Source organism: Zea mays, chromosome 9 (genome assembly GCF_902167145.1).
Source record: "Zea mays cultivar B73 chromosome 9, Zm-B73-REFERENCE-NAM-5.0, whole genome shotgun sequence".
NCBI lineage: Eukaryota > Viridiplantae > Streptophyta > Magnoliopsida > Poales > Poaceae > Zea > Zea mays.
This window is the reverse complement of record NC_050104.1, coordinates 130,316,820-130,388,908: the sequence shown is the minus strand read 5'-3', so window position 1 is coordinate 130,388,908 and position 72,089 is coordinate 130,316,820. Positions and strand designations below refer to the sequence as shown.

Sequence of the window (72,089 nt, the reverse complement as noted above, 5' to 3'; positions counted from 1 at the left end):
TGGTCACATGGATGTGAGAGCTGTTGGTTGATAGTGAATCAACATTTACGTTGTTATCTATCACTATCTATGCTCCAATTAAGGATTTTTATGATCAGTAATACAAGTCATCAGAGTTACCAATGTCTCCCACTTTGGCTCGGTATTTACGATCACAACTGAGGGTTTTTACACTCAAAATTGAAGGTTTTTACGCTCGAACATGTAGATGCGCTCACCAGTGAACCGCATGCCATATTTTTACGCATTGTACTAAGTTGCATAAATACCTATATCGTGTAACATAATTAGTATTAGTATATATCATAAACTGATTATAACGAGCTTAGTTGCATGGCTGTTGGAGCGATCCTATATTTATGGAATCATCTATTTTTTGCGTGCATGCAGTGGAAACGAAAATATTTTCCAAAATTTTCGCACATGTAATGGAAACTCCCACGATCTGCCATAATTATCGAATCTACCATAAAAATAGAATCTGCATGCATGCGTCTGCGCTTGTGCACGTGGTCCAGTGGCTGGGTGAGGTTTTTATGCTATCTCTATGAACTATTAACACTATTTCTGTGAAGTATTTATGCTATTACGCAAAAAAAATAGTACCGCAATTTATGGCGTCTGTCCCACATGGGGGTTGGGTGTTGGACTGGGAGTTTGACTAACGTGTGGGGGCAGTTTTGACCTGGTACATGGCGGTGGGCCACACCCGACAACCTAGCGTAGGGTGTGGGTGGGCACGCCGACGCGGTCCAACCAGGTCGTAGGCGGTAGGCCAAGGCTTCCTCTAACTATTGGAAGCTCTGGGCTCCTAATATAGGAGTCCTATATATAAACTCTATTTGTCACCTAAGGTGATGAATCAATCGGTGCATCCCCTAGACAATATGGTCCAACCAAACTAATTAACTAGCCAGCCGACTGATAGGTGGAACCAACCCACCAGACCACGATCAAGCTGCTTATTGGGTCTGTGTGCATCGATTTTATTGGGGCGACAGTTGCAATCATTCTGTTAATTTTTCAGTCATTTTATTACAATTTGTCATTCGATTACATATTTATTATTTCAGTCATTCAGTTACAATCATTCTATTTACAGTTTCAGTCATTCCATTACAGTCACATATATTCAATGATTGAGCCATTCTGTTTCAGTTCCAGTCATTCCATTATAGTTTCAATCATTCCATTATAGTTTTTGTTATGTTTGAGCTATTTCGTTACCATTACAGTTTCAACCATTCCATTACAATCTTAGACATTCACTCATTCAGTCATTACATTACAATTTTAGTGATTTTATTGTAGTTTTAGTTATTCTGTTATAGTTTAAGTCATTATGTTACAAATTTTAACATTTTGTTACCGTTACAGTCGTCCGGTCGAGACGGTGGGGCGTGTGGGGTGGTTGTAGTGTGTAGCCTTATCGGGGTGCGACGATTAGGGCACCCAATTGGAGAGCGGGGTGGCACGTGGTGGGTGGGTTGGAGCGCACAGACTAATCGGATCGCCACTAGGGATAACACGTTTTGGTCCATCACCCTAGGTGACTATATATATGCGTGCGCTATAAGATAATGGTATTAGTTGATTTGTCATAAAAGAGTATATATATGTGTGTGCGTTGTGGTTTGTACTTCAACTGTCATCGAGTTATTAGAAGTAAAACCGTGGACCAGGGTGAAGCACTGAAGCTACATTATTTATATGGGTGCAAATGCACTCCTAAAAATTCAAAATCTATAAATTTAGTTTAAATTTCACTATATATGCATCTTTATAGTAAATCCTTATACGTTTACAAGGCAAGTACAATCCCATCAAATTTGCAATAACTTGGTCATTGTCGCGGACATGTAACTAACCCTTTGTATTGACAGTGGCGAATCTACGGGCCCCACGTACGAAGCGTATACAGAGTATATATATATAGAAAATTGTAAAAATATATTTTAAAAATATTTAACATAAAAAGGATGTTGCCTAATAATTTTGTAGATTGTGCTTCCTTTGTGTTTAGGCTTATAGCCTTAGGATCTATCTAATAAAAATCTTGAGATGGTCTATTAGACAGACAATACGATTATAAAATCAGCAATCTAACGCTCGATTGCTCGGATTCTTTATTGAATGTGACTCACGAGATGACGCTGGAGACTAGACTGCTAGGTGTAGGCTCGTGAAAACAACAAAACGCACAAACAACTTTATGGTGGGTCTTAAGCTTTCAGCACTCGAGAGCCAGAAAAGGATCGATGTTGATCAACAACTCGATATATATTATGTGACTATTTGTATAATCATATGTGAGAGCTGAGGATTTAAGCTGTCCAAGTATAATTTTTAATCACTTGGTATTATGTTTTTTAAATGGGTGAAGATAACATAACTACAATATTGATTGTGTCTCTTAGAAAGTCTTAGCTAAAAATCATATAAATTATCAGTATAACTTTTCATATATTTATATTATAGTTTATTCCAAATTTAAGAGTTATTATTTAAGTTTTTAATTTAACCTTTAAGTTTAAAATTTACCGGTAATTTGATTTAAAAATAGTTTCTAAGTTGTTAGAGGGTTTGATCGAATATATATGAAAATTTTAGATGATATACTCTACAGTGAAATTCTAGATTAGCCACTGTGTATGCGTCACCAAAATGAGCCAAAAGAGGACGAACACTTCGGAGGACGTACGGAGAAGAAAATATGGCATTCGAGAATACCTCGAACTTGTGCTGCGGAGTGGGGAAGCTTGGAGGGAAACTAATGCGCAACTTCCTATCACCACCATGTGGTATAAACAAACAAAGTGCGTGCCAATATACCATATGAAAAATGCATGCATGCATGGCCAATATACGAAGTATATCCATATTCCATGCATGCACGTGTGCCAAATGATTGAACCCTAAATAATCCCTAATATATGTTCACTCAAGTACGGATGCAATGCACATGTCCATATCGATTATTCGCGTCTAAGTCCGCCCTCGTGCTAATTTGACCCATCACTTCTCAAGCTTTTCGGCCACCCATTCCTCGATCCATCATACATATCATATAAAAACACCACTTGCGCCTACCTTGGCCAGCATCCATCCATGTACTACATATATATACAGACGCTCACTAACGTGGTTAGCTCATCGATCGAACTTGCTAAACCAGCGGAAACCTAACCAGCTAGCAGCATTAGCTTTTCAACAAGCCTCGCTCGCGCGCCGTGACCGATAGATGGCCATCACCCACGACGACTACGTCTCCCTGTGCCTCATGGCGCTCGCAGCCGCGGGAGGAGGAGGGCACGCTGCGGCAGCCAGTGCCAGGACGACGACGACAATGACGACGCAAGAGTGCGAGCTCCGCTTCCGGTGCTCCGTCTGCGGCAAGGCCTTCGCGTCGCACCAGGCGCTGGGCGGGCACAAGGCCAGCCACCGGAAGCCGCCGCCGCCGCTCGCACAGGCGCCGTCGTCGTCGTCGTCGGTGACGACGAATACCTCGTCGGCGGGCGGCAGCGGCGCCGGGCAGGGGAGGCACAGGTGCTCGGTGTGCCACCGGGGCTTCGCCACGGGGCAGGCGCTCGGCGGGCACAAGAGGTGCCATTACTGGGACGGGCTCTCGGTGTCGCTCACCGCGTCGGCGGCGTCGGGGTCCGCGTCGAGCTTGAGGGGCTTCGATCTGAATTTGGTGCCGGCCGCCGGCGCGGCAAGGTGGCGAGAGGAGGAAGAGGTGCAGAGCCCCTTGCCGGTCAAGAAGCGGCGGCTGTCCTCCGGTCCTTCCACCGAACTTAGTTTAACGATTTAGAGTTCCTTTTGGCGATCTGAGGCTTGTAGAGTGTTTTCGTTGCTTCATTCTTTTAACCGTATTTTAGTTTTTGTGTTTGCGCGGTGAATAAACGTGTATTTAATTTTGTCGAGCCATATATACTTGAGATAAAAGCCATAGGCCATATAGGCATCTACCAATTGAGGTTATCCATATCTCCCACTACGTACACACGAAGTCCAACATGTCAAGATGGTTATTTGTGATGTAGCCCAACAATCACATTTGCACGAGATACCCAAATTGATGAAGACATAACACCTACTAAAACTAAGGGTTGGTTCCTACCTAATATTGGTATTTCAAATATGCTTAGGAACAATAGTAACGATTATAAAGAATGCATATACCATATGGACAATGTCAATCTTAAAGTGCAAGTCCATAAGATTACAATTTTATGCTTAGGAACACTCATCATTATTGGTTTCTGAAACCACAAATTTGAATGATTAATCATACATACACAATTGTTACTATACTTGAATTGCAATTTTATCTTATTCTTGATTGTTTTCTTAGATTCACAGCTGAGATTAGCATTCTCTCTAAGGTCAATTGAATTGCGATACGATTGATAACCAGAGAATAAGTTGTGCTAAGGTTGCACGTTCGGGTCTTTATAATCGATAGCTGGATCGATGTATCACTCTCTATCATATTGATAGTTATCTAAAACCTAATGGAAGACTAGGAACCCCATCTCTAGTAAGCACTACCGGAATCAATCGCTTCGCCGAGTGCCTGAAGCACTCGGCGAAGCCTTAAAAACACTCGGCAAAGGCTTTGCCGAGTGTGACACTCGGCAAAGAAGGCTCGGCAAACAGTGCATCGGCAAAGACTTCTTTGCCGAGTACTTTTTGTCGGGCACTCGGCAAAGATGTTTGCCGAGTGCCAGGTAGCACTCGGCAAAGAAAAGCGGCTGTTACGGCGCCGGGTGACGGAGACGGCGGCTTTGCCGAGTGTCAACGGTGACACTCGACAACGAAGATATCTTTGCCGAGTGTCTTCCTGGCAGCACTCGGCAAAGCCGCCTTCTTTGCCGAGTGCCAGTTGGGACACTCGGGAAAGAGCCCGCCAGAGAGGGTCCCCATGTCAGGCTCTTTGCCAAGTGTTCTGTGCGGCACTCGGCAAAGCCGACCTCTTTGCCGAGTGCCAGCGACATAACACTCGGCAAAGAACCTAAGCTGGTGCCTAGGTCTGTGCTCTTTGCCGAGTGTTATGACCCTGACACTCGGCAAAGCGCCTCTTTGACGAGTGTTACACTCGGCAAAGTGACCAGTATATACCTTTTTAATTTGTTTTTTGTATTCCATCCACACAAACAGAAGATATCACATATATATCACATATATACTTCACAGATATCATCACAGACATAAATAGCCAACACAAACATAAATATCCATCACAAACATAAGTGTTCAACACACGTATTAAACACAAACATAAGTCTCAAACGTCGCAAGCTCTCACATAAGTATCAAACACAGACATAAGTATTATACATAAGTTTTGAAGTCTAAAACAATGAAAACACAACACTCATGGAGGTGGCCGGTTTGACCGGGGCTGCGTTGGGCTGAACCCTTCCGGAGGGTTGTTGGATGCCACCCCAGATTGGCCCTGCACAGAGAAGAGATTACATGTGTTATACCAGATGCATTACAAACATGTAACTACAATTTTGATACTCACAGGAGTGTGGAAGAGAGTAGGGTCAACTGGGCGGAACAATGGAGGTGGCGGAGCGATGCCCTGTGCGGCGCCAAGGCTCTGCAAGTACTGGAACATCTCCGCCATCCTCTCATCAGCCGCCGCCCGCTCCGCCATTATCCTCGCCTCCATCTCTTGACGTTCCCTCCTCTCTTCTTCTAGTTGGGTCTGTAATATTACAAGCCAACGTTATAGTAACTGAAAGAGAAGGTATATAACTCAAGAAAGGACGAGTTACATAAGCACTAACCTCGAGTTGCTGTATGCGATGCTGTGAGCTGTCGTGCCGAGGTCGTATGGCTGGACTCGAACCCGTGCTCCTTGCTCTCACCTGAGACAGAGTGGGAGTGGAGGACGAGTCGATTGCCCCGTCGGCAATCCAGTACCGCTGTTGGGGCGAAGGCAAAGACGCCACCCTTCGCTCGAGGCCTCCACCGCAGTGGATGATCTGACAGAGACAAAGCGGGCAGGGACACCCTTCGCTCCATTCGACACTGGGACGAAGGCCTGCGGCGAAGTCTTCCCGCGGCGCGGCCTCGTTCAGTCCCAAGGCCCACATGTGATCAGGCCCATTGTAACGGGCCCCGCGTGGCCGCCACTGTATTACGGGCCTAACTTGTAAAGGCATACTTGTAATTACAGCTTGTAACCCTGCTTTATGGGAATATTCTGGGGATAAACTAGGCGTCTGAGGGCACATGCGTCCTTAACACAAGGCGTTGGGCACTCGGATACCTATAAATACCCCCGCACAGTGCCCGTGAGAGGCTAGATTAACAGAGCTATTGCCCCCGAGCACGTAACCCTGTTGTCACCACTGTTCCCCCTTGTTGGCCTACTTGCTGCTGAGCGCAAGTTCCAACATTTGGCGCCCACCGTTCGTGCTACGACCAAACCACCCGCGATGGCACCCAAGAGAGCTAACCCGAAGGCAGACGAGGCTGCGAAGGCAGCACTACTTGCCGCAAGGAAGGGCAAGGCCCTCGCCCTCACCCAATCCACCCACCAAGAGCCCACCGACGACAATATTCCCCGCACCTGCGAAGACGACACCCTCCGCACCTGCGGACTCGAAGGACAATCGCAGCCGCCCCCAGGCTTCGCCCCACTGGAGGGCGCGGATCTCACCGAGGACGGCGAGGTCCTCGGCGTCTCAACAGAAGAACAGCTACAGCTGCGTGCCCTGCGCCTCAAGAACCGCAATCTCCAGAGGCAGAAAGAGATACTGGAGGCCAAGTGCCAGCGTGTGTCCGCACTAGCCAAGGTGCGGCAAATGATACGCGACGAGGAGCAGAATTCCCAAGACCTCGAGCGCGAGATCGCGCTGATGTAGCGCGAAGGCCACCTCGGTCCACAGCAAGAGCCACCCCTCCAGCAGCGCGCACAACCGGAAGACATGCGCGAGGGCCACCTCGGCCTGCAGCATGGCCCACCCCCGCAACACCGGGCGCAGACGGAGAACCCGCGTTTCCCCCAGCATGACTACGCCTTCCAGCACAGCGCGCCATTCCAAGGGGTCAACTACCTCGACGAGCGAAGTCCCCTGGCGCCACACCTGCAAGTGACACCTTGGCCAGCTAACTTCCGAGCAGGGGCATATCCCAAGTACAACGGCAGCACCGACCCGACACAGTACATAATGAGTTATCAAGTCGCCGTTGCATCCGCCGGAGGGGACGACGCCACAATGGCGAAGTCTTTCATCATCGCTCTAGAGGGCCTAGCACTCACCTGGTTCACCAGATTGCCTCCGCTGTCCATTGATTCGTGGAGAAGTCTCAGGGACAAGTTCCTTCTCAACTTCCAAGGGTACCGTCCAGACACCGACGCTTTGGCCGAGCTCTCGCTTTGCAAACAGCTGGAAAAGGAGACTCTGCGGGAGTATTACCGCAAATTTTTAACACTCAAATCACAACTGCCCTCCGTCGATGATCAGATCGCCATCCACTACGCCATCAGTGGCCTCCGGGCTGGCGTCCTCTATAGCCACTGTATCCGAGATCCACCCAAGAACCTCCAGGAGCTATATCAGCTCTTTGAAAAATATGCCAAATCCGAAGAACTCCACCAGCGCAAGGTTGAGTCACAGCGGAAGCCCAAAGATGCCCCGCAGTCCAGCCGCACGTGGACGAGGACTCCGCAACCAGACTCCGGTCGAGATGGCCGCAGTCAACAGCAAGTGCACAACATCGCCAACCAGCAGCCTGCTGCTGACCCCCCTCGTCGCCAGGAATATCCCCCCCAGGGCCGCGGAAATGGAGCTCGTGGCAGGGGCCGAGGGCGAGCGCAGCCGCCGCGCCGGTTCTACTGCCTTTTCCACGGCGAAGACTGCGCCCACCAAACCAAAGACTGCCCCGAGACGAAGGCCACCAGAGACAGAATGGCGCGGGCGCAGCCAGCCGACAATCCCAGAATTGTCGCGCATAATTACCAGCCACCCCCTCCACCATATATCCACGCTCCCGCTCCGCATCCACCGCACCACACTTACCAACACCATCAGGAAGTACAAATCGTACCTCCTCCGCCCCCACCACCACACCAGCAACACCAAAACATCCCCCATGCCCCAAAGCAGGAAGACTTTGCCGATCAGCCATATCGCGGAGTCATTCACATGATAACAGGGGGGTCCAGCACGGACTTCGACACCAAGCGGCAAAAGCGGGACCACTACCGCAGCATCAACCATGTTGCGGTCACTGGCCCAGTCGTGCAGACGAAGTGGTCCCACATACCGCTAACCTTCGACGCACGAGACGTCGATCTGCGCAGCGCCCCCCACATTGACGCTATGGTCATCAATTGCAGCGTGGCAGGCTGGGACTTACACAAAGTCCTAGTCGACAACGGCAGTCAGGCGGACATCATCTTCCTGCACGCCTTCGACCGCATGGGTATAAGCCACAGCTTGCTGAAGCCTTCGGACAACCCCTTGTATGGTTTCGGCGGCAAGGGCACCTTTCCAGTTGGCAAGATAGAGTTGCCCCTCTCCTTCGGTGTAGCACCCAATGCCCGAAGTGAGCAAGTAACCTTCGACATTGTCGACATGGTATATCCATACAACGCCATCATGGGCCGGGGCTCCATCAATAAGTTCGAAGCCGCCATCCACGGGTTGTACCTATGTATGAAGATACCAGGTCCGCTAGGCGCCATCACAATCTACGGCAACCAGCAGATGGCGCGCAACATAGAGCGGGACTTCGTGCCTGGTCAGAGGAACGTACACTGTCTCACGACCCAGCGCGAGGTCCCCGCGCCAGTCAACCCAACCGACAAGCAGCACGACAAGGCACAGTTGCAGTGCCAAGACGGGACCAAGACTGTCCCCCTCGACCAGGCCACGCCCAAGCAGTCAGTCACTATCAGCGAAGACCTCACCTCACTTGAAGAAGAAAAACTTCTCTGCTGCCTGGCCAAGAATAAAGATGTCTTCGCCTGGTCCGCCCTCGATCTGATCGGAGTCAGCCGATCCATAATCGAACACAGCTTGGGCATTGACCCTTCGGTGCGACCCAAAAAGCAGAGGCTTCGCAAAATGTCAGACGAAAAGACAGAGGCCACCAAGGCGGAGGTGCACCGCCTCCTGGAGGCTAAATTCATCGAGCCAGTGGCTTACCCCACGTGGCTCTCCAATGTTGTGATGGTGCAGAAAAAAAGCGGGAAATGGCGAATGTGCATAGACTTCACCAGTCTCAATAAGGCCTGCCCAAAGGACAATTTCCCGTTGCCACGGATCGACAAAATAGTCGATAGCGCGGCCGGATGCGAGGTCATGTCCCTCCTCGACTGCTTCTCCGGCTATCACCAGATATACATGAAGGAGGAAGACAAGGCTAGCACCAGCTTTATAACACCCTTCGACACTTATTGTTTTGTCCGAATGCCGAAAGGTCTCAAGAATGCCGGGTCCACCTTCTCCAGACTCACCAAAACAGTACTCGAAGGGCAGGTCGGCAGAAATATATTTACATATGTGGACGACATCGTCGTCGCCAGCAAGAATAAGGAGGACCATCTCGCCGACCTGGCCGAGACATTCGCGAACATGCGAGATGCACGACTCCGCCTAAACCCGGAAAAGTGCGTCTTCGGTGTTCGCCAGGGCAAGATATTGGGCTACCTGGTGTCCCACCGCGGCATCGAGGCCAACCCAACCAAGATCCAGGCCATCGTCGATATGTCGCCTCCGCAGTCCGCCAGGGACGTCCAGTGCCTGACAGGCAGATTGGTCGCTCTCAACAGATTCATCTCCAGGTCCGCCGAGCGAAGTCTCCCCTTCCTCAAAACACTCCGCGGCGCGAAGGACTTCGCCTGGGGACCGGAGCAAGCAGCGGCCTTCGCCTCACTAAAACAGTACCTGTCGGAGCTGGCCATCCTCACAAGCCCCGACTCCTCGCTCCCCCTATTCCTCTATGTCGCGGCTTCGCCGCACGCGGTCAGCGCGGCACTGGTGCAGGAGCAGACAGTCGAGGGCGCAGTCAGACAGTGCCCTGTTTACTATGTCTCCGAAGTCCTGACACCGTCCAAATGCAACATGACAGAGCTGGAGAAGATCGCCTACGCAGTTATTATGTCCTCGCGCAAGCTGCGCCATTACTTTGAAGCATTCAAGGTCCGAGTCACCTCAGACAGGGGGCTCGGCGAACTATTCAGAAACCCGGAGGCATCAGTGAGGATTGCCAAGTGGGCAGCCGAACTCTCCGGCTACCACATCAGCTTCGAGCCCAGGACAGCTATCAAGTCGCAAGTCCTGGCAGACTTCGTCGTCGACTGGACTGGGCCAGTAACACAGCCAGACCCGTCCACAGAGAAGGTCTGGACTATCCATTGCGACGGTGCATGGTGTCATGCGGGGGCAGGCGTCGCTGCAGTCGTCACCTCACCAGCCGGAATCAAACACAGATATGCAGCATGCCTCAGCTTCGCTCTGGAATCCGACAAATGTACAAACAACATAGCAGAGTATGAAGCGGTTATCCTCGGCCTCCGCAAGCTAAGGGCCCTCGGGGTCACCACATGTATCATCAAAACAGACTCCAAGATAGTTGCCGGCCAGGTCGAGAAAGACTATGCAGCAAAAGATCCCGCGCTCATGCAATACCTCGCAGCTATCCGAAGTCTCGAAAGACAGTTCAAGGGATTCACCCTGCAGCATGTGGACAGGGCCAAGAACGAGGAGGCCGATGCATTAGCCAAGGCCGCCGCCAGGGGCGACCCCCTGCCCTCCGACGTGTTCTTTCACACCATCGGCACGCCGGCCGTCCGGAGCCCCGAAGGGCTCCAAATAACCAATGATAGCGAGGGCCACCGTATAGTCAACCTAATCATGACCGAAGACTGGCGGGCACCAATAACCCTGTTCCTACAGGGGTATTATCATCCAACCGACGTCAGTGAGGCAAAGCGCCTCAGACATCGAAGCCGGGACTTCGCACTGATTGAGGGCCAATTATACAAGAAAGGGGTCAGTCAGCCAATGCTCAAATGCGTCACCGAAACCGAAGGCATGCAGATCCTACGCGAAGTCCACAGTGGCACGTGCGGCTCGCACGCAGGGCCAAGGGCCCTGGCTGCCAAGGTGATCCGACAAGGGTTTTACTGGCCTGCAATGATCTGCGCCGCAAATCGAGTCACAAGGTCCTGTGAAGCCTGCCAGAAGTTCTCCCCTCGGTCAGGCAACCCCTCGCAATACACAAAGCTGATCGCCCATACATGGCCTCTCCAGCGCTGGGGCCTGGACATTGTCGGGCCCCTGCCCACCGCTCAGGGGAACCTTAAGTTCGCCTTCGTAGCCGTCGAATACTTCACCAAATGGATTGAAGCGAGGGCTGTTTCCACAATCACATCAAAGACTGCCCAAAAATTCTTTTGGCAGAACATTGTTTGCCGCTTCGGAGTACCGTCCGAGCTAACAGTTGACAACGGCAAGCAGTTTGACAGCCAAGATTTCAAGGATTTTTGTTTCTCCATCGGCACCAAGCTTGCCTTCGCTTCAGTCTATCATCCGCAGTCCAACGGGGTCGTGGAGCGTGCCAATGGGAAAATCTTCACAGCTGTCAAGAAGATGCTCCTCGATGAAAAAAAAGGCAGATGGACCGACTTGTTACCGGAGGCAGTCTGGGCGCTAAACACAACTGAGTGCAGGGCGACCGGGTTCACTCCTTTTCGCCTTCTATACGGATCGGAGGCAATGACCCCGCAAGAAATAAAGCATGGGTCTCCGCGTACAGCTCCGTCAGCCGTCCCTGACGTGGATGAGCCAACCTCAAAAGATCTCATTGACGGAGACCGGGTCTTCGCCCTGCAGGCCCTAAACAAATACCAAGCCCAGACCAAAGCATGGCGCGACCGCGCAGTCATCCCAAGGGAGTTCAGCGCAGGGGACCTCGTACTCATCCGAACAGCTCGGACGGAGTCCAAGGGCAAGTTGGAGCCCAAGTGGGAAGGCCCCTTCATAGTCAAAACAAAAGCTTCCCCCAGCGCTTACAGGCTCACAACGCCAAATGGCGAGGACCTGGAGCACTCCTGGAACATCGACAACCTTCGCAAATTTTTTGTTTAATCCATTTAGGGCTGAGTTCGCCCTTGTAAGTCACCGCAAACAATCTTGTACCGGCCCGCACTCTTTTCCTCCCGGGGGGTGAGGTTTTTAACGAGGCGGAGCCATGTAATACATGTGAGAAAAATCCCCCGCAAAAACATGTGTCGAAAAAAGACCGCGACAACGGTCTTCGGCATTCGACCAATTCAAAGTCACCGCGAGGCTAAGCGCTAGCCACCCTCGCGTGCGACTAATCCGCGCAGAAGTCGCCTAAGGGTGCAGCCGGACTTAGCACAACAAGTGCGAGAAATTCCGATGTCTATCGCGAAGACTATCCGCGCAGAAGTCGCCTAAGGGTGCAGCCGGACTTAGCACAACAAGTGCGAGAAATTCCGATGTCTATCGCGAAGACTATCCGCGCAGAAGTCGCCTAAGGGTGCAGCCGGACTTAGCACAACAAGTGCGAGAAATTCCGATGTCTATCGCGAAGACTATCCGCGCAGAAGTCGCCTAAGGGTGCAGCCGGACTTAGCACAACAAGTGCGAGAAATTCCGATGTCTATCGCGAAGACTATCCGCGCAGAAGTCGCCTAAGGGTGCAGCCGGACTTAGCACAACAAGTGCGAAAAATTCCGATGTCTATCGCAAAGACTATCCGCGCAGAAGTCGCCTAAGGGTGCAGCCGGACTTAGCACAACAAGTGCGAGAAATTCTGATGTCTATCGCGAAGACTATCCGCGCAGAAGTCGCCTAAGGGTGCAGCCGGACTTAGCACAACAAGTGCGAAAAATTCCGATGTCTATCGCGAAGACTAACCGCGCAGAAGTCGCCTAAGGGTGCAGCCGGACTTAGCACAACAAGCGCGAAAAATTCCGATGTCTATCGCAAAGACTCCGCACAAGAGCCGCCCAAGGGCGCAGCCGACCTAGTACAACGAAAGCAGAAACGACAGCAAGACCAACTGTAATCACACCGGCACAGCATAATCAACCATACCAGACAAAGTACACAGCGCCCTCGCAGGCGCAGGCACGCGAGGGCACACAACTCCATTTTACAAGCCCTTACACATACACAAGCGAGGGCACCACGCTCTACATCGGCTCAACCTTAGGAATAATGCTCATCTCCCTATAATTAAATAACATTATCCTAAGCTCCTCACCCGCAAAAAGACTTCGCAGCTCCCCTTCCCCTGCACCCGCAGCGGCCGGCAAAGACAGCAGCTCCTGCCGACCAGCCCTACTCACGCGAAGCCGAGCCCCTTCCTCCACACTAACCCTACGCTTTGCAACCGCCCTTCGTCGTCGGCGCCCGGTGCTAGGACCTGGCACGTCTGGCGCGTCCGCAACATGTGGCACAGCCTCCGCCGCAGCCACGTCCAAGGCCACAAAATAATCCAAGTCCTCCTCCGACGACTCCTCAGTCCACTCAACCGAGCTCCCAGAGTCAGTAAAATCAAAAAACTCAGATACAGACCCACCATATTCATTTCCATCTTCCGCGGTCGAAGCCGCCAAAAACTCAGTAGTAGCGGTTGCGTGCGCAGGCCCAAAATCTTGAACCTGCGCAGCAACCAAAATTCAGTACAACATCCAAAAATTCCCCAACCCTAATCACCCACTACGCCACCTGCGAAGGCCCTGCCGCTGCGGGAGCCTCCGCCGAGGCCTCCGCCGCTGCCTCCGCCCCCACCGCCGCGGGATCTTCAGCGCTCGGCACAGCAGCTGCGGGGGCATCGGGCGCGCCTTCGGCCACCTTTGGGGGCAGGTCTTCGCCGGCCGCAGCAGATGCGGGGGCGCCTGGTGCGTCTTCCGCAGTCTCCGGGGTCGGTCCCGGGGCGACTCCAGTCGCGGCCTCCGCAGGGGTCGTCTCCGGGTCAGGCAACGCGCTGTTCAGCGCCCCGAAGTCGTCCACCCGCTCGCCGCGCTCCGCCTAAGACAAAACGCACAAAAATTCAGCAAACACACGCACAGACCGCATCCAGCAAACGCTGAACAAACGACAACGTTACCTGAGCCCTCGCAGCCTCGGCCCGCGCCCTGACCACCTCATGACCGTACGAACCCCACATACGGTCGTAGAGGGCCCCGGCGGATTCCTTCACCACGGGGTCTTCGACCTCAAAGATATCTCGCCCGAAATCCTCATCTGCCTGGTCGAGCGCCTCAAAGTGCCGGCACCCTTCGCAAGAGAGTGCGTTCATCGCCGCCTCGCAGGTGACCAGGGAGGCGAACGACATTAACCCCTCCAAGACAGTGGAGAGCTCCTGCAGTTCCTCCTGCACCCATTCCAGACAGCGAAGCCCGGCCTCTCGCTCCGGCACCTCGAAGTCACCGGTCCGCGCACCCAGCTCGCGATATGCAGTCATGAGCTGCGTGCGCGTCCGTTCGGCCTCCGCTCGCATCGCGGCCTCGGCCCCCTCCGCGCGGCTCTCCAGGGCAGTAAGCCGCCCCTGCAGCTCTCCGGCGAGCTCCTTGGTGATATTGCCCTCCGCCCGCGCCAGCCTGGCCTCCGCCTGCGCAGCCTGCTCTTTGGCGATGGCTTCGTTGGCCTCCCTCCTCTCCCCCGCCAGCTGGCGCCGGAGATCAGCCTTCTCCTTCTCCAGGGCGGCCACCTTGTCCGCCAGTTTGCAGCACTTGCTGTCAGAGGCCGACTTCTCACGGACAGCGTCAGCATGTTGCGTCCGAAGTCTCTCGACTTCGGCAGACAAAGCTGCCGTAAGGGCCCCTGACGCAGTGCGGCTGGTGAAGTCAGCCACCTGCAGAGCACACGTAAGGCCGTTGCTTAAAAAATAATAATAATAATAATAATAATAGCTCAGCGGACCTGACTCAGCGCCTCCGTCGCCTGACTCAGCGCCTCCGTCACTCCTTTCAGCCGGCGGGTTGCCACGCCCGCCTCGTCCCTGACCAGCGCGAGGGCCGACACCTCGCCTCCGACGCCAAGGGTCTCACCCCTTGCCTTCGGCGCTAGCGCAGCTGTCACGATCGCCGCGCCAGGCGCAGCAAGAGCAAGCTGGCCCTCGTCCGACCCTGCAACGCGTCAACAGATTAAAATATATATATATATATATATATATAGACTTACCCCCAAGATAATCATCCACATTAATCTCGGTGCCGAAGTCGGCAACGCGTTTGCCTGGCAGTGGCAACGTCCGAGCCGCCTTCGCAGCCTCCGCCACTCCGCTGGCCGGCGGCACCACCTTCGTCAGTTTGGGGCCTCCGGCGCCCACCGTTGCCTCCGGCGCCTTGCTAGGTGCAGAGGCGCCCGCCTTCGCCGGCAGCGGCGGTTTGCCTCTGCCGGAGGCCGCAGCCTTCGCCGCTCCCCGCTGCCTTTTCGGCCGAGCTTCGTGAACCCTCACGGTCGCCTGGCGTTTTTGCGCCGCCCCTTGGCGATCCTTGTCCATCACTGCCCACACAACATGACCGATATTTCGCCCGTAAGGAAAAACTCTCCACCGATGAACCATACGAGATGTAAAACAGTCCTCCTCAGCCGCGCAGGGGATAGGAACATTTCTAGGCCAACAACCCCCGGTAACCCTCAGCATCCGAGCCGAAGACTCCCGGAGCTCGGGCGAAGACATCCTTTCCCCCGGGGCCGCACACGTCCTCATTAACTCTCTAGCAAAACTATCAGACACCCCAAGTCCTCCCATCGCAGTACCTAATTTTCTCTTTTTTGAGGAGGGGGCGGCCGCCAGCGCAGGGTCGCCTCCAGTCTCCACCGCCGGCTTCTTCCCACGGCGGTCCGCCTCGTCTTGACCAGGGTAGCCGTCGTACGGCAATTGATTTAATTCGAAGACCCTGTTCAAACGTTCATTTGACCCACGGATATCAAAGCTGCGCTGGCCTTCCGTCCTCGGCACGTAACGCCCCACGAGCCGCACCGCCAAGTCCTCCGCATCACGCACAAAGGCGGCCGGGTCACGGTTTCGCAAATTCAGTGAAAAGGCATCTGGCGAGGGCATACTTCGCCCAGCGCCCAGCCGTGCGCCAAGGGCCAGACCCCTACGCCACGAACTCTTCAACTAAATCACGACCACTGCTCTGACCGGCGGCGCACCGAAGGGCCCCTTTGTCTGCATCCTCTTCTGCCACTTCAAAAGACGGATACACAGAGTAATAGTGAGAGCACATCTCAGACACGGGGAGTCCTTCATGGCCTTCGACAGTGGCCTCAGCAACGTAAAACCAAAATTCATTCCAATTGCCCCACTTGTTGCGGGCGCACGGAACCAACTCCACTACTGGCATTGTGGTCTTGCCGGTCTTCGGCGTAAATGTGCATGACCCGAACTGGGCAACCCCGTCCTCAACCATCCTTTTCTGCCAATGCAAACAATAATTCTTTGCAAAAACTTCAACTGACGGCTGTCCGCCGTACGAAGTCGTCGCCCAGACATACTTCGCCAGCGCCACCATGGCGTTCGGTGTCAGCTGATGTATTTGAACGTTGAATCTACGCAGGACTTCGCCAACAAACCGGTGCGCAGGCAAGCGGAGTCCGGCGACGAAGAACGCCTCGAAAACAACCAACTCGCCCTCCGGCTCGGGGACTTCCTCCGTCCCCGGAGCACGAGCGACTCCGCCGCCAAAGTAGCCCAACCGCTGCATATCTTCAACACGGGCTGACGTCATCCGCGACACACCAAAATCAACAGAGTCGCCGGCGCGCAACTCCTCCACCATCACGCTACTCAACGTCTCCTCAGACGAGGCGGCGGCCGGCGGCGTGGCGTCGGCGGAAGAAGAAGAGGATGGCATTGCTACGTACCGTCGGCGGCGGCGGGCGGTCTGCTTCACTCAAGCCAGAACGCCGGCGAGCAAAACGTGCAGCGGAGGAAGAGGAGCAGCAAGACGGCGGGCGCGGCTAGGGTTTTTACGGAGCGCGGAAGGCAAAGTTCAAACAGCGCCGACCCCCGCCCCCTTTTATAGGCAGGGCGCGGCTCTTCGGGAAACCCGCAATCCGACAGGCCGCGACGCTTCGGGAAACCCGCAATCCAACAGTACGCCGTCCATCAACGGTCACATCAGAAACCCCCGCGGAACCACTTCGAGCGAGGGCAGCGTCTCCGCCATCTAGCGACGTCTTCGGCACCAGGTGACTTTGTCGAACTGGTCCCGAGGAGGGCAAATGTTGGGGCGAAGGCAAAGACGCCACCCTTCGCTCGAGGCCTCCGCCGCAGTGGATGATCTGACAGAGACAAAGCGGGCAGGGACACCCTTCGCTCCATTCGGCACTGGGACGAAGGCCTGCGGCGAAGTCTTCCCGCGGCGCGGCCTCGTTCAGTCCCAAGGCCCACGTGTGATCAGGCCCATTGTAACGGGCCCCGCGTGGCCGCCACTGTATTACGGGCCTAACTTGTAAAGGCATACTTGTAATTACAGCTTGTAACCCTGCTTTATGGGAATATTCTGGGGATAAACTAGGCGTCTGAGGGCACATGCGTCCTTAACACAAGGCGTTGGGCACTCGGATACCTATAAATACCCCCGCACAGTGCCCGTGAGAGGCTAGATTAACAGAGCTATTGCCCCCGAGCACGTAACCCTGTTGTCACCACTGTTCCCCCTTGTTGGCCTACTTGCTGCTGAGCGCAAGTTCCAACAACCGCCAATGTCTCTTGCCTCCTCCGACCCTCATCAGCACATCGGGGTCGATCGGCTCGGTGCTCGGATCATAGTCTGGGCCATGGACCTCCTGCGCCATGGCGGTGTAGTCATGGAGGCGGCTGTAGACGGCGGGGTTGGTGTAGGCCTCGGGCCCGTCATCCGGGTTGTAGGTGACGTCGGACGTCGCCTTACCCTTATGGGCCATAGCATAGGCCGAGAAGGTGGAACAAGGCCTGCCACCATGTGACGCCGACTGCAACGAAAACCAACGAGATAGTTAGAAATAATATCTAACTTAGTGCTATATATCTAAATAAAAAAGGTGGCGTACCCATGCTTCGGCATATTGGCCCAGGCTCCGGCTGCCTTGGTGGTGGGACGGGCCTTGCATCATCAAACGTCGTTCCCAGCTAGCTGTGTGTGCCTCGTCCCACTCAGCCGAACACCACCTATCCACCATCTGCTCCCAGCACAGAGGATGTCGGGCGCACCAATGTGGAATCACCTGCAAAGTAAACACATAAAGTGCATATCAGAAGATAAAATAAAATTCATGCATTGAGTACTGGTACCAAACATGCATAACTTTACCTGCAGGTACTGCTCCCTGGTCAACGACATGGTTCGGGCTTGAGGTTTGGTCACCTTCTCCCCAAGGACGGAGCCGTGGTAGGTGATGATGGCCTGGATGCGGGCCTCATAGTGCATGTCCACAACGAGCTTCTTACAGCTCGTGGTGGCCACCACATCCGCCCTAGCCTCGTATCCAGCATCGCATCTGAAGAAATCCTGCATACAAAAACGATGTATCCATACATTATTTCAAGAATTTGCAACGAATGCGACATATTTTACATTATACTAAGACTTACTCACAGCTCTTGCTTCACCCGCTCCGCCTTGTTATTGAATTCCCTGCCGTCCCGGTCTACTGCATCGGGGGCGACGGTGTAGTGGTCGAAGGTGAAGGCTGGGCCCGTCACTCCGGCGTACTCCACAAGTCCAGGGAAGTGTTCCCTGCACAGTAGGCCGAGGATGTTGTTGGGGGAGCGACGATGACCCCCAGCATAATCCAAAACCGTCCAAGACCTGTCCAAGTGATAAATAAAAAGTATTAGTTTATATTATGATTTTGAACACATAATATGAACAAGAATGAAGAACATAAAGTTACATACCTCTCCCCTTCCAGCCGAATCAGCGGCCGTCTGTCCCGAAGTATGGGACACAGCGGGAGACTCGCGGGGCCTCGCAGGTAGATGCTCCTCGAACTAGAGCCGCCTGAACCTGAGGCGTCCTGGTGCTGGTCGTCGTCGTCCTGGTGCTGGTCGTCGTCGTCCTGATGCGCCGCCTGCTGCTGCGCTGCCTGCTCTGCCTCGTCCTGCTGCGCTGCCTGCTCTGCATTGTCCGCCGTCCTACTCCTCCTCCCCCTCCTCCTCCTCAGGAAACCGCCCACCATATTTGTCCAACAACCTGCAATTAAGAGTAAACAAATAAGCACATATAAAAAGATGTATTTAAAAACAGGTGCGAAATAAAAAGTCATATAGCATTACATCGATTAAAAATAATCTTCATATGTGTCGGGGTTAGCCGGATCATAACTCTCATCATCACTATCAAGCATTTCAATCTCAACATCATCGGAAGACGCAACCTCATCATTGCCTTCAAGGATTCCTAAGTCATTATCATTTTGCACCTCATCATCCTCCTCTTCTACAACCATTTCAATATCTACGTCCATTCCGATAGCTTCAGTTAAGTCTATCTCAAATCGCCCTTCTAGCCCATCTTCTTGGAAGAACTCTCCATCATATGTGTCCGGGTCTAAGTTGTAATCTTCATCGTTAGGAACAGGTAACCTCCCGTGCGGCGATACCTTATACACAACATCCCAACCATTAAGATGTTCTCTCGTTTGACACGCATATGGGAGATAATACACTTGTGTGGCCTGTTGGGCAACGATATAGACATCGTCTCCTGCTAAGGTGGAATCTTGTCGAATTTCGACTATCCCAATATTAGAATGTGTTCGTATCGTCACTTGAGGGTCAAACCAATGACATTTGAATATCACTGGAATAAGAGGTTTGGAACCATAAAAATTGAGCTCATATATTTCTTCAATTCGTCCAAAATAATCGACATTGTCAAGGCCCGGCGTAAAGACTCCAGAACACGTTGTTTTCCGATTGGGCCGACTTTTGTCGTAGTGTGTTGTGCGAAAACGGTATCCATTGACGTCATACCCAGAATATTTCTTGACCCTATAAGCAAAGTCGTTGGCTTCTTGTCTCAACTCGGCACTCATAGACGGATCTCTTTGGCCCTGCAAGTATTCGCAAGTTAAAAGACGCTAAATTGAGTTCAAAGACGTATCTCTTTCTAAGACGCTAAATTGAGTTAAAAGACGTTAAATTGAGTTCAAAGACGTATCTCTTTGGCCCTTACGTTTGAACCAGGAAATAAAATCGGTCAACCCATTTCTCGCACCCTTTCTAAGAAGAGCGTCATATTCCTGTGGAGTGGGATCCCTTGATCGACACCAGAATTCATGAAGAAATTGTTCCATGTATGGCGTCACCTCTTCAAGGTTGGTCAATACGTATAGCATGATATGCCGCCACTCTTCATGTGTCAGGGTCTTGGTGGTCGAGCCACTTGCGCTTCTGAGTTGGCCTCGAAATATGCTAAGGTTCGATTCATTGTCGCCATCATTGTAACGAGGGGGTGGATTATGCACGCTCGGCAGTTTGTCACCATAATAAGTTGTTGTGAAGTTTGAGACCTCCTCTAGAATGTATGCCTCTGCAATGGAAGCCTCGATTTTTCATTTATTTCTACATTTCTTTCGAATAGTCTTTAGACATCTCTCGATTGGATAGCACCAACGTCCCTGCACGGGGCCCCCCATTCGTGCCTCATAGGGGAGATGAAGAATCAAATGCTGCATTGGATTGAAGAAGCCGGGTGGAAATATCTTCTCAAGCTTACACAGTAACACGGGGGGCCAATCTTTCCAAGTCTGCAACAACGGTCCGAGACAACTCTTTTGCACAAAGCTGACGGAAGAAATAGCTCAACTCTGAAAGCGCTAGCCAGACATGCTCAGGGACATAGCCTCGAACCATCGCAGAAAGAATCCGTTCAATCCATATGTGGAAGTCATGACTCTTCATCCCTAAGACTCGCATAGTAGATAAGTTCACCCCCCTACTCAGGTTAGATGCATAACCATCAGGGAACATCAACATCTTGATCCACTGAAGTACTTCCTTCCTCTAGGCCCTGCTTAGGACGAAATCGGCCTTAGGCCTTCTCCACGTCTTTCCGCCACTTGGCGGCTTCATCTCTAGTTTTGGTCTATCACATAACGCTGCCAGATCCACTCTTGCCTTCACATTATCCTTTGACTTATCAGGAATGTCCATAATTGTTGACCACAGTGCCTCGGCAACATTCTTTTCAGTGTGCATCACGTCAATGTTGTGTGAAAGGAGCAGGTCATCATAATAGGGGAGCCGAGTCAAGCCAGACTTATGTGTCCACATATGCTGCTCACCATATCCCACAAAACCACCTTCTGTATTGGCCACGAGCCCATCTATCTGTTGACGAATTTCGGCACCAGTCATCGCTGCAGGTGGGCGGTCTGTCACTACGACACCTTTCGTAAAGTTCTTGATGTCTAGGCGGAATGGATGGTCAGCAGGAAGAAATTGTCGATGTTTATCGAAGGACGAATATTTGCCACCCTTTTTCAACCAAATGAACCTGAGAGCTTCCTTGCAAACTGGGCATGGGAACTTACCGTGAACACACCAGGCACAGAATAGCCCATAGGCCGGTAAGTCATGCATGGAGTACTGGTACCAAACATGCATTCTGAAGTTTGTCTTCGTAGCTCGGTCAAACGTCCATACCCCTTCCTCCCAGGCACGTACCAATTTATCGATCAAAGGCTCCATGTACACGCCCATTTTGTTCCCCGGGTGTCCAGGAATTATCAACGACACGAATATATTCTGCCTTTGAAAGCACACACCAGGGGGAGATTGATTGGGATAACAAACACGAGCCAACATGTGTACGGGGCAGCGCTCATGCCAACGCAACACATACATTACGAGCCTCTTCGGCTTTGTCACGGTGAATGTCATCAAAGTGTTTCCATGCTTCACCATCTGATGCGTGCACCATTTTGTCAGGATTGTATCGTTTTCCATTTTTGTGTCATGTCATCTGTTTCGCGGATTCCTCTGTCATGTACAGACGCTGGATCCTCGGTATGAACGGAAGGTGTCGTAGGATTGTCAAGGGGATGTCGAGCTGCCTCTTCTGTCCATCACCAGAGTTTACCTCCATAAACCTAGACGAATTACACTTGGGACAGTACTTTGCCTCCGCGTATTCTTTCCTAAATAGCACGCAGCCCTTCGGACAAGCATGAATCTGCTCATACGTCATCTTGAGTGCACGAAGTAGTTTCTGTGCCTCGTACATGCTCTTTGGCAGAACGTGATCATCCGGAAGCAGACTCCCAATAACCGTCAACAAGCCATCGAATGCGTCTCTACTCATGCTGTACTGTGACTTGAACGCCATTACACGCCCAATGGCATCCAGTTGAGAAACCTTTGTCTGGCCGTGAAGGGGCTTCTGTGCCGCGTCGAACATGTCGTAGAACGCCTTTGCAGTCGGCTCTGGCTCGTCATCCATACATCCTCCCGTGTACTGTGCCTCCTGATAGTCGTTCAACATATCCGCTACCCCCGCATCCGCGTCATAATCCTCGACACGTTGTCTCAGCACCTCCTCTCTCGTACGATGCGCTTCACCATGAAATATCCACCGAGTATAGCCTGGCGTAAATCCATTCTTCCAAATATGCTCTACCATGGTCTTCTTTGGTTTTCTTTTCCGATTGTCACAATTGCTGCACGGGCATGGGACTAGACTCGCTCCTTTAGCAGCTTCGTCGTATGCCCGTTCCACGAAATTATCGGTCTTTCTAATCCATTCAGTGGTGACATCGTTTCTTCCTCTACGGCCCGTGTACATCCACTCACGGTCCTCCATCCTATAACATATATAACCGACTATAGTTTAATATAACATGTAAAAAATTTGGCAGCACCTCCCCTGTACGGGGATGTTTACAAAACCTGCAAATAAAACTAGCAGCACGATGGCCGACATCCACAAAATATATCTAATTGACACACTTAGTAGAAACTCTCTAAATTAAATAAACATGTACTATAAATTTAATAAACACACATACTAAATTCAATAAACACATAATATAACAATAAACATACATATGACAATATAACAATAGTATAACAATAAACATACATAAATTTAATAACTTAAATAACATATGACAATATATAATATGAACACAAACAAACATAAATTTAATAAATTCAATAAACCTTTACGGCTTGGCGACGGTCGGTCGGCGGCGGCGTGCCGGGCGCGTGGGCGGGCGGCCGGTGACGACTTGCCGGTCGCGTCGGGGGCGGGCGGCGGTCGGCTCGCCGGCGGCGGCGTGCCGGGCGCGTGGGGCGCGGCGAGCGGGCGGGCGCGTGAGGCGCGTGGGGCGGGCGGGCGGCCGGGCGAGGGCGGCGTGCCGGCGTGGGCGCGGGGAGAGGCGGCGGGCGTGGCGGTGGTGAGGCGCGTGAGGCGCGGCGAGCGGGCGGGCGGGTGGCCGGGCGAGGGCGGCGTGCCGGCGTGGGCGCGGAGAGAGGCGTCGGCGGCTTGCCGGCGTGGGTGCGGGGAGAGGCGGCGGGCGTGGCGGCGGTGAGGCAGAGGGAGAAGAGAAAGGAGAAGGAAAGGAGAAGGAAGAAGAAAGCACGCGGTGGCGGCGGTTAAGTCATTTTCTTTGCCGAGTGCCCGCGATCCGGCACTCGGCAAAGATTTTTTTAAAATTTTAAAATAAACTTTGTCGAGTGCCGGATCACGGGCACTCGGCAAAGGCTGCTTTGCCGGGTGCTAGATGTACAGCACTCGGCAAAGTTCTGTTCTTTATACTTTGCCGAGTGCCACGCAGTAGGCACTCGGCAAAGCTGTCTTTGCCGAGTGTCTTATTTAGACACTCGGCAAAGTATATTTTTATTTTTTAAAATTTTGTCTCCCAAACTTTTTGTGGTATGTTCCTACACTATATAGACCTACATGTATCATTTGTGGACAATTATAACATAGTTTCCATAGTTAGTAGATTTAGTTCGTTTATTTGAATTTCTTCGGAAAATTCAAATTTGAACTGCAGGTCACTCGAAACTTGGAAAACCGTACATGAAAAAATGATATTCATATTACTTAGCATAAGTTACGACCGATTGCAGAAGCGTACCGGAAACTTCGAGCAACATGCTCACTAAACATGGCCGTGAACTTGGCATCCACATGTTTAAAAATTGTATAAAACACACACAAAGTCAGAAAATCATGAAACTTGTCCACGTGTCAAGATATCATATGTACAGACTGTGATAAAAATTTTAGAATGTTTGGAGAAAGTTGTGAGACACTATATGTAGAAACCTAGAGGACTACACATGAAATCATAGAGTTTCAATGTGGATCTCTTAGGTTTCTACACATAGTGTCTCACAACTTTCTCCAAACATTCTAAATTTTTTATCACAGCCTGTACATATGATATCATGACACGTGGACAAGTTTCATGATTTTCTGACTTTGTGTGTGTTTTATACAATTTTTAAACATGTGGATGCCAAGTTCACGGCCATGTTTAGTGAGCATGTTGCTCGAAGTTTCCGGTACGCTTCTGCAATCGGTCGTAACTTATGCTAAGTAACATGAATATCATTTTTTCATGTACGGTTTTCCAAGTTTCGAGTGACCTGCAGTTTAAATTTGAATTTTCCGAAGAAATTCAAATACGAACTAAATCTACTAACTATGGAAACTATGTTATAATTGTCCACAAATGATACATGTAGGTCTACATAGTGTAGGAACATACCACAAAAAGTTTGGGAGACAAAATTAAAAAAAATGAAAAGATACTTTGCCGAGTGTCTAGAGATGACACTCGGCAAAGAATCATTTGCCGAGTGTCTACTATGTAGCACTCGGCAAAGAGGCCTCTTTGCCGAGTGCCAGCCGATGGCTCTCGGCAAAGACTAACGGCCGTCAGCTCTGGGACGGCCGCTGACGGCCCTTTGCCGAGAGCCCCCTTTGCCGAGTGTTTAACACTCGGCAAACTTGTCTTTGCCGAGTGCCGCCCTGTGCCGAGTGTTCAGCTCTCGGTAAAGGGGCTCTTTGCCGAGAGCCTAACTTTACCGAGTGCGACACTCGGCAAATCCTTCTTTGCCGAGTGCCCGACAGAAGGCACTCGGCAAAGAATACAACACTCGGCAAAGCCTCGGATTCCGGTAGTGAAGTGGTATCATGCTTCATGTATACCATCATATTCACATATATCCTCTAGTTCGAGTGTTTTGCCTTTGTCCCATAGTCCATTGTTATACTTGTTTTTCCATCATAGAACCTTTCATGTCATAGCCTTTTGATAATTTATTTCGAAGTCTGTCATCTTGAGCTTTATGACTTAGGCCAAGGTCTTCTTGCTAGTTTAGGTTATGTTCTTAGTTCGGTTTAAGTTTTACATGTGGAGATTTCGTCCTTTTTCATCTCGTCGTTCTATTATTATCAGATTAGTTTGAGTACATTTTGATATTTTGATCATAAATCTCTCATGTCAACTTGGATTTTAGAGATCTAGTACTTTCTAGAAGGATTAGTAAATTATCTATATCTTTTTCGAAGTTACTAATCATAATTTGTGTTAGTAACTTTAAACGTAGGATTTGAGTTTCTAAACAAGCTCGTAAGACATTGGTTTTTCCTTCAACACATTGAATTATTGATTGAATGTTTTCACTTCAAGCATTCTTATAGCATTGCATTGGCTATTAAATCTCGATGTTACTATCAATTTTGATCTAGTCTTTCTGCTCATTCTTTGAAGTTTTACAAGCATGTATAGTCTCTGTCTTTCCTTGCCTTCACTTCTGAATCCGGAGAGGTCCAATTGAGTTTGTAGATGAAGCTCAAGGAAGGCACGTCTTCTTTGTGCGCTAATTCTGATTGGTGGTTGTCGTCATTTGAGAGAGAGAGAGGAGACATCACAACTATGCTGCCCTTCAATTATGGACCTCTGTTGTCCATCTAGTATCTATAGTATTCCGCAACATAAACTCACATTGCGTTTTGTATGATTGAGTAATAGATTTATCTATTATAAATCTAGATAAATTTATAACTTAGACATATCTAATACGGATAGAATCTTTACTAGGCTCAAGTATGCAATGATTAGCTTGTTATAAAAATCTCACCATAATTGGACCATAAAAGTTGTAGCGTATTGATTATAGGAATAATGCATATGTCTAAACCTATAGCAAAAAAATATAATAAAGCATATCGTACCATATCTACTGTCGGGGACCATAATTAGGGGTACCATCAAGACTCCTAAATTCTCAGCTGGTAACCCCCATCAGCACAAAGCTGCAAAGGCCTGATGGTGCGATTAAGTCAGGGATCGGTCCATTCGAGGGACTCGATCACGCCTCGCCCGAGCCTAGCCTCGGGCAAGGGCAGCCGACCCCGGAGGATCTCCGTCTCGCCCGAGGCCCCCCTCCAGCAACGAACATACTTCCGGCTCGCCCGAGGCCCTGTCTTCGCCAAGAAGCAACCCTGACCAAATCGCCGCGCCAACCGACCAAATCGCAGGAGCATTTAATGCAAAAGTGGCCTGACACCTTTATCCTGACACGCGTCCTCCAGTCGACAGAGCCGAAGTGACCGCAGTCACTTCGCCGCTCCACTGACCGGCCTGACAGAAGGACAGCGCCGCCTGCGCCGCTCCGACTGCTGTGCCGCTCGACAGAGTGAGGCTGACAGGCAGTCAGGCCCGACCTCAGGCACCATAGGAAGCTCCGCTTCGCCCGACCCAGGGCTCGGACTCGGGCTCAGCCCCGGAAGACGGCAAACTCCGCTTCGCCCGACCCAGGGCTCGGACTTGGGCTCAGCCCCAGAAGACGGCGAACTCTGCTCCGCCCGACCCAGGGCTCGGACTCGGGCTCAGCCTCGGAAGATGGCGAACTCCGCTCCGCCCGACCCAGGGCTCGGACTTGGGCTCAGCCCCGGAAGACGACGAACTCCGCTCCGCCCGACCCAGGGCTCGGACTTGGGCTCAGCCCCAGAAGACGACGAACTCCGCTTCGCCCGACCCAGGGCTCGGACTCAGCCCTGGCCTCAGCCAACGGTCTCCGCCTCGCCCGACCCAGGGGCTCGGACTCGACCACGGCCACGGAAGACAGACTCGACCCCGACCTCGGAGTAGCCTCCACATCGCCCAACCTAGGGCGTGGACCGACCACGTCGACAGAAGGCACCATCATTACCCTACCCCGAGCTGACTCAGGCTACGGGGAACAAGACCGGCGTCCCATCTGGCTCGCTCCGCCAGATAGGCAATGATGGCGCCCTGCACGCTCTGTGACGACGGCGGCTCTCAGCCCCCTTACGGAAGCAAGAGGACGTCAGCAAGGACTCGACAGCCCCGACAGCTGTCCTTCCGCCAGGCTCCAGCGCTCCTCCGACGGCCACGACACCACACGAACCGGGTGCCAAAACCTCTCCGACTGCCACGACGGCATGTACTTAGGGCGCTAGCTCTCCTCCGCTAGACACGTAGCACTCTGCTACACCCCCATTGTACACCTGGATCCTCTTCTTACGCCTATAAAAGGAAGGACCAGGGCCCTCTTACAGAAGGTTGGCCGCGCGGGGACGAGGACGGACAGGCGCTCGCGTGAGGCCGCTCGCTCCCTCTCCCGCGTGGACGCTTGTAACCCCTACTGCAAGCGCACCCGACATGGGCGCGGGACGAACACGAAGGCCGCGGGATTTCCACCTCTCTCACGCCCGTCTCCGGCCGCCTTTTTTCCCCCTTCGCGCTCGGCCTCGCGCCGACCCATCTGGGCTGGGGCACGCAGCGACATTTCACTCGTCGGCCCAGGGACCCCCCCAGTCTCGAAACACCGACATCTACTTATGTAGAGTTTAATAAAATTAAATTTTCTATTTGATAGTTTCTCTGTGATTTACTAGATTTTTTCTAAGATTCAACCGGAATAAATATAAAATAAAAGGAAGAAAAACACTAGAGAAATTTTGGAAGATGACAGAGTAACTATGGCGCTGTTTGTTTTAGCTTTTTTAGCTCCTTGCCACCAAAAGGAGTTGTGAGCTGCCAAACACTGCGTTTTTAAGCCTGTTTCTAAAAGAATCGATTTAGTCAAAAACCATCTAAAATCAATATAAACACATAATCGGTCGTCTTTACAATAGTAGGAATTCATCACTTTATAGAATCTGAACATTATGGACACCTTCGTCTTCTTCCACATGTAATCTTAATGATACTCAGATTTTCTTCACAGTTGGATTCTCTCAACCAGATTCTCATAAAAATTGCTAGAAAAAAGAAAGTTTATTAGTTGAGGAAGATAAAATTGACTTTTTCCGTCGGGATATTTGTTGGTGCTTCTGAATAATCGGCCCAACCCAACCCAACAGTCCTACAAGGAGAAGAAAATACTCCCACCAGTAGCACGAAACCAAGGATGTAACAAAGTGTGCGCGGAAAATGGAGGCATAACAATATAGTATAATAATATATAAATAGCAATAAATCTGAACATTACAGGGGCAAGTGTCCCACAGTAACCACACTCATGTCATCTCTGGCATAAAGCTAAAAAGAATGCATCCGCACAAGTGAATCGATCGATGTGATGTGGGTCCTACACAGAAGAAACGCATTCGCCAGAGCCATCCGAGATCTAGGCGAGCAGAGCCGCCGCACCCAGCGCCACCGCGACGGCCGACGACACCATCACGCCCGCCTGTGTCCTCCCTGCGGCGCCCTGCACGGCATACCAAAACGTTCTGACCGCGTTAGGCTGATAAACAAACCAATTCGTCGTAACATGTGAAGTTTTGCACGCGATCAGAGGACAGGTCGTCAGGGTTCATCAGGCATTCGCTCGGGTTATTTTTATGTTTCGTGCGCGATCAGAGGACACTGTCATTGAGGCAGAGAGGAACGGTAATAAATGTGGCTAGCAAGCGTACCGCGGTGTCGGCAGCGGCGGCGGCGTCGCCACTGGGTCCGGGGGCCTCGGCCGCGGACGTGGGCGCGTCGGCGGTCTTGGGCTTCTTCGCGACGGGGGCCGGAGCAGGGGCAGAAGCGCCCTTCTTCTTCTTCGTCTTGTCCTTGGAGGAAGACGACGGCTTCTTCTTCTTGGCGGGCGCGGGGGCGGGGGCCTCGGCGGGCTTGGTCTCCGGCGCCGGCGCCGCGGAGGGCACCTCGGGCACGGGCGCGGGAGGCGCGGCGGCCGGAGGTGTCGCCGCGGGGGGAGTGGCGACGGGCGCAGGCGCGGCAGCGGCCGGGGCCGGGGCGGCGGCCTTGGTGTGGGGCGCGGGGGCCTTGGGCTGCGGCTTGGCTGGCGCCGCTGCGGGGGCCGGGGTGGTTGGCGCGGCGGCCGGCGCTGCTGATGGGCTACTGGCCTTGGAGGAGGACTTGGGAGCGGGCGCAGCCGGGGTGGCGGACGGCGCGGCGGTGGGCGTGTCCTTGGAGGGCTTGGGCGGCGCCTTGGCTGGCGCGGCCGCGGGGGACTGCGCGACGGAGCTAGTGGCGAAGAGCAGGCAGAGGAGCGCGGCGTAGAGGACGACGGTGGCCCGCGCCGCCATTGCGAACGTTGTGAGCGCGCTGCTGCTGCTGCTCTGCTCTGTGGTGCTGTGCCTGTGCGAGTGCCAACCGTGGGAGGCTTGGGGCGGAGAGCGAGTGTGCCAGTGCCACGCGCAGGATAAGTAGGCGGAGACTCGATGCAGTGCAGGACTGCAGGTGCAGCGCGGCTTGGGGGCTCGCGGACGGGACGAGACAGCCGGGAACCGCACGGACGGACGCGGCCACGTGGTGGGGTGGCGTCGTAGCGTGCCGTTGGGGTGCTGCATTCCGTTGGGCCGGTAGTTGCGCGCGGAGCCAGACAGAGGCAGGCCAGGGCGCTCGCTCGCTGTCGCTTTCGCTGGGTTCCGAGGGGACGCCACGGCTGTGTCGGGAGCCGTTGCTGCGGAGTGTCGGCGGGGTTTCCGGACAGAAATAATGACCCACGCATCGTGGGTTCCTTCCCTCCTCCATCAGTCCATCCCAAGATGAAGGTGAAGCCAAGGCGAAGGTCAGGTCCTCCTGCCTTGACGCCAGCATAGCCCCAGTTTGGTTTGGAAAATTTAATCACTTCTAGTCTATAAATAAAGAAATAAATATGGTGATTAAAGTGGGATTACTAAACTTTATTTCTTTAGTCACCAAGAGATAACTAAAAGAGACTAAAGTAAGATTTTTACCTTATTTGCTCTCTTCACCTTCTTCTTGCTGCAAACATCTACTAATTAATAGGGATACATCATTATTCACATCAATTAATACTCTTTAGTATGGTTTAGTCACTGAATCTAAATAGGGTATTTTAGTGACTAAACTTTAGTTCGGTGACTACATGAGCCAAACAGGGCACACTTTAGTATGGTTTACACTGTCTGCACTGGTATCCGCCGAACACAGGGGCAGACCCAGAACAAAACAAGAGTGAGGGCACACTTATAAAGATAGACACCAAAATACTAAAACAAGGGCATCTCAATTAAGCTCAGCATGGAATTTAATGGTGAAAATGTAGACACTAAACTTGTAACAAAGCAATGAGCGTGGATCTAAGCTCTCACTCCCTTATATGTAGCTCCGCCCTTAGCCGATTAGCGCTAGGAGAGGCCTGCATATTACGATATAAGAGGAAAAGTGTACAGTCTAGATGACGTGGCTGCATATTACGATATAGGAGGAAAAATTAAGTAGCTGTGAAAAAGTTGTTGTGAGCTGACGATTGTGAAAAACTGAAAAATGTTTAGTTGAAACAACTATTAACTATAGATTTTATAAGAGTGTGACAGCTTATAATATGAATGATAGAAATCTAAAAAATCTAGGGTATGAGGTGATTCTGAATTGAACTAGAGAAATATATTATGCTATTGTACCTGTTTAGTTGAGATTCTAGATTTTTAGTACTGAATCTAGTTAAGAAAGATGAGCCAAACACGCCCTTATATATGCACGGATACTCCGCGTTAGTTAGGCCATATGAAACCCAAACTGGGTACTAGTATAAGTTTGATGCATGCATATGCATGTATCATTACCATGTGGACCAAAAGTGAAAAAACACACACACACAAACGAGTAAAAGCGACCCAAAAGAAAGAAAAAACAAACAAAGCAAAAGGCTCGCTAGAATGATGGGCGACCGGGCGGTTGAACCGTTGCTATCAGCGTAGACGAATATGTAACGGGAACGCTCGGTGATCAAGGAAGGAATGATCCATCGCTGCTGTTGTGTCCACACACATGTCTAATGATAGTAGGTCACTGTTGTTGCAATGATACACACCATGCATTTCTTTTTCCTCCGACCATTGGTGCCACTTCCAAGTTCTAAAGGCCGGTCTGACTTGCTTGATCTAAAGACCAAAAGGTTAGATCTCTGTCAGGATTAGGTCTGTCCAAGAGGTTTTGTGCTACAGTCGGACGATCGAGTCTCTGCTGGTAAATCCTTTTCGATTCTTGTACCTCTGAACACGGCAGCTGGTTTGGGTATACGTACGTGTGAACACGAGTACTGGATAGAGGAGACGGAAGGTGGGGAAGAAGGCTTGCACCAGAGGTAAGAGACGAGAGGTAGGCAGCGGCGTCTCAGTATGTTCTCTCATAATTCAATGTTGCTATCTTATTACAAGGCTTGCCTATATACGCACCTCAGGGGAACACAGCCCACTTAGGTCTTGTTCGTGTGTGTCGGATTGCACCCGGAATCATTCCAGCTAGTCAAAGTTTATATAAATTAGAGAAGCAATCCGGTTAGGAATCGTTCCGACCCACCAATCCGGCACAAACGAACAAGACCTTAGGGTGCGTTCGTTTATGCCGGATTTGGCCAAGAATTATTCCAGCTCATCAACCCTTATATAAATTAGACAAATAATTCAGTTAAGAATCATTCCGGGTGCTCAATCCACTGGAACCGAACATGCCCTTACTTGGCCCACGTCCATGAGACCATGAGTATTGCTAAATATTCTTTTTCATAAATAGAAAGACCTTGAGTTTTAGGACCAAGAGCCCGACTGAGGTATGTGTATGCCGGAGAGTGGCCTTGTTGCATGAGAACTACACCCACTCTATTTGAGCAAGTGTATGTATAAATACAGGAGCCGAAATAAGTGCATGCTTCAGCGCTTCAAAGGCATGTTGCTGGGCAGTAGTCCATATGTATAAAGTGGGCTTCTTAAGGAGATCTAAGAGAGGTCTGCTGATAATATCAAAGTGTCTAACGCCCCGTTTGGATTATTGGAATTGAATTCCATTCTAATAATAGTAATTTAGATATATATATATATATCAATTAAACTAATTCAGTTTTTTGCAAAATATATTTGTATATTATTATTAGCAAGATGTCGGAGACATTTATGTGCTATATTTTTACTATAAAAGAGTGAGACGAAGAGTGTCATGTAAGTTACAGAGTAGAAACAAATTCTACTAATGCATAAAATTATTTCTCATCCTGCACCCTATGAATTTGAGATAGGCTTATATCTGAACTTTGGAAAGTGGTGGAATGTCAAATTCCAAATTAAATAAGTTACTTTATTAGGTGAATTCCAATTTCTCTGAAATGAAGGGATCCAAACGTCCCGTAACAAATTTTCGATAGAAACCAGCAAGGTCTAAGAAACTCCTCGGTTCTTTCACTGATGTTGGCGGGGGCCAGTTAGCAATGTCAATGATCTTAGCTAGGTCTTTTATAATATGGCCTAGGTAGGCTATTTTTGTTTTGGCAAATTCACACTTGGAGAGCTTAACTTTCCACTGATCTTGGTGCAGAAGCTATAAAACTGTCCTCAAGTGCTGCAAGTGGTCCTCAAAGATCCACTATAGATTAGGATGTCATCAAAGAAGACTAATGCTGACTTGCGAAGAACAGGAGCTAGTGTTTCATTCATAGCTTATAGAAAGGTATTTGGGTCTCCAGTGAAACCAAATGCCATTACTCTAAACTCAAAATGGCCCAAATGCGTTTGAAACGCTGTTTTGTGTTCTTCACCCGGCCTTGAGGTCAAGTTTACTAAACCATTTAACCCAAGACAATTCATCCATGAGTTGGTCAAATACTGGCACATGATACTTGCCCTTCAAAGTCAAAGCATTGAAATACCGATAATCTACACAAAAAATGCCAGGTGTTATCTTTGTTTTTAACTAAGAGCACTGGTGAAGCAAAAGGCTTTGGCTCTTTTGTATGACACCCTGAGACATCATATCTTATACTTGTTTCTCAATTTTGTCCTTCAACACTAGGGGTAATGGTAAGGTCAACAGCTGAGTGAGGATTCTTGTGAACCGTCCTGTGGAATGATGGTTCATGACACTGAGGCCAAGTGGAATCAGCAGCTTCTTCCTGCACCAAGGCAAGAATGAACCATAACAACCAGTTTAATATCAGGACGTAACCCACGAATAAACTTCATGGTGTAGTACAGAGGATCAGTCCTAGACTCATAAGCAGCTAGTTCATCTACCAGTGTAGCAAATTGTTCAACATAATCGGACACTGATCCTATTTGCTTGATATGAAAAACTTGATGGATTAAGGATTCGTGTTGTTCGCTCCCAAAACTTTCATGTAACAGATAGCAAAAATCATGCCATGAAAGTTGCTTAAGCCTGCGTTCAGTGGACTCCGTCCAGCCAACGAGAGGCCCACCCCTCAAAGTGCATGATCGCAACACGAACCCACACAGTGTAATGCACTTCATACATGTCAAAATAACTCTCACACTTCTCTCTCCATAATTGAGGCTGACTGCCACCGAATTTGGGGAAATTAATGGTGGGCAAACGACCAAACCCCCCTCGATTAGCCTCATGGAATTCATGACCATAAAATTGCTCATGATGAAATGGTGGTGTGTGGAGCGTACCCTTGACCGGATTGCGCATTTGGGATCGGGACCCAAACTCACGAGCCCGGTGGTGGTGGTCACCGCGGTGGCCAAACGGTCCGTCGGCGGCGAATTCGACAGGTGGGTACTCGATTGTCGACCCAAGTTAGCCGAAGAGGCCCAGTTGATGGAAGGCCGGAGCGCGGTGCTCGCGTTCCATGAAACGGGTAGCCCGCATCACCTCTAGGGACATATCGGTGACGCACTCCATGAAACAGGTCCCACTGCTCGAACTCAACTTGTGCCATCTCCACTGCAATCAGACGCGCGTTCGCGTCTTGTTCTGTGTCTTCCACATGGTGGGCGAGGTCGTCGCAGCGCTGCTTGAGATGTCGGCCGAGGGTGATGCAGCAATCGTCGAAAAGTTGCGCTCGAAAAAGACCGCAGCGGCCTTCAATTGCGCCAATCAGTCGCTGCTCCATCTGCTGCAATTCATCGAGCACCTTGGAGAATGAGGCGTCGGTGGCGGCCATGGCGGTGGATCTGGGTTTGCGCGGAATCGGAATAGTGGAATCGAGGATGAACCTTCTGAATACCAGATGTGAACATGAGTACGGGATAGAAGAGACGGAAGGTGCAGAAAAAGGCTTGCAACAGAGGTAAGAGGTAAGAGACGAGAGGTAGGCGGCTACGGCGTCTCAGTATGTTCTCTGAGACCAACTCCAGCAGTGTGCCTCTCCGTATCCCTAAAACGCGCGGCCGACACATTCTCTCTCCTCTCCGTATCCGGCTCCGTTTCCAGCAACACTCCCCATCCCACTCCGCATGCAGTCTATGACACCTGGGCCCCGCCAGCAGGCGCGCGCGCACGCAGAGAGTTGCGGAGAGGAGAGAGAAAGTGTGGAAATGGGGAGCGCAGGGACACGACGTCCATTTTGCGGAGAGGGATGCGGAGTCTGCTGGAGCGCGCAACAGTGCCTCAGACCGCGCAAAATGGGGATGCGGAGTCGGATACGGAGTCTTGCTGGAGTTGGTCTGATAATTCAATATTGCTATCTTATTACAAGGCTTGCCCTATATAGGCGCCTGAGCGGAGGAAAAAAATTCTTTACATACCGGATATAAAGAATCTCTTTTACAAATCATCACATATACCAGCTGCTGGTCTATATAAATAGAAGAAAAACAAATTACTAAAGAGTTATTTTGTAAATTTTGATCTATGTTTGTGGGTCTCCGAGTAATGGATATGAGGAACTGTAAAAGATAACATTTACATGCGGTATGTACAGAATTTTTTTCCTTGATGGGAACGCAGCCCACTTAGGGTTTGTTCGGTTAGCTCTTAATCCATGTGGATTGAGTAGGATTGAGTGGGTTTAAATCCCTAACAAGTCAAACTTCTTCTTAATTTTTTTCAATCCCATCCAATCCATGGGTAGCGCGATTAACCGAACAAGGGCTTACTTGGCCCACATGGGCCTAACAACCTTTGAATTCGGACGTCACTCTCGCTTAGCCTGTTGCTCTTTCCCGCCAACATCAGCTTGTTCTCGTCGCCGGTGACCGTGTGTCCGTGTCGCTGACAATAATATACTTTCAGAGGACTCACTGGAAAGTCAGGGTTCTGGTGCGCTATCTAGGTAGGTAGAGAAGCCGAGGAGTAGAAGGCAAAGAGAACCGGATCATCCGATCGCGACAGACAAGCTACTGCTAGTCTTTAAGGTACACGATCTCGAGAGGAGCAAGAAATTTGTTCTCGCTGATATCCCCAAGAAGGAAACCTGCGTGCGTTGTGTCGGCAAAAGATGCAACTCCAAAAAGCTCCGAACAACATCTATTCCATTTTCATCTGAGATGAAGCTGGCCCAACTGCTCCTTGATCTGTGGCGAAGCCACCATGGGGGCGGAGTGGGCCTGGCACCCCAATGGCCCAACCAAGTTAGATTAATAATGAATCCTATAACTCATTATTTTGCTGCAAGTTTATTATTTGGTAGTCTGAAACCCTTAATTTTTTGCCCAACCAAGTGGATTAGTTAAGCTGGGTAAAGATTCTTATCTGATGGTAGATAAATTATTGAGATTACTCTTAACTCTCCCTGTGTCAACTGCTACCACAGAGAGAGCCTTTTCAGCTATGAAATTTACGGGATTATCTGATCGTTTATATTAAAAGGGGATTAGCAACAATGATTTGTTTTGATGATATTATCAAGACCTATGATCTAGCTAATACACGTAGAGCTAAATTAAAATAACTGAGATGTAATTTTATTTTGTTTGATAAAATAGATGTTGTTTCGTTATACTGTTTTTTAATAAAGATTATATATCAATATATATATTGTGGTTGATTTCCTTTCCATTTTTATATTGTGTCCTTACTAGTTTGGTCACTTGGAGGCTAAACCTGCCCTCTCTGTCTTCGGATCCTGGCTTCGCCCCGGTCCTTGATCCTGGCTTCGCCCCGGTCCTTGATGTTTACCTCTAGATGGCCAGTATGACATGGACATGAACATGACGACTACGAATGTCTAGATCGGTAAGTGGCAACGAAGCAGGGGCATCGTTTTCCATCAAGAGTAGTATATTACTAGTGGATGGCGCGCGCCCTGCGCGCGTTCTAAAATTCAATTCTAGAGTATTTGGATATATCTAAATTTAAATTATTACATTTTACAATCAATAATCTATATGGTTAGGCAAAGTTAAAACAGTAGATTGTATCATTGCAAGATATGTGCAAAATGACATTTGTTAAGCAAGTTTTTAGCTAGATTATGTTCATAAAATTTTGACATATATATACATGCAGAAAGTGGTTGGCTGATGTTATTGTAAGAGCATAGCAGACATTGCACAGAAGACAAAAGTAAACATCGTACAAAATATAGTAGTTGTGTATTACAATAAGTTGTTCGCAATTTCAGTTTGACGTACAGTCAATAAAATCATCACATGTCATATCCAAGTGCGGGCATCAATTAAATTGTTCCTATACAATGAAGCATTTTTGAGCTTTTAAATATCAAAGAGAAGTTGTAAAATGCAGTGTTGAAGTTATATATATATATATATATATATATATAAAGACAAACCATGCACTAATTGCAAGTATTGGAATGACATATATGACATCTAAGTATCTACAAGATTTAGAGGTGTTCAAGGAGATTGTGATACAAATGTTTTTTTGTTACCCTAATCCAATGTTCCAGACAAAAGTTGGCTTTTTTTTGTTTACCATAATTTCTCAATATTTTTTTTCTAATCAACCTATATATATATTGTTCTCGTATGTCGTTGTTGATTTGCTGATAAATTCATTTCTCAAGTGAAACCAACTAATCTTTCGTATATCTACGTAAACTTCCTGCCAATGACATTACAGTTTGCATGCGTTGAGGCACAAAGTTACATAAGAATCAACTATTAGAAAATCATGTTTGGAGGTATTAAAACGCAAGAGCACTGGAACAGCTTGATGAACAAAATCTGAACAACTATATGCCTATTTGTCATGGTAAAAAATATTCAAAGTTAAAAAGACAAAAAAATGAATTGTAAGAAACTTTTGCTGGTGTTTCTATTGTGTTGGAGGAACTTTTAGGAATATTAGATGGTAAAATACCTGTGGCCTACGATGAGGCTTGATTGAACAATTAAGTATGGTGGAATATGAACTTGTTGTATTAAGTTCATAAAGCATACCTAATGTGAAGATTTAGCATCTGTTTGAGTTTTTTTATTGATTTATGCTTTTGTAACACAAAAGTGAATGCTACTAAATAAGAGTATCTAGAAGCACGTAATAGTGAGATGAAAAAAATGTAATGTAAATACACTTACATGGTATTGACATCATCTAAAAATGCAATAGATTTAGCAACCTGCAACATAATTCAATAGAGAGTTAGAGAGTTACACAGTAGAGGGAATAAAAACGGCTATGTTATATGTGTAATACTTCTTTTTTACCTATCAAGGCCAGTCCACGCTGAGCTAAAAACGTCTTCGAGACTGTCAACCATCCATAATTAAAGGACATGTATTGGAAGTACCCACTAATAACATATGTTAATGAAATTACCATTTCTAAAAAAACTGTAGTCATTATATTTAAGGTGGAGAGTAATTTCATATGATACATGGTTCTTTGTTTCCCTAAAACATTTTGGGGGAGGTCTGTTTGAGCCTGTGGTGATGTTTTTTATGAGGAATGTGTTAAGTGGAAATATTTGGCATTGTAAAGAAAATGCTTTCAGTTCAAAATGAAAAAGTGCTGTAAGAACCTTTTTGCAGGGCTTTCTAATGTGTTGGCGGAACTTTCAGGAGTATTGGATGGTAAAAAAGTCTTTGCCCTACAATGAAGTTTGATTGAACAGTTAAGTATGGTGGAATATAAATATATTGCATTAAGCTGGTGAAGAGCCAGATTCAACGTCTGTTTTCAGTTCTTTCTCCTATTGGTTTATGGGGTTGAAACATGTAAATGAATGATATTAAATAGGAGTGTCTAGTGCCAGCACATAATAGTGAGACCAATGGAATGGTAATGTAAATATACTTACATAGTGTTGTCTACATCTGAGAACGTAACAGACTTAACAACCTACATCATTGTCCAATAGAGAGTTACATAGTAAAGGAAATTTAAGTGTTTTTTGTCAGGAGAAAATAAAACTTACATGGGAACGTCAAAGTCCGTGATTTTTTGTGACGGATGATTCGTTTTTCTTTGACATTATAGAATAGCGGCAAGGGACTGTTTTTTGTAATCAAATCATTTTTCAAGAAAAATAGACAGAGAAGCAGGTTTGCAAACATACGTAACAAACAAAAGCAAAAAAAAAACGAAGAGTTTCATAAAATTATGGTAATTTATTAATTGATATTCATTTTTTGAGTATTTGTTGGCAGCGTGTGGAGCGTACGTTCTTTAAGAAACAAATGGAAAGAATAGTGCAATTGAAGGTAAAATAGTATTGGCACAAAGTGATAGTAGAGATGTTTAAGATAAATGTTTGGTGTGTGATGGTAACTGGCTAAGCATACTTGAAATTGTAACTGGCTAAGCAGGAGTCACGTTATTAGGAAAAAGGATAATTAGTCCTTGCCTCTTTGTCAGCTTAAACCATATCATTGTGTAATATGGGCCCGGTGTCTGTATTTTCATGGAATTCCCATTTTTTTGAAACCTGTACTTCGATGGATGCCAACATATCTTGAGGTTTTAGGCTGCGGAGTAGAGTAGTCGCCATTTTCTGCTTTAGTAGAAATGTTTGAACAAATTGGTGTTAGATGTACTTCCATAAGAAATTTCTATTCTAACTAAATTACGTATTATAAATAATAGTAAAGAGTAATTTGAAATGTATAAATTAAGACATATTTAAGTATTCAGAGTTAACATGGCCTTACCATGTATGGAGGTGAGAAAACCACAGTATTTTCTGTAAGCACTTAATAGCAAGAAACATGAATAGCGTGGTGGAAAAGAACTATACAGTTATTTGTAGCCGCAGGTGCCCATGTTAATAATAGTTGTTGATATAATATTCAAAAACCAAATGAAAAATGTGAGTGTCCATATAATTAGTTGAGCTGATTTCAAAATGAATATGAAAATACATAGTCCACCATGTAGTTTGATCTATAATTATATGAAATTGTAATGATGAAGCTCGTACTGCGGATAGCAGCTCACCATACACAATGTTTTCATTAGTGAACCAATGACGACGTCCTTCAAGTGGATGAGGGACCTGCAAAAGCACAATTAGTACGTCTTGTTAGATATGCACAACAGTTAATGTATAAAATATACAAGGTGCTTAACAACAATACAAATGTCTTGCAACCGTGATTCCGTGAATATGTGTTAAGCACGCCATGTAATGGTAATAGATGAGAAAAACTTTTGTTAGGGCATTTCATCGAACACCCTCCGCGCACGGCTGAGAACAACTCTACCTTGCTTTCCATTTACGTACATGGCAATACATAGGGATGTATTTTGAAGAATAATTGGAGAGACGACGACATACGATAGATATTAAGACTGTACGAAAATGATATGATATTCAGATTCATTGGCAAGATTTGTTGCATGACTACACTTCGTAAATAAACAAATTTAGTGATGAAAAACCACTAAGGCTTATGGAACATCAACATGGATAAGTGTACCATGTTGGCACATCAGGGTCATATGCTTAGGGATAAAAATTATTATACACGAGAATAATATGCTATTAAGATTTATCGGAAAAAGGAAGTTCCGTGGAGGAAATAAAAAATAATAAAAACATAACACGCAGTCGACGAATGGCGTCTTACTCGTGTGGAAAACAGGATAATTTTAGACATAATTACCTCGCTGGTGTAGTCCTTAAGGAGCAAGGGTACTTCTCAACATGGTTAAAAACGAAGCTGTCATGAAGATTTTAAAATACAAATTCAATCCTTTATGTATCGTTAATAAAATAAATTCGCAAGGCGTGCTTGAGCTGAGGATCTGAGGAAGTGTATAAATTGATTCTTACAAAGTTCAGTTTTGTTTGTCAATGAGTTGCTTGGATGTTCATTTTCTGGTGCTTTTATCTGCAGAACCTGATCTAAGGAGACTATAGAAGGGGGGGGGAATGGAGAAATTGGGAAAAATAAAAGGAAAGCACAGAACCTATCCTCTGGCCGATTTGGGATAAGTGAAAATGGGTAATGGGACTTGGCAAACACCGAATAGAACACAAACCCAACAGGTCAGATGTGTGGAGCTTGTGTGCTGCCCAAAGGGAATGTGGGGCCATGGGGGTGCCGAGGGAATAATAAGATGGGAAACTGGGGAGACAGCCGAAGCGGAAGAAGGCAGATCCGCCGCAAGCACACAACTTGGGGGAAAAAGGAAAGCGAACCTTTTTCTAATTTGACAACTCGAGGAAGAAGCGGAGCCGATGAAGAAAGCGACGAATTTCTCAAAGCGGATGATGTCGTAAGGACGAAACGATGGAAGACGAAGCAACTTGAAGATGGAAGATGCGGAGGGAGCGAGGAGGAGGAGGGACGAGATGGCAAGAGTGAGGAGAGGCGGTCGCAGTCAAAGCGTCCAGAAGTCTTGAGAGGCGAAGGTAACGAGGGAGTGAGGAGAGTCAGTACTAAAGTCTCGAGAGGCGAAGGTGAGCCATTGGTTTACAATCGAGTAGCTAGGAGAATTTCTACCGACATGGATAGCGTCAGTAACGCCGTTTTGAACCGGCTTTCATATAAGAGAAATAAGCTTCTATGACAACAATTCGAAAACTAATGCATATCTTCAAGACTTCAATGACAACCAACCAATGGCATAACAATTTTGTTGTATCACCAAAAATGCTTATTTAAGCATGTATTACCAATATTATTATGCAAAAGTATTAATTGTCATTTAAAATGTGACTGTGCAGCTAAATAATGGTAACAAGCATATTCAAAATAATAGGAACTGGTAGCAACTCCAATCTTACCTTATTCTGAAGGTTTAGATCAAACCTTGATAACATATCAACTATTGACTTCAGAAAAAGGCCATCACTAAACAAAGGAAGTTGAGCGATTCTAAAATTTAGCTGAAAGTATGCCAAATGTGTTACTAAAAAACACTGCCTTCTTATATAGCCTAACATCAATATGTTGTTGACCAACATGTTCAGTAAAATAGGGGAAGTTGTCACATGTCAACCATTCCTGTGCCCATAATTTTGAAGCTAAAAATTATCATTACCTGCAACATTGCACTCCCATTTTCTGAATGGAATGCCTCTTGACCATTTACATTATTTCTGATCAAAGATGATATAGCATACAATGCTTTTGCAGCTTCATCTCTAGATATGGAATAACCCGTCTTCACTAACCTCGCTAAAGCTCCATAACCAAGGATCTAGACAAGGGTGAAGCCGTCAGTATTAGAACAGCTAAAAGCCACCACTGTGCTGTAAACAGAAACGAAAGAGGGAAACAATTGTTAGTAAAAATATACTGATCTTATTACAAATATAAAAATATTGAAAAGGGAAAGCATTCACAATTGCAAGAGTGAAATGCCACACAGGTTAAACATCATTTTCAAGCACATGAGTTAAGTTATGAAGCTAATCATAGCAACATGGTACATGGTACCACACTTCTTTGATAACCTTAGACGAGACTTGACCAATGACGCCGATGTGCATGGAAGGGGCAAGGAATGATGCCACATGTATATATGCATGTTTTTATATGTATATGTGTATAGATATGTTTACCTAGTTCAGTTATGTAGTGATCTCTCGGTATATACACATAGCTAATTACACAAATCATAAAGCACATGAAACACAAACACCATGGGGTTAAATAGTTCAAGAAGCTAAATTTTGTCACATATCATGCGACGAATAAATGATGCCTTACATGGAAGGAAAACATGTTAATGCAAGTGCAAAGTGCTACTTATAAAGTGTTCTATTAACATGTAAGCAAAATAAGTGCTACTTATATAGAAATAAACATAATATAAAGCACATGTGACACATAAACACAGTGGGATAAACTAAATATTAGTCATCGCAAATCATGCAGCAGACTAATGGTGTCTTACGTGTATGAAGAATAGATTAATAATACAATAATTAATTAGACTCCCAAAGTAAGTTGAAGCGGAGGCTATGAGAAAGCTTACCTTTGTGTACATCAATAGGTTGCTTCCACGTTGCCTTTGACGTACTCTGTCTGCAACAGTTGATCTGATCTCATGACCTGCAGGGGAAAAGAAGAAAAAATCGAATAGAACACAAGCCCACTAAATCAGATGTGTAAAGTTGTTGTGTTCTACTTAGGATCTGTGGTGAGGCCAAAGGAATAAAAGGAGTGCAGAACATGGATGCATGCGTGGCAGGATCTCTCCGGCAAATGGGACACCAATAGATCATGGGGAAAAAGAAATGGTAAAGCAATGGATGCAGCAAAATGTGAACGTCTAGAAGAAAGAGGAAAAACTGCATGGAAAAAATAGCACTACAGAGATTTGGGCTGAGTTGAAGAAAAAAAACGCAATGTAATGGTGTGACACCTGTAAGGAAAATGGACCCCGGGCCTTTTGGCTAATAAAGTTTTGGTGTTTGATGAACAACACAATCCGTGAACTAATAAGTTTTCCAGTGTTTGTAGTTCACAGGATGCGAAGAGAATTGGACCAAGGCAATGAGGATGCAACACCTCAAAAGAAGACATAAAAAGATGCATAGAAGTCCAAGACTCAAGAACAAAGAAGCCCGAAGAAATCAGCGAAGAAATCCAAGAAAGGGCTGTCAGCCAGCGCCAGGTGGCGCACCGGACATCGGTGTCCGGTGTGCACCGGACTGTCCGGTGAGGCACCGGACAGTCTGCGCAGAGAGGCCACAGAAAGGCGCTCTCTGGCTGTAGCACCGGACTGTCCGGTGTGCACCGGACTGTCCGGTGTGCCAACGGGCAGAAAGGCAACGGTCGGATCCAACGGTCGACTGCTACAGGCGCCAACGGTCGGCTGACGTGGCGTGCACCGGACATCCACTGTTCAGTGTCCGGTGGTGCACCGGACTGTCCGGTGCACCCGACGACAGAAAGCTGCTGCTTCCTGTCCAACGGCTAATTGAGGGTGTGGAGGCTATAAATACCACCCCAACCGGCCATTCTCAAGTGTGAGAGCCCAAGCAACATACCAAGACACATAGTGCATATTTCCAAGAGCTCAAACACCCAAGTGCTTAATAGAATCACTCGGTGATTAGCGTAGGTGCTTTGCGAAGTGCTTAGGTTAGTTAGACCGCTTTAGCGCTTGCTCTAGGTGAACCCTAGTTAGTTGAGTGAGTTTTGTAAAACCACACAACCCCTCGGCTCTTGCGTGAGTCGTTGTAATTGTACCGAGTGGGGCGAGAGTCTTGCGAGACCGTGACAACCGCGTTTGTGTCACGGCCGCCACCGTGTACCGGAGGGAACGAGGCCCGCGGCGTTTCGGCCGGAAGCTCGATAGTGGAGACGGCGGGGAGCGTCCGAGAGGAGCCGGAAGCGGAGCACCACTTGCGCGTGGAGAAGGCCCGTGGCTCTCTACGGAGTTACTCGACCGTGGTGCTTGGCCCTTGCGTGGGCTTCCCTTTGCGTAGGGGCACCAACGAGGATTAGTCGGGACCTTGCGTGGTTCCGGATACCTCGGTAAAAATACCGGCGTCATCCACGAGAGTTTGCTTCTCTACTTAGCTCTTTACATTCCGCATTTATATTAAGCATTTAAGTTTCAATCTTGTAGTCATACTTATTTAGTGTAGATTGAAACTTAACCTTTGCGGTAGAGATAGCAACACTTAGACAAAACCTAGTTTGCACATTCTAGTTTTGATTATTTGCATAGGTTTTGCTCTAGGGATTTATTTGTGGCCTAGTTTAGTAAAAGTTTTAGAAGTCCTAATTCACCCCCCCCCCTCTTAGGCGTCACCCGTTTCCTACAAGTGGTATCAGAGCCTGGTTTGGCTCATTTGAAACGTTTTAGCTTCACCGCTAAAAAGAGCCAACGCTTTTTAGAGGAAGGGATGGATACCCATAGGCCACCACACTTCGACGACACTAACTTCCCATATTATAGTGCTAGAATGGCTTGTTACCTAGAGGCCGTTGATCTAGGTGTTTGGAGAGTCACTCGTGACGGGATGAAACCCCTCAAGAATCCCGAGAAACCCACTACGAGTGAGGAAAAAGAAATCCATTTAAATGCTAGAGCCAAAAATTGCTTGTATGAATCTCTTAGCATGGATATTTTCAATCAAGTATTTACCTTAAAAACTGCTAATGAGATTTGGCTAAAATTGCATGAGCTCCATGACGGCACATCCAATGTCCGTGAGCAAAAACATTGCCTAGTCTTAAATGAGTATAATTCTTTTGCCATGAAAGATGATGAGCTTGTTAGAGACATGTATTCTCGTTTGAATCTAATTATCAATGAGCTCAATTCTATTGGCATTAATAAGCTAGGTGATGCGGACATTGTGAGGAAGATTATCTCCCTACTACCACAACGAAGATATGGGAGCATCATCACCATCCTTCACAACATGGAGGACTTGGGTAACATGACCCCGACCATTGTGATTGGGAAAATCGCGGCCTTTGAGATGTCGCGAAAAATGAGTCGGGGAGAGGAGCCAACTTCCTCAAGACCATATGCTTTTGCATGTGATGAAAGGAAGGGCAAAAAGAAGGCTCCCACTCCAAGTTCCTCAAGTGAAGAAGAGGAAGAAGAAGAAAGTGATGATGATGAAAATAATCAACCATGCACATCATCCTCCGAGGACGAAGAAACAATCCGACGCGTCGGAAAGGTAATGGGGATGATCCGCAAGATTAATCTAATGGGTGTGCCCCTGCAGGTCGAGGATCTTCTCTTTAACATTGACAGGAAAAAGCAAAGGAAGAGAGGATGCTTCGCATGTGGGGAGAAGGGCCACTTCAGGGACAACTGTCCAACTATGGCCGAACCCAAAAAGGAGAGAAGCAAAGGCAAGGCGCTAACAAGTGTTAAAACTTGGGATGATTCTTCAAGTGAAGATGAACCTCCAAGGACGCGCAGCCACCGGTCCTCGTCACGATCATCACGGTCATCACACAAATGCCTTATGGCAAGAGGTAACAAAAGCATTCCATCCTCTAGTGATGAAAGTAGTAGTGATGATGAAGGTGAGGGAAAGCCCTCTCTAGATGAGCTTGCGGAAGCCGTAGAATTTTTCCAGGATGTTTGCACTAAGCAAAAAGCTCAACTTAAAACTTTGAAAAATAAGTTGGTTAGCTCTCAAAATGACTACAAAGGTTTGCTAGAAAAATTTGAAACTTTTGCAAACTTAAATAGTGAGCTATCAACTAAAATTGAGCTATTAGAGTCTAGCGCTCCATCCACTACTACCGATGATAGCCTTATTAAAAAGAATGAAAAACTTAAGGCTAAGTTAGCTAGCTCCCAAGAAGCTATTGAAAATTTGCTAGAGAAAATGGAAATTCTTAGCATACACAATAATGAGCTAACTACTAAGCTAGAAAACATTGGTAGCACCCCAGCAGCATCTTTAGTTAAAATACCTGAAATAATTAAGAAAGATGCTTCTACTTCCTGCTTTGATTTAATTGATGATTCTAACCCCTGCAACCAAGTCGTTGTTGAGAATATTGTTGTAGAAACATGTACGGATGAGGTTGCAAAGGAAAATGAACAATTAAAGCAAGAAGTGGCTCGCCTTGGCAAGGCTTTGTATGACAAGAAAGGCAAAGCCAAACAAATCCAACCTCCACAGGATAACACCACTGCGGGAGTGAACAAGCCTATGGAGGGAGAAACTGTGATTTGTAGGCTATGCCACAAGGAAGGCCACAAGTCTTTCCAATGCAAGGCGATGACCGGGGATAATCAAAGGCAAAAGCTCAAGCAAAAGCCATCAAGCAAAATCTCCAGCACCTACATCAAAAAGGTGAACAAAAAGGATGCTACACATATTTGATCAAGAAGAAAAAGAATGGAAAGGTGATAGCAATCAAGGCCAACAAGCAAGCCAACAAAGGAAAAGGGGCCAAACGCATCTGGGTGCCAAAGGAGATAATTTCAACCATGAAAAGCACCAAGAAGGTTTGGATCCCGAAAGGGAAGTGAGTGGACCGAAGGTCTGCGGGAAATTTGGAGACTTGGCAAAGTTGGGATGTATATCATGGGATACATCATATTGGATCAAATTTATTGCCAAGTGGGTTAGTGAAAATTTTGGACCCAAATTTCCCACCCATGACTAAGGTAACTAGATTTATTGTATCTCTTGTTTTTAGATATGCGTATCTATTTACCTTGTATCTAGTTTACCTTTCTTGCCTAGTATTACATTTGTTATTTACCTTTGTTTTAAATTATGCATACTAGGTGAATCATATGGTAGGATTGCTTGTTTTAAATTCATACACTTAAGCAAACCTACATGGCTTAAAATATTTATTTAAGCACGACACATAGCTTCTATATCACTCCATAGTAAATGATGCATCAATAGAAAATTTTGATTTCTACAAGTTGTATCATTTAACTTATATGTGCCAAAGTTCGGATTATAGATAATTTGCCCCTCTTGATATCAAATCAAAGTGCATGTCTCCAACAAGTATTCAAAACTTGTATGCACATCTTCAGGGGGAGGTTACTCTATAATCTAATACTTTGAGACTAACACCTTTTTAAGTCTATTTCATGTGATAGTCTCATTGTAAGGAAAATGAGGTCCCCGGAGAAAGACAACAATCTTCCACTGCAAAATCTCCAAGAACTCTCATGTCTCTCAAGCTCGCCATTGACCTACAATTGGTCTTCAATTGGTATCTTTTGAGACTACATTTAGTATCATTTACATGTCTTCTCCAATATTTGATTAGACCATATTTCATATCATATGCTTCCTTGTTGCTAAAAATGCATAAGTGGTTAACTCATATTCTGTTACCTATGCATAAGGGAAGTTAGTCTTTTCAAATCATGTCTTGCACCTCTAATTTTCACATGCTTTTTCCTAAGTAGAGGATCTCTGTCAGGGGGAGTATTTCTTCATCTCTAAAGGGGGAGAAAAACTCTTTCTAAAAGAGAATACTCATTTAGGAGAAATAATCTTTTGAGGAACTCCTACTCATGGTATCTTTCATGATCTACAAGTGGTATCCTTCATGGCTTAATTTAATATCCTTCTAATGATATCATTTGTGGAGGGCAAGCTTTCTTTTACTTCCTACATGCTTTTAATGTCTTCCTTTTTCGGTGGTTGATGCCAAAGGGGGAGAAGTTTAGGGGCCAAAGCAATGAAAACTATATCAAACACCAAACACTACCAATTTAAAATTTTATATCTACTAATGGCTTTTTAAGTGGTTTTGGTTATTTGATCCAAAATAGGAAGTAAGTGAATTATGGAGTTAGGGAGAGGCTTAAGTCCATAATGTCACATTGTGGGGACAATCATGCATCCTAGCAAGTAGACTGCATATTTTCATTCAAATACTTGTATTATTTGCTTGCTTTGGTTGTGTTGTCATCAATCACCAAAAAGGGGGAGATTGTAAGGAAAATGGACCCCGGGCCTTTTGGCTAATAAAGTTTTGGTGTTTGATGAACAACACAATCCGTGAACTAATAAGTTTTCCAGTGTTTGTGTTTGTAGTTCACAGGATGCGAAGAGAATTGGACCAAGGCAATGAGGATGCAACACCTCAAAAGAAGACATAAAAAGATGCATAGAAGTCCAAGACTCAAGAACAAAGAAGCCCGAAGAAATCTAAGAAAGGGCTGTCAGCCAGCGCCAGGTGGCGCACCGGACATCGGTGTCCGGTGTGCACCGGACTGTCCGGTGAGGCACCGGACAGTCTGCGCAGAGAGGCCGCAGAAAGGCGCTCTCTGGCTGTAGCACCGGACTGTCCGGTGTGCACCGGACTGTCCGGTGTGCCAACGGGCAGAAAGGCAACGGTCGGATCCAACGGTCGACTGCTACAGGCGCCAACGGTCGGCTGACGTGGCGTGCACCGGACATCCACTGTTCAGTGTCCGGTGGTGCACCGGACTGTCCGGTGCACCCGACGACAGAAAGCTGCTGCTTCCTGTCCAACGGCTAATTGAGGGTGTGGAGGCTATAAATACCACCCCAACCGGCCATTCTCAAGTGTGAGAGCCCAAGCAACATACCAAGACACATAGTGCATATTTCCAAGAGCTCAAACACCCAAGTGCTTAATAGAATCACTCGGTGATTAGCGTAGGTGCTTTGCGAAGTGCTTAGGTTAGTTAGACCGCTTTAGCGCTTGCTCTAGGTGAACCCTAGTTAGTTGAGTGAGTTTTGTAAAACCACACAACCCCTCGGCTCTTGCGTGAGTCGTTGTAATTGTACCGAGTGGGGCGAGAGTCTTGCGAGACCGTGACAACCGCGTTTGTGTCACGGCCGCCACCGTGTACCGGAGGGAACGAGGCCCGCGGCGTTTCGGCCGGAAGCTCGATAGTGGAGACGGCGGGGAGCGTCCGAGAGGAGCCGGAAGCGGAGCACCACTTGCGCGTGGAGAAGGCCCGTGGCTCTCTACGGAGTTACTCGACCGTGGTGCTTGGCCCTCGCGTGGGCTTCCCTTTGCGTAGGGGCACCAACGAGGATTAGTCGGGACCTTGCGTGGTTCCGGATACCTCGGTAAAAATACCGGCGTCATCCACGAGAGTTTGCTTCTCTACTTAGCTCTTTACATTCCGCATTTATATTAAGCATTTAAGTTTCAATCTTGTAGTCATACTTATTTAGTGTAGATTGAAACTTAACCTTTGCGGTAGAGATAGCAACACTTAGACAAAACCTAGTTTGCACATTCTAGTTTTGATTATTTGCATAGGTTTTGCTCTAGGGATTTATTTGTGGCCTAGTTTAGTAAAAGTTTTAGAAGTCCTAATTCACCCCCCCCTCTTAGGCGTCACCCGTTTCCTACAACACCCAAACAATAAAAGATATAGTATAACTGTATTTCAGTAATGTCTGCAGCAAGCAAGCTATGTAATGGAGGTGACATTAAAAACTGCTGGGGCATTTGTTCAAACAGTCTGCGCACACGATCCACAATAGGCGTATACAACAAGCAAGTTAAGTAGTAACGGTGGTAGGTAAAATAACTATTGGGACATTTGATCAAACATCCTGCAAGCACGATACCTTGCTTCCCATACTCGTCAGTTGAAGTCCCCCATGCGCCCATTCACACATCCCAATGGCTCATCTGCGTGAAGTACAACAACGCGAGGCAGGTGACGACGATGTGGATGAATGTATTCCAGAAGAATGGGGGAAGCGACGGGATATGAGAGATACACGAAGACACTGTCGGCGAGTGCATCATCGCCAGGATTCGTCGGTCGGTGGAAAACCCTATTCCACCGTCGGCGGATGGGTGGAGGACTCAGGTGGTGGAGGCATCAGGCCTGTGCGGTCACGCCTCGCGACTTCATCGTTCGCGGGAGCTGGCAGGTCTACGGCCTGTGAGTTGACCACAACATTGTGGGGCACGCGCGTGAGGGAGTGGGAGGAGCTGCGAAGAGGGACGCGGCATGGAGGCGGAGGTGGGCAGGAGCAAGTGGGGTGGTCGCGCGAGAGGCCATGGGTTTTGGCGCTGCCAGCGGGAGCGAACGGGGTGGACGCGTAGATCTGCAGATGCGAGAGCGGGAGGAGCCACGAACCTTCCAGATGGTCCGATGCATGGACGGGGAGGCGAAGGGAGAAGGGATGGTCGTGCGCCATCGGATATTGATCGTGGGGTCGTAAAAAAATGTGTCGACGTGGATACCAGGACAGAGGCCGTTTCCATCCGGCTTTGTAATATAGGAAATATATACTCCTATATTTTACATAAAACCTAATTCAGATTAATAGTTATGGTTTGAACCGCATGCATGCCTTCGTGCCAAGCCAAAGTTTACATCATGTATCATCTATCACGCGAGAGACATGAAGGTTTGGCCCCAAAAAAACATATTTTCATTTTAATTCTTTCTTTTCCCCATCCCATCAAATAAATAAATATGAGTACAAATTTAACTAGTTGGGTGCCTATTCTGTGGCTAGAATGTGCGCAATCTTTTTTTACATACTAGCAGGAGCTCTACCTCTCAATTAAGATGAATGGAATTGACACAAGTTTAAGGAAAAACAGGCCCAAAACCTACAATGAGAACTCGACAGAGAAACCGGCAGAATAATAGTTAGCGATAGTTTAATCAATACAAATTTTAGTAATGATTAGAAGGTCTAGCTAAGTCAGCTCGACAAGAATAAAACATAGTGTTTGTCGTAACAACCGAGTACCAATTTTTCATGCAACTCATTTTGGCTATATGGCGAAGTGCAGCTAGCACATGCTGGCATAACATTCAAACGTTAAGATCACTCGTTACTGAAAGGGAAATGTGCCCTTGGGCCATTTCTAAGTATTTTGGTGATTTAGTGTCCAACACAAGTGCCTAAGTGTAAAATGGTGGACAAAGTACAAATCAAGGATAAAGGTATGTTTCTCAGACTTAGTACATTGTTTTAGAGACTAATGTATTGTGTCTAAGTGCTGGAAACAGGAAAAATCGAATTGGAAATGAGATGGCCTTGTTCAGCCAAACTCTGCTCAGTCTGGGAGCACCGGACTGTCCGGTGGTGCACCGGACAGTGTCCGGTGCGCCAGGCTGGATCGAGCGAACTGGCCGCTCTCGGGAATTCACCGAAAACGTACGGCTATAATTCACTGGACTGTCCGGTGTGCACCGGACTGTCCGGTGAGCCAACGGTCGGCCGCGCGATCTGCGCGGGACACGTGGCCGAGCCAATGGCTAGAAGGGGGCACCGGACTGTCCGGTGTGCACCGGACATGTCCGGTGCGCCAACGGCTCTCTGGCTGCCAACGGTCGACTTCGCTGAAAAAGGAAAGAAACCGGGCACCGGACAGTGTCCGGTGTGCACCGGACTGTCCGGTGCGCCACGCGACAGAAGGCAAGGATTGCCTTCCCAGATTGCTCTCAACGGCTCCTAGCTGCCTTGGGGGCTTGGGGCTATAAAAGGGACCCCTAGGCGCATGGAGGAGAACACCAAGCATCTTTTAAGCATTCTTGATCACTCACACTCCACTCTTGCGCACTTGTTCGACATTCTAGTGATTTGAGCCCCGTTCTAGTGTGCTAGTCTTTTGAGCTCAAGTCTGGGTCTTGTGTGTGCGTATTTGCTATGATCTTTGTGTTTTGTGTGAGTTGCTCATCCCTCCCTTACTCCGTGATTCTTTGTGAACATCAAAAGTGTAAGGACGAGAGGCTCCAAGTTGTGGAGATTCCTCGCGAACGGGATAAGAAAAGAAAAGCAAAACACTGTGGTATTCAAGTTGATCATTGGATCACTTGAGAGGAGTTGAGTGCAACTCTCGTCCGTTGGGACGCCACAACGTGGAGTAGGCAAGCGTTGGTCTTGGCCGAACCACGGGATAAACCACTGTGTCATCTCTGTGTTGAACTCTTTGTGGTTATCGTATTGTGCAAGATCTTCTCTCTAGCCACTTGGTGATTATTGTGCTAACACTTAACCAAGTTTTGTGGCTTAAGTTTTAAGTTTTACAGGATCACCTATTCACCCCCCCTCTAGGTGCTCTCAATTGGTATCAGAGCCGTTCTCTTCAAGAAGGGACTAATCGCCTGAAGAGATGGATCCTAAGGGAAAGGGGATGGTGGTCAACAACAACGAGAAGGAGTCTATCTTCAACGAGCCGAAGGATGACAAGCCTACCGACTCGGGCTCGGGCCACAAGCGCAAAGACGGGAAGAAGAAGAAGACGAGGCGCATCAAGGAGATCGTCTACTATGACAGCGACGAATCTTCCTCTTCCCAAAAGGATGACAACGACTACGAGAAAAAGAAAACGGTCAATTCGAACTTTTCTTTTGATTACTCTCGTATTCCTCAAAGTACAAATGCTCATTTATTATCTATTCCACTTGGTAAACCTACTCATTTTGATGGAGAGGACTACGGATTTTGGAGTCACAAAATGCGTAGTCACTTGTTCTCTCTCCATCCTAGCATATGGGAGATAGTAGAAAGTGGAATGCATTTTGATAGTAGTGATAGTCCCATGTTTATCAATGAGCAAATTCATAAAAACGCACAAGCTACTACTGTGTTGCTAGCCTCATTGTGCAGGGATGAGTTGAAAGAGAAATGTGCCCTTGGGTCATTTCTAAGTATTTTGGTGATTGAGTGCCAACACAAGTGCTTAAATGTGAATTTATGCTCATGGATGAACAAAGTGCAAATCAAGAGTAAAGGTATGTTTCTAAGCCTTAGTACATTGGTTTTGTGTACTAATATACTTGTCTAAGTGTTAGAAACAGAAAGAAGAAGAAAAGAAAAGAGGTGAAAAAGGCTTGGCTGTGTACAGCCAAGACTCAGCTCAGTCTGGCACACCGGACTGTCCGGTGGTGCACCGGACAGTGTCCGGTGCGCCAGGCTGACTCGACGTGAAGTGGCCGCTCTCGGGAATTCGCCGACAGCGTACGGCTAAAATTCACCGGACTGTCTGGTGTGCACCGGACTGTCCGGTGAGCCAACGGTCGGCCGGGCCAACGGTCGGCCGCGTGATCTGCGCGGGACACGTGGCTGAGCCAACGGCTAGAAGGGGGCACCGGACTGTCCGGTGTGCACCGGACATGTCCGGTGCGCCAACGGCTCCAAATCTGCCAACGGTCGGCTTCGCCATTTAAGGAAGGAAATCGGGCACCGGACACTGTCCGGTGTGCACCGGACTGTCCGGTGCGCCCGACGACAGAAGGCAAGGATGACCTTCCAGATTTGTTCTCAACGGCTCCTAGCTGCCTTGGGGCTATAAAAGGGACCCCTAGGCGCATGGAGGAGTAAACCAAGCAACCTTAGAGCATTCTTGATCATCCACACTCAGTCTTTGCGCATTCGTTTGTCATTCTCAGTGATTCGAGCTCCGTTCTAGTGAGAACTTTGAGATAGTCTTTTGAGCTCGATTCTTGGCCGTGTGTGTGCGCATTTTGCTGTGGATTTGTGTGTGTTGCTTCCCTCCCTTACTCTGTGCTTCTTTGTGAACTTCAAGTGTAAGGGCGAGAGACTCCAAGTTGTGGAGATTCCTCGCGAACGCGATAAGAAAAGAAAAGCATAACACTGTGGTATTCAAGTTGATCATTGGATCACTTGAGAGGAGTTGAGTGCAACTCTCGTCCGTTGGGACGCCACAACGTGGAGTAGGCAAGTTTTGTACTTGGCCGAACCACGGGACAAACCACTGTGTCTTCTCTGTGTTGAATTCCTTGTGGTTATCATATTGTGCAAGATCTTCTCTCTAGCCACTTGGCATTAACTGTGCTAACGCTTAATCAAAGTTTTGTGGCTTAAGTTTTTCTAAGTTCTACAGGATCACCTATTCACCCCCCCCTCTAGGTGCTCTCAATTGGTATCAGAGCCGTTCTCTTCAAGAAAGGGACTAACCGCCCGAAGAGATGGATCCTAAGGGCAAGGGGATGGTGATCAACGACAAGGAGGCGAGATACGTGGACGACGCCTTGAATGGTTCGATCAACGAGCCGCAACCTCTTGCTCTCAAGGCAACACGAAGCAAGGAGGCGCTACCTAGCAAGGTGGCACAGATTGAGGCGGCCGGACTTAATGATGAAGAGATGGCTCTCATCATCAAAAGATTCAAGACGGTGCTTAAAGATAGCAAGGGACAACCAAGCAAGACCAAAGCCAAGGGGAAGCGCTCATGCTTCAAATGCGGCAAGCTTGGTCATTTTATTGCTAACTGTCCCGACAATGATAGTGATCAGGATCAAGGGAACAAGAGGGAGAAAAAGAAGAACTATAAGAAGGCAAAGGGCGAGGCTCATCTTGGCAAGGAGTGGGATTCGGACTGCTCCTCGTCCGACTCAGACAATGAAGGACTCGCCGCCACTGCCTTCAACAAGTTATCCCTCTTCCCCAACGAGCGTCACACTTGCCTCATGGCAAGGGAGAAGAAAGTAAGCACTCCTAATACTAGTACTTATGCTTCTTCAAGTGAGGATGAGTCTAGTGATGATGATGAGATAGATTACTCATGCTTATTCAAGGGATTAGATAGAACTAAGGTAGACAAAATTAATGAATTGATTGATGCCTTGAATGATAGGAATATACTGTTAGAAAAGCAAGAGGATTTGTTGTATGAAGAACATGATAAATTTGTAGAAGCTCAGAAATCTCTTGCTCTAGAAATTAAGAGGAATGAAATGCTCTCTAGTGAATTATCTTCTTGTCATGAAACTATTGCTAAGTTAAAAAGTTTTAATGATGATTTAAATGCTAAACTAAAAGTAGCTAGTAAATCTAATTCTTGTGTAGAAATTGTTGAAACTTGTAATAGGTGTAAAGATTTTGACATTGATGCTTGTAGTGATCATTTAGTTTCAATCTCTAAATTAAATGAGGAATTAGCTAGTCTTAATGCCCAACTTAAGACTAGCAAGAATGAATTTGACAAGCTAAAATTTGCAAGGGATGCCTACACGATTGGTAGACACCCCTCAATTAAGGATGGACTTGGCTACAAGAGGGAAGCCAAGAACTTGACAGGCCATAAGGCCCCCATCTCCGCCAAGGAGAAAGGAAAGGCCCCTATGGCTAGTAGTGTGCAAAAGAACCATGCTTTTATGTACCATGATAGGAGACAATCTAGAAATGCTTATAGGAGTTATAATGCTTATGATGATGTTGATTCTCATGCCATGATTGCTTCTAGTTCTTCCTATATGCATGGTAGAAATATGTCTAGGAGAAATGCTATTCATCATGTGCCTAGAAAGAATACTATTCATGCTCCTAGGAAAGTAATGAATGAACCTTCTACACTTTATCGTGCTTTAAATGCTTCCTTTGCTATTTGTAGAAAGGATAGGAAAATAGTTGCTAGGAAGTTAGGGGCAAAATGCAAGGGAGACAAAACTTGCATTTGGGTCCCTAAGGATATTTGCACTAACCTTGTAGGACCCAACATGAGTTGGGTACCTAAGACCCAAGCCTAAATTTGCCTTGCAGGTTTATGCATCCGGGGGTTCAAGCTGGATTATCGACAGCGGATGCACAAACCATATGACGGGGGAGAAGAAGATGTTCACCTCCTACGTCAAAAACAAAGATTCCCAAGATTCAATAATATTCGGTGATGGGAATCAAGGCAAGGTAAAAGGGTTAGGTAAAATTGCAATCTCAAATGAGCACTCTATCTCTAATGTGTTTTTAGTAGAGTCTCTTGGATATAATTTGCTATCTGTTAGTCAATTATGCAATATGGGATATAACTGTCTATTTACAAATGTAGATGTGTCTGTCTTTAGAAGAATTGATGGTTCACTAGCGTTTAAGGGTGTATTAGACGGCAAACTTTACTTAGTTGATTTTGCAAAATAGGAGGCCGGTCTAGATGCATGCTTAATAGCTAAGACTAGCATGGGCTGGCTGTGGCATCGCCGCTTAGCACATGTGGGGATGAAGAACCTTCACAAGCTTCTAAAGGGAGAACACGTGATAGGTTTGACTAACGTGCAATTCGAAAAAGATAGACCTTGTGCAGCTTGTCAAGTAGGTAAACAGGTGGGAGGATCGCATCACAGCAAAAATGTGATGACCACATCAAGACCCCTGGAGCTGCTACATATGGACCTCTTCGGACCTGTCGCCTATCTAAGCATCGGAGGAAGTAAGTATGGTCTAGTTATTGTTGATGACTTTTCCCGCTTCACTTGGGTGTTCTTTTTGCAGGATAAGTCTGAAACCCAAGGGACCCTCAAGCGCTTCCTCAGGAGAGCTCAAAATGAGTTTGAGCTCAAGGTGAAGAAGATAAGGAGCGACAATGGGTCCGAATTCAAGAATCTTCAAGTGGAGGAGTTTCTTGAGGAGGAGGGGATCAAGCACGAGTTCTCCGCTCCCTACACACCACAGCAAAATAGTGTGGTAGAGAGGAAGAACAGGACGCTCATCGATCTGGCGAGGACGATGCTTGGAGAATTCAAGACCCCCGAGTGCTTTTGGTCGGAAGCCGTGAACACGGCTTGCCATGCCATCAACAGGGTCTACCTTCATCGCCTCCTCAAGAAGACTTCGTATGAGCTACTAACCGGTAACAAACCCAATGTATCTTACTTTCGTGTATTTGGGAGCAAGTGCTACATTCTAGTAAAGAAGGGTAGAAATTCTAAGTTTGCTCCCAAAGCTGTAGAAGGGTTTTTGTTAGGATATGACTCAAATACAAAGGCGTATAGAGTCTTCAACAAATCATCGGGTTTGGTTGAAGTCTCTAGCGACGTTGTATTTGATGAGACTAATGGCTCTCCAAGAGAGCAAGTTGTTGATCTTGATGATGTAGATGAAGAAGACGTTCCAACGGCCGCTATGCGCACCATGGCGATTGGTGATGTGCGACCACAGGAACAATTGGAGCAAGATCAACCTTCTTCCTCAACCATGGTGCATCCCCCAACTCAAGACGATGAACAGGTTTGAAAGTCGCCTAGAGGGGGGTGAATAGGGCGAAACTGAAATTTACAAATATAAACACAACTACAACCCGGGGTTAGCGTTAGTAATAAAGAAACGAGTCCGCGAGAGAGGGCGGAAAACAAATCCCAAGCGAATAAGCAAGTGAGACACGCAGATTTGTTTTACCGAGGTTCGGTTCTTGCAAACCTACTCCCCATTGAGGAGGCCACAAAGGCCGGGTCTCTTTCAACCCTTCCCTCTCTCAAACGATCCACGGATCGAGTGAGCTTCTCTTCTCAAATCAAAGCTGGGAACCAAAACTTCCCCGCAAGGGTCACCACACAATTGGTGCCTCTTGCCTTGATTACAATGGAGTTATGATCTCAAGAACAAGTGAGAAAGAAAAGAGGCAATCCAAGCGCAAGAGCTCAAAAGAACACGACAAATCTCTCTCGCTAATCACTAGAGGCTTGTGTGGAGTTGGAGAGGATTTGATTTCTTTTGGTGTGTCTAGAATTGAATGCTAGAGCTCTTGTAGTAGTTGGGAAGTGGAAAACTTGGATGCAATGAATGGTGGGGTGGTTGGGGTATTTATAGCCCCAACCACCAAACTTGACCGTTGGCTGGGTTGTCTGTTCGATGGCGCACCGGACAGTCCGGTGCACACCGGACAGTCCGGTGCCCCCTGCCACGTCATCACTGTCGTTGGATTCTGACCGTTTGAGCTTCTGACTTGTGGGCCCGCCTGGGTGTCCGGTGCACACCGGACAGGTACTGTTTGCTGTCCGGTGTGCCAGCATGGGCGTGCCTGCCATCTGCGCACGCAGAGCCCGCATTAAATGCGCGGCAGAGAGCCGTTGGCGCGAAGATAGCCGTTGCTCTGGAGTCGCACCGGACAGTCCGGTGCACACCGGACAGTCCGGTGAATTATAGTGGACGAGCCGTTGGCTTTTCCCGAAGCTGGCGAGTTCCTGAGGCCGACCTCCCTTGGCGCACCGGACACTGTCCGGTGTACACCGGACAGTCCGGTGAATTATAGCCGAGTCGCCTCCGGAAATTCCCGAAGGTGGCGAGTTCGAGTCTGAGTCCCCATGGTGCACCGGACATGTCCGGTGGCACACCGGACAGTCCGGTGCGCCACACCAGGGGTGCCTTCGGTTGCCCCTTTGCTCCTTTGTTGAATCCAAAGCTTGGTCTTTTTATTGGCTGAGTGTGAACCTTTTACACCTGTATCATCTATACACTTGGGCAAACAAGTTAGTCCAAAGATTTGTGTTGGGCAATTCAACCATCAAAATTATATAGGAACTAGGTGTAAGCCTAATTCCCTTTCAATCTCCCCCTTTTTGATATATCATTTTGATATATCATTTTGAAATACTACTTTCTCCCCTTTTTGAACACAATAGGAAAATCAATTGATAAATATTCAACACTAAGTTTTTCAAATCGGTGGTGGTGCGGTCCTTTTGCTTTGGGCTCCTTTCTCCCCCTTTTTGGCATGAATCGCCAAAAACGGAATCATTAGAGCCCGCAAAGTAGTTTCTTCCCCTTTGGTCATAAACAAATGAGTTAAGATTATACCAAAGACGAAGTCCTTTTGCTTTCTCCCCCAAGGATGGAGAGTGGTATGTAGCGACGGCGAAGGTTGAGTTACGGAGTGGAAGCCTTTTTGTCTTCGCCGAAGACTCCAATTCCCTTTCAATATACCTATGACTTGGTTTGAAATAGACTTGAAAACACATTAGTCATAGCATAGGAAGGGGATACGATCAAAGATATATAAATGAGCTATGTGTGCAATCTAACAAAAGAAATTGCGCGAATCAAGAATATTGAGCTCATGCCTAAGTTTGTTAAAAGATTGTTCATCAAGAGGCTTGGTAAAGATATCGGCTAATTGATCTTTAGTGTTAATGTAAGAAATCTCGATATCTCCCTTTTGTTGGTGATCCCTAAGAAAATGATACCGAATGGCTATGTGTTTAGTGCGGCTATGCTTGACGGGATTGTCGGCCATTTTGATTGCACTCTCATTATCACATAGCAAAGGGACTTTGGTTAATTTGTAACCGTAGTCCCGCAGGGTTTGCCTCATCCAAAGCAATTGCGCGCAACAATGACCTGCGGCAATGTACTCGGCTTCGGCGGTGGAAAGAGCGACCGAATTTTGCTTCTTTGAAGCCCAAGACACCAAGGATCTTCCCAAGAACTGGCAAGTCCCTGATGTGCTCTTTCTATTGATTTTGCACCCCGCCCAATCGGCATCGGAATAACCAATTAAATCAAATGTGGATCCCCTAGGATACCAAAGCCCAAACTTAGGAGTATAAGCCAAATATCTCAAGATTCGTTTTACGGCCGTAAGGTGAGCTTCCTTAGGGTCGGCTTGGAATCTTGCACACATGCATACGGAAAGCATAATATCCGGTCGAGATGCACATAAATAGAGTAAAGAACCTATCATTGACCGGTATACCTTTTGATCTACGGACTTACCTCCCGTGTCGAGGTCGAGATGCCCATTAGTTCCCATGGGTGTCTTGATGGGTTTGGCATCCTTCATCCCAAACTTGGTTAGAATGTCTTGAGTGTACTTTGTTTGGCTGATGAAGGTGCCCTCTTGGAGTTGCTTCACTTGGAATCCTAGAAAATACTTCAACTCCCCCATCATAGACATCTCAAACTTCTGTGTCATGATCCTACTAAACTCTTCACATGTAGACTCGTTAGTAGACCCAAATATAATATCATCAACATAAATTTGGCATACAAACAAGTCATTTTCAAGAGTTTTAGTAAAGAGTGTAGGATCGGCTTTACCGACTTTGAATCCATTTGCAATAAGAAAATCTCTAAGGCATTCATACCATGCTCTTGGGGCTTGCTTGAGCCCATAAAGCGCCTTAGAGAGCTTATAGACATGATTAGGATACTTACTGTCTTCAAAGCCGGGAGGTTGCTCAACATAGACCTCTTCCTTGATTGGTCCATTGAGGAAGGCACTTTTCACGTCCATTTGATAAAGCTTAAAGCCATGGTAAGTAGCATAGGCTAATAATATGCGAATTGACTCAAGCCTAGCTACGGGTGCATAGGTTTCACCGAAATCCAAACCTTCGACTTGGGAGTATCCCTTGGCCACAAGTCGAGCTTTGTTCCTTGTCACCACACCATGCTCGTCTTGCTTGTTGCGGAAGACCCATTTGGTTCCTACAACATTTTGATTAGGACGTGGAACTAAATGCCATACCTCATTTCTAGTGAAGTTGTTGAGCTCCTCTTGCATTGCCACCACCCAATCCGAATCTTGGAGTGCTTCCTCCACCCTGTGAGGCTCAATAGAGGAAACAAACGAGTAATGCTCACAAAAATGTGCAATACGAGATCTAGTGGTTACCCCCTTATGAATGTCGCCGAGGATGGTGTCGACGGGGTGATCTCGTTGAATTGCTTGGTGGACTCTTGGGTGTGGCGGCCTTTGTTCCTCATCCACCTTGTCTTCCTCGTTTGCATCTCCCCCTTGATCAATGCCATCATCTTGAGGTGGCTCATTGTCTTGATCTTCTCCTTCATCAACTTGAGCTTCATCCTCATTTTGAGTCGGTGGAGATGCTTGCATGGAGGAGGATGGTTGATCTTGTACATTTGAAGGCTCTTCGGATTCCTTAGGACACACCTCCCCAATGGACATGTTCCTTAGCGCGATGCATGGAGCCTCTTCTTCACCTATCTCATCAAGATCAACTTGCTCTACTTGAGAGCCATTAGTCTCATCAAACACAACGTCACATGAGACTTCAACTAGCCCAGTGGACTTGTTAAAGACCCTATATGCCCTTGTGTTTGAGTCATAACCAAGTAAAAAACCTTCTACAGTCTTAGGAGCAAATTTAGATTTTCTACCTCTCTTAACAAGAATAAAGCATTTGCTACCAAAAACTCTAAAATATGAAATGTTGGGCTTTTTACCGGTTAGGAGTTCATATGATGTCTTCTTGAGGATTCGGTGAAGATATAACCGGTTGATGGCGTAGCAAGCGGTGTTGACTGCCTCCGCCCAAAACCGATCCGAAGTCTTGTATTCATCAAGCATGGTTCTCGCCATGTCTAAAAGAGTTCTATTCTTCCTCTCCACAACACCATTTTGTTGAGGTGTGTAGGGAGAAGAGAACTCATGCTTGATGCCCTCCTCCTCAAGGAAGCCTTCTATTTGAGAGTTCTTGAACTCCGTTCCGTTGTCGCTTCTTATTTTCTTGATCCTTAAGGCGAACTCATTTTGAGCCCGTCTCAAGAATCCCTTTAAGGTTTCTTGGGTTTGAGATTTTTCCTGTAAAAAGAATACCCAAGTGAAGCGAGAATAATCATCCACAATAACAAGACAGTACTTACTCCCGCCGATGCTTATGTAAGCGATCGGGCCGAATAGATCCATGTGCAGGAGCTCTAGTGGCCTGTCGGTCGTCATTATGTTTTTATGCGGATGATGAGAGCCAACTTGCTTTCCTGCTTGGCATGCGCTACAGATCCTGTCTTTCTCAAAATGAACATTGGTTAGTCCTAAAATGTGCTCTTCCTTTAGAAGCTTATGAAGATTCTTCATTCCAACATGGGCTAGTCGGCGGTGCCAGAGCCAACCCATGTTAGTCTTAGCAATTAAGCAAGTGTCGAGTTCAGCTCTATCAAAATCTACCAAGTATAGCTGACCCTCTAACACTCCCTTAAATGCTATTGAATCATCACTTCTTCTAAAGACAGTGACGCCTATATCAGTGAATAGACAGTTGTAGCCCATTTGACATAATTGAGAAACAGAAAGCAAGTTGTAATCTAAAGAATCAACAAGAAAAACATTGGAAATAGAATGGTCAGGAGATATAGCAATTTTACCCAAACCTTTGACCAAACCTTGATTTCCATCCCCGAATGTGATCGCTCTTTGGGGATCTTGGTTTTTCTCATATGAGGAGAACATCTTTTTCTCCCCAGTCATGTGGTTTGTGCACCCGCTGTCGAGTATCCAACTTGAGCCCCCGGATGCATAAACCTACAACACAAATTTAGTTCTTGACTTTAGGTACCCAAATGGTTTTGGGTCCTTTGGCATTAGACACAAGAACTTTGGGTACCCAAACACAAGTCTTGGAGCCCTTGTGCTTGCCCCCAACATATTTGGCAACTACTTTGCCGGATTTGTTAGTCAACACATAAGATGCATCACAAGTTTTAAATGAAAGACTATGTTCATTTGATGCACTAGGAGTTTTCTTAGGCAACTTAGCACGGCTTGGTTGCCTAGAACTAGATGTCTCACCCTTATACATAAAAGCATGATTTGGGCCAGAGTGAGACTTCCTAGAATGAATTCTCTTAATTTTGCTCTCGGGATAACCGGCAGGGTATAAAATGTAACCCTCGTTATCCTGAGGCATGGGAGCCTTGCCCTTAACAAAGTTGGACAATCTCTTAGGAGGGGCACTAATTTTGACATTGTCTCCCCTTTGGAAGCCAATGCCATCCTTAATACCCGGGCGTCTCCCATTATAAAGCATGCTACGAGCAAATTTAAATTTTTCATTTTCCAAGTTGTGCTCGGCAATTTTAGCATCTAGTTTTGCTATATGATCATTTTGTTGTTTAATTAAAGACATGTGATCATGAATAGCATTAATATCAATATCTCTACATCTAGTACAAATAGTGACATGTTCAACAATAGATGTAGAGGGTTTGCAAGAATTAAGTTCAACAATCTTAGCATGAAGAATATCATTTTTATCTCTAAGATTGGAAATAGTAGCATTGCAAACATCTAGTTCTTTAGCCTTAGCAATTAAATTTTCATTTTCTACTCTAAGGCTAGCAAGAGAAATGTTTAATTCTTCAATCCTAGCAAGCAAATCATTATTATCTCTAGGATTGGGAATTAAAACATTACAAACGTGAGAATCAACCTTAGCATTTAAACTAGTATTTTCATTTCTAAGGTTGTCAATCATCTCACGGCAAGTGCTTAGCTCACTAGATAACTTTTCACATTTCTCAATTTCAAGAGCATAAGCCTTTTTAACCTTAACATGTTTCTTGTTTTCTTTAATTAGACAATCCTCTTGGGAATCCAAAAGGTCATCTTTTTCATGAATAGCACTAATCAATTCATTTAATTTTTCCTTTTGTGCTATGTTAAGGTTGGCAAAAAGGGAACGCAAGTTATCCTCCTCATCACTAGCATTATCATCACTAGAAGATTCATATTTAGTGGAGGAGTTAGATTTAACCTTTTTCCGTTTGCCGTCCTTTGCCATGAGGCACTTGTGGCCGACGTTGGGGAAGAGGAGTCCCTTGGTGACGGCGATGTTGGCGGCGTCCTCGTCGTCAGAGGAGTCGCTAGAGCTTTCGTCGGAGTCCCACTCTCGACAAACATGGGCATCGCCGCCCTTCTTCTTGTAGTACCTCTTCTTCTCCTTTCTTCTCCCCTTCTTGTCGTCGCCCCTGTCACTATCACTTGATAATGGACATTTAGCAATAAAGTGACCGGGCTTACCACATTTGTAGCAAACCTTCTTGGAGCGGGACTTGTAGTCTTTTCCCTTCCTTTGTTTGAGGATTTGACGGAAGCTCTTGATGACGAGCGCCATCTCCTCATTGTCAAGCTTGGAGGCGTCGATTGGTTGTCTACTTGGTGTAGACTCCTCCTTCTTGTCCTCCGTCGTCTTGAATGCGACGGGTTGAGCCTCGGATGTAGATGGATCATCAAGCTCGTTGATCTTCCTCGAGCCTTCGATCATGCACTCAAAACTTACAAAATTCCCGATAACTTCCTCGGGGGTCATTTTAGTATATCTAGGATTACCACGAATTAATTGAACTTGAGTGGGGTTAAGGAAAATAAGAGATCTTAGAATAACCTTAACCACTTCGTGGTCATCCCACTTTACGCTCCCGAGGTTGCGCACTTGGTTCACCAAAGTCTTGAGCCGGTTGTACATGTGTTGTGGCTCCTCCCCTTTGTGAAGCCGGAACCGACCGAGCTCCCCCTCGATCGTTTCCCGCTTGGTGATCTTTGTGAGCTCGTCTCCCTCGTGCGCGGTTTTGAGCACATCCCAAACCTCTTTGGCGCTCTTCAACCCTTGAACTTTGTTATACTCCTCTCTACTTAAAGAGGCGAGGAGTATTGTTGTCGCTTGAGAGTTGAAGTGCTCGATTTGAGCCACCTCATCCTCATCATAATCCTTATCCCCTACCGATGGTACCTGTGCACCAAACTCAACAACATCCCATATACTTTTGTGGAGTGAGGTTAGATGAAATCGCATTAAATCACTCCACCTAGCATAATCTTCACCATCAAAAGTTGGTGGTTTGCCTAATGGGACAGAAAGTAAAGGTGTATTTTTAGAAATGCGAGGGTAATGTAGGGGGATCTTACTAAACTTCTTACGCTCTTGGCGTTTAGAAGTTACGGAGGGCGCATCGGAGTCGGAGGTCGATGTTGATGAAGTGTCGGTCTCGTAGTAGACCACTTTTCTCATCCTTTTGTGCTTGTCCCCTCTCCGATGTGGCTTGTGGGAGGAAAATCTCTCCTTCTTCTCTTTGTGGTGCGAAGAAGATTTCTTCTCCTTCCCTTTGTTGGAGGAGCTCTTCTTCTTCTCCTTCCTCTTGGTGCGGGACTCTTCCGATGAAGTGCTCCCGTGGCTTGTAGTGGGCTTTTCGCCGGTCTCCATCTCCTTCTTGGCGTGATCTCCCGACATCACTTCGAGCGGTTAGGCTCTAATGAAGCACCGGGCTCCGATACCAATTGAAAGTCGCCTAGAGGGGGGGTGAATAGGGCGAAACTGAAATTTACAAATATAAACACAACTACAACCCGGGGTTAGCGTTAGTAATAAAGAAACGAGTCCGCGAGAGAGGGCGGAAAACAAATCCCAAGCGAATAAGCAAGTGAGACACGGAGATTTGTTTTACCGAGGTTCGGTTCTTGCAAACCTACTCCCCGTTGAGGAGGCCACAAAGGCCGGGTCTCTTTCAACCCTTCCCTCTCTCAAACGATCCACGGATCGAGTGAGCTTCTCTTCTCAAATCAAAGCTGGGAACCAAAACTTCCCCGCAAGGGTCACCACACAATTGGTGCCTCTTGCCTTGATTACAATGGAGTTATGATCTCAAGAACAAGTGAGAAAGAAAAGAGGCAATCCAAGCGCAAGAGCTCAAAAGAACACGGCAAATCTCTCTCGCTAATCACTAGAGGCTTGTGTGGAGTTGGAGAGGATTTGATTTCTTTTGGTGTGTCTAGAATTGAATGCTAGAGCTCTTGTAGTAGTTGGGAAGTGGAAAACTTGGATGCAATGAATGGTGGGGTGGTTGGGGTATTTATAGCCCCAACCACCAAACTTGACCGTTGGCTGGGTTGTCTGTTCGATGGCGCACCGGACAGTCCGGTGCACACCGGACAGTCCGGTGCCCCCTGCCACGTCATCACTGCCGTTGGATTCTGACCGTTTGAGCTTCTGACTTGTGGGCCCGCCTGGGTGTCCGGTGCACACCGGACAGGTACTGTTTGCTGTCCGGTGTGCCAGCATGGGCGTGCCTGCCATCTGCGCACGCAGAGCCCGCATTAAATGCGCGGCAGAGAGCCGTTGGCGCGAAGATAGCCGTTGCTCTGGAGTCGCACCGGACAGTCCGGTGCACACCGGACAGTCCGGTGAATTATAGTGGACGAGCCGTTGGCTTTTCCCGAAGCTGGCGAGTTCCTGAGGCCGACCTCCCTTGGCGCACCGGACACTGTCCGGTGTACACCGGACAGTCCGGTGAATTATAGCCGAGTCGCCTCCGGAAATTCCCGAAGGTGGCGAGTTCGAGTCTGAGTCCCCCTGGTGCACCGGACATGTCCGGTGGCACACCGGACAGTCCGGTGCGCCACACCAGGGGTGCCTTCGGTTGCCCCTTTGCTCCTTTGTTGAATCCAAAGCTTGGTCTTTTTATTGGCTGAGTGTGAACCTTTTACACCTGTATCATCTATACACTTGGGCAAACAAGTTAGTCCAAAGATTTGTGTTGGGCAATTCAACCATCAAAATTATATAGGAACTAGGTGTAAGCCTAATTCCCTTTCAAGGTTCATCAAAAGGAGGCGTGTGATCAAGGGGGAGAACAAGATGATCATGAAATGGAGGAAGAATTGCAACCGGCACCTCCAACCCAAGTTCGTGCGATGATTCAAAGGGATCATCCCATCGACCAAATTCTGGGTGATATTAGCAAGGGAGTAACTACTCGCTCGAGATTAGTTAATTTTTGTGAGCATTACTCTTTTGTCTCTTCTATTGAGCCTTTCAGGGTAGAAGAGGCCTTGCTAGATCCGGACTGGGTGTTGGCCATGCAGGAGGAACTTAACAACTTCAAGCGCAATGAAGTTTGGACACTGGTGCCTCGTCCTAAGCAAAATGTTGTGGGAACCAAGTGGGTGTTTCGCAACAAACAAGACGAGCACGGAGTGGTGACAAGGAACAAGGCTCGACTTGTGGCAAAAGGTTATGCCCAAGTCGCAGGTTTGGACTTTGAGGAGACTTTTGCTCCTGTGGCTAGGCTAGAGTCCATTCGTATCTTGCTAGCATATGCCGCTCACCATTCTTTCAGGTTGTACCAAATGGATGTGAAGAGCGCTTTCCTAAATGGGCCGATCAAGGAGGAGGTGTACGTAGAGCAACCCCCTGGCTTTGAGGATGAACGGTACCCCGACCACGTGTGTAAGCTCTCTAAGGCGCTCTATGGACTTAAGCAAGCCCCAAGAGCATGGTATGAATGCCTTAGAGACTTTTTAATTGCTAATGCTTTCAAGGTTGGGAAAGCTGATCCAACTCTTTTTACAAAGACATGTGATGGTGATTTGTTTGTGTGCCAAATTTATGTCGATGACATAATATTTGGTTCTACTAACCAAAAGTCTTGTGAAGAGTTTAGCAGGGTGATGACACAGAAATTCGAGATGTCAATGATTGGCGAGTTGACCTACTTCCTTGGGTTCCAAGTGAAGCAACTCAAGGACGGTACCTTCATCTCCCAAACGAAGTACACGCAAGACTTGCTGAAGCGGTTTGGGATGAAGGAAGCAAAGCCCGCAAAGACTCCGATGGGGACCGACGGACACACCGACCTCAACAAAGGAGGTAAGTCCGTTGATCAAAAAGCATACCGGTCAATGATAGGGTCTTTACTTTATTTATGTGCTAGTAGACCGGATATTATGCTTAGCGTATGCATGTGTGCTAGATTTCAATCCGATCCTAAGGAGTGTCACTTAGTGGCGGTGAAGCGAATTCTTAGATATTTGGTTGCTACGCCTTGCTTCGGGCTCTGGTATCCAAAGGGGTCTACCTTTGACTTGGTTGGATACTCAGATTCCGACTATGCTGGATGTAAGGTCGATAGGAAGAGTACATCGGGGACGTGCCAATTCTTAGGAAGGTCCCTGGTGTCGTGGAACTCTAAGAAACAAACTTCCGTTGCCCTATCCACCGCTGAGGCCGAGTATGTTGCCGCAGGACAGTGTTGCGCGCAACTACTTTGGATGAGGCAAACCCTCCGGGACTTTGGCTACAATCTGAGCAAAGTCCCACTCCTATGTGATAATGAGAGTGCTATCCGCATGGCGGAAAATCCTGTTGAACACAGCCGCACAAAGCACATTGACATCCGGCATCACTTTTTGAGAGACCACCAACAAAAGGGAGATATCAAAGTGTTTCATGTTAGCACCGAGAACCAGCTAGCCGATATCTTTACCAAGCCTCTAGATGAGAAGACCTTTTGCAGGTTGCGTAGTGAGCTAAATGTCTTAGATTCGCGGAACTTGGATTGAATTGTAGCATACATGTGTTTATGCCTTTGATCATGTTCATTCTGCATTTTGTTGCTTATTGTGGTGCTCAAGTTGTACAAACATTCCCCGGACCTCACAAGTCCTTGTGTAAGTGATGCACATATTTAGGGGGAGTTCTGCTACAACTTGACCCTTTGAGACTAACCATATGCTTGAGTTTGGTTGTTTTAGCCTCAAAGGAGGATTGAAAGGAAAAGGTGGACTTGGACCATACAAGACTTCCACTGCACTCCGATGAAAAGAGTAACTATTCCAAGTTCATCTTTAAACTCTTATTGCCTATTTGCTCTTAATTGAAGAATTTGGTGAGGCAATGGGGTTAAAGGGCCAAGATTGATCCCGTTTTGGTGCTTGATGCCAAAGGGGGAGAAAATATAGATGGATCAGCTACCACTTGAGAAACTTTGAAAATAGTAGAATAGAGCTTTTGGTTTGTCAAAAGCTCTTGCATTGTCTCTTTTGTCAAAAGTTGGCCTCTTGTGGGGAGAAGTGTTGATTATGGGAAATAGGGGGAGTTTTTGAAATCTTTGATCAATCTCTTTTGGAATGACTCTCTTTATGCTTCAACATGTGTGTTTGACTTAGAGATAGAGATTTAAGTTTGATTTGCAAAAACAAACCAAGTGGTGGCAAAGGATGATCCATATATGCCAAAATTGAATCAAAATAAATTTGAGTTTTATTTGAAGTGATTTTGCACTTGTTCTAGCTGCTTTATGTTGTGTTGGCATAAATCACCAAAAAGGGGGAGATTGAAAGAGAAATGTGCCCTTGGGTCATTTCTAAGTATTTTGGTGATTGAGTGCCAACACAAGTGCTTAAATGTGAATTTATGCTCATGGATGAACAAAGTGCAAATCAAGAGTAAAGGTATGTTTCTAAGCCTTAGTACATTGGTTTTGTGTACTAATATACTTGTCTAAGTGTTAGAAACAGAAAGAAGAAGAAAATAAAAGAGGTGAAAAAGGCTTGGCTGTGTACAGCCAAGACTCAGCTCAGTCTGGCACACCGGACTGTCCGGTGGTGCACCGGACAGTGTCCGGTGCGCCAGGCTGACTCGACGTGAAGTGGCCGCTCTCGGGAATTCGCCGACAGCGTACGGCTAAAATTCACCGGACTGTCCGGTGTGCACCGGACTGTCCGGTGAGCCAACGGTCGGCCGGGCCAACGGTCGGCCGCGCGATCTGCGCGGGACACGTGGCCGAGCCAACGGCTAGAAGGCGGCACCGGACTGTCCGGTGTGCACCGGACTGTCCGGTGTGCACCGGACATGTCTGGTGCGCCAACGGCTCCAATTCTGCCAACGGTCGGCTTCGCCATTTAAGGAAGGAAATCGGGCACCGGACACTGTCCGGTGTGCACCGGACTGTCCGGTGCGCCCGACGACAGAAGGCAAGGATGGCCTTCCAGATTTGTTCTCAACGGCTCCTAGCTGCCTTGGGGCTATAAAAGGGACCCCTAGGCGCATGGAGGAGTAAACCAAGCAACCTTAGAGCATTCTTGATCATCCACACTCAGTCTTTGCGCATTCGTTTGTCATTCTCAGTGATTCGAGCTCCGTTCTAGTGAGAACTTTGAGATAGTCTTTTGAGCTCGATTCTTGGCCGTGTGTGTGCGCATTTTGCTGTGGATTTGTGTGTGTTGCTTCCCTCCCTTACTCCGTGCTTCTTTGTGAACTTCAAGTGTAAGGGCGAGAGACTCCAAGTTGTGGAGATTCCTCGCGAACACGATAAGAAAAGAAAAGCATAACACTGTGGTATTCAAGTTGATCATTGGATCACTTGAGAGGAGTTGAGTGCAACTCTCGTCCGTTGGGACGCCACAACGTGGAGTAGGCAAGTTTTGTACTTGGTCGAACCACGGGATAAACCACTATGTCTTCTCTGTGTTGAATTCCTTGTGGTTATCATATTGTGCAAGATCTTCTCTCTAGCCACTTGGCATTAACTGTGCTAACGCTTAATCAAAGTTTTGTGGCTTAAGTTTTTCTAAGTTCTACAGGATCACCTATTCACCCCCCTCTAGGTGCTCTCATGAGTACCACAAAGTGAGCGGCTTGGACAATGCCAAGCAGATCTGGGACACCCTCAAGATCTCACATGAGGGCAACGATGTCACCATGCTCACCAAGATGGAGTTGGTGGAAGGCGAACTTGGGAGATTCGCTATGATAAGGGGGGAGGAGCCAACCCAAACATACAATCGGCTAAAGACCCTTGTCAACAAGATAAGGAGCTACGGAAGCACGCGATGGACGGACCACGACGTCATCCGCCTAATGTTAAGGTCATTTACTGTCCTTGATCCTCATCTTGTAAACAATATTCGTGAGAATCCTAAGTACACCAAGATGACGCCCGAGGAGATACTTGGAAAGTTCGTGAGCGGGCGAATGATGATCAAGGAAGCAAGATACGTGGATGACGCATTGAATGGTCCAATCAATGAGCCTCAACCTCTTGCTCTCAAGGCAACAAGAAGCAAGGAGACGCTACCGAGCAAGGTGGCACAAATTGAGGCGGCCGGACTTAATGATGAAGAGATGGCTCTCATCATCAAGAGATTCAAGACGGCGCTAAAGGGTCGCAAAGGGCAGCCAAGCAAGACCAAGACAAAGGGGAAGCGCTCATGCTTCAAATGTGGTAAGCTTGGTCATTTTATTGCTAACTGTCCCGACAATGATAGTGATCAGGATCAAGGGAACAAGAGGGAGAAGAAGAAGAACTATAAGAAGGCAAAGGGCGAGGCGCATCTAGGCAAGGAGTGGGATTCGGATTGCTCCTCTTCCGACTCCGACAATGAGGGACTCGCCGCCACCGCCTTCAACAAGTCATCCCTCTTCCCCAACGAGCGTCACACATGCCTTATGGCAAGGGAGAAGAAGGTATGTACTCGAAACTCTGCTTATGCTTCTTCAAGTGAGGACGAATCTAGTGATGAGGATGAAATAGATTATTCATGTTTATTTAAAGGCCTAGATAGAACCAAGGTAGATAAAATTAATGAATTGATTGATGCCTTGAATGATAAGAATAGGCTTTTAGAAAAACAAGAGGATTTGTTGTATGAAGAACATGACAAATTTGTAGAAGCGCAAAAATCTCATGCTCTAGAAGTTAAAAGAAATGAAATGCTTTCTTGTGAATTATCTTCTTGCCATGAGACAATTTCTAACTTAAGGAGCATTAATGATGAATTGAATGCTAAGTTAGAAATAGCTAGTAAATCAACATCTTGTGTAGAAAATGATGTTATTTGCAATAGGTGTAAAGATTTTGACATTGATGCTTGTAGTGAACACATAGCCTCGATTGCAAAATTAACTGATGAAGTTGCTAGTCTTAATGCCCAACTTAAGACTAGCAAAAGTAAATTTGACAAATTAAAATTTGCAAGGGATGCCTACACAATTGGTAGACACCCCTCAATTAAGGATGGTCTTGGCTTCAAGAGGGAAGTCAAGAACTTAACAAGCCATAAGGCTTCCATCTCCACAAAGGAGAAAGGGAAGGCCCCTATGGCAAGTAATGCTAAAAAGAACCGTGCCTTCATGTACCATGATAGAAAATTTTCTAGAAATGTTCATGATGATAGGAGTTGTAATGCTTATAATGCTTTTGACTCTCATGCCATGTTTGCTTCTAGTTCTTCCTATATGCATGATAGAAATGTGTTTAGAAGAAATGTTGTTCATCATATGCCTAGGAGAAATGTTGTCAATACTCCTAGGAAAGTTAATGAACCTTCTACAATTTATCATGCCTGTGATGCTTCATTTGCAATTTGTAGAAAGGATAGAAAGGTGATTGCTAGAAAATTAGGGGCAAAATGCAAGGGAGATAAAACTTGCATTTGGGTCCCTAAGACAATTGTGACTAACCTTGTAGGACCCAACAAGAGTTGGGTACCTAAGTCCCAAGCCTAAATTTGCCTTGCAGGTTTATGCATCCGGGGGTTCAAGCTGGATTATCGACAGCGGATGCACAAACCATATGACGGGGGAGAAGAAGATGTTCACCTCCTACGTCAAGAACAAGGACTCCCAAGATTCAATAATATTCGGTGATGGGAACCAAGGCAAGGTAAAAGGGTTAGGTAAAATTGCAATCTCAAATGAACACTCCATTTCTAATGTGTTTTTAGTTGAGTCCCTTGGATATAATTTACTATCTGTGAGTCAATTATGTAATATGGGATACAATTGTTTATTTACAAACATTGATGTGTCTGTCTTTAGAAGAAGTGATGGTTCACTAGCTTTTAAGGGTGTATTAGACGGCAAACT

At 47.2% G+C, this 72,089-nt stretch overlaps 2 protein-coding genes and 1 long non-coding RNA gene across 3 annotated transcripts; 1 reads left to right on the top strand and 2 right to left on the bottom strand.

The window, feature by feature from the left end:
• Positions 1 to 3,138: 3,138 nt before the first annotated feature.
• Positions 3,139 to 3,972, top strand: LOC103639074 (zinc finger protein 36). Its single transcript, XM_008661867.4, has one exon. It carries the CDS (start codon positions 3,242 to 3,244, stop codon positions 3,809 to 3,811), a length of 570 nt encoding a protein of 189 aa, XP_008660089.1. The 5' UTR covers positions 3,139 to 3,241; the 3' UTR covers positions 3,812 to 3,972.
• A 24,468-nt stretch (positions 3,973 to 28,440) lies between these two features.
• On the bottom strand, positions 28,441 to 29,613 carry LOC100286060 (transcriptional regulatory protein algP). The gene is made up of 2 exons (NM_001372382.1): positions 28,907 to 29,613; positions 28,441 to 28,698 (listed from the first exon to the last, which is right to left on the bottom strand). The coding sequence occupies exons 1-2, from the start codon at positions 29,522 to 29,524 to the stop codon at positions 28,615 to 28,617; spliced, it is 702 nt and encodes a 233-aa protein (NP_001359311.1). The 5' UTR covers positions 29,525 to 29,613; the 3' UTR covers positions 28,441 to 28,614.
• A 9,043-nt stretch (positions 29,614 to 38,656) lies between these two features.
• On the bottom strand, positions 38,657 to 40,328 carry LOC109942416 (uncharacterized). The gene is made up of 3 exons (XR_002265189.3): positions 40,211 to 40,328; positions 39,543 to 39,600; positions 38,657 to 39,073 (listed from the first exon to the last, which is right to left on the bottom strand). It is a non-coding gene; the product is annotated as an uncharacterized lncRNA (long non-coding RNA).
• Positions 40,329 to 72,089: the final 31,761 nt, after the last annotated feature.

What these genes read in the sequence shown, in the direction of transcription:
- LOC103639074 (XM_008661867.4), top strand. Translation starts at nt 3,242, where the DNA reads ATGGCCATCACCCACGACGACTACGTCTCCCTGTGCCTCATGGCGCTC.
- LOC100286060 (NM_001372382.1), bottom strand. Translation starts at nt 29,524, where the DNA reads ATGGCGGCGCGGGCCACCGTCGTCCTCTACGCCGCGCTCCTCTGCCTG. An exon ending in CCGCCGCTGCCGACACCGCG is followed by an intron (nt 28,699 to 28,906) that starts GTACGCTTGCTA and finishes TATGCCGTGCAG; the next exon opens with GGCGCCGCAGGGAGGACACA.